The following is a 70,192-nucleotide window of genomic DNA, read 5'->3' on the forward strand; positions in this document are numbered from 1 at the left end:
GCTGGTGGAGATAGTAACATGCGCTTGTACTGCTACTCCCTCATAATACGGGGGAACAGTGTCATAGCAGAGCCAGCAGGACCGGGTCATATTAGGGTGGGTGGCATTGAGCACCATAAAGGACCAAGACAAAAGACTCAGAAGGGGATGAACTTCTGTTTGAATTGGATTTACAATCAACTGTTTGTGGGGTTGTGTGATCCTTAAGTAGGGGGCACTTAAGGAGCGGGTGGTTGGTCGTGAGGTAACTGATTTAATAATTTTTGGACCTCGGGTAGGGGGGATGACCGGAATTCTTTGGGCTGGGGGGCGTAAAATTTGGTTATGCCCTAATGACTGGGTGAATGGCTTTATAATCATCCGAACAGTGAACACAACCCCTAAATCAGGTCCCTCAGCATAGAGGCGTAACCCCCATGACCAGGTTCTTGTCCATTGTTTGTCCCGCCTCCCCTTATCAGTGAAGGTGATTAACAGGGGGTTACAATTACTGCTACATGAGGCTTTTTCACCTCGCTTGACTTCAATTAGATCACGAGAGGCTTTTATCCAATAAGCCTGCCCTGTGGTTTCACATCCCCATTTAGCACAGAAATACGATTCTTCCCCTCCACATTCTTTCTGGTGAGAATAACCAGGACACACATAGAAGGGGGGATGCTGGAGTTCCTCCCTCCCCCGAGTATAAACACAGTTAAATCTCCTTGTTCTCCCACTTACTGTATCTGAAAGGGCCCGTTTACTTAGGTGTAATTCTTCATTAACACTAATAGTGCCTGTTCCCACAGAAAAAGCCCCATTTGCTAAAGTGCAAAGGTCTACTTGCAGGTCAGGCCACCATGTCCATAAAGGGTGGTATTCAGTCACAGTCAGGCAGGGAACTCTTGCCGCCGGGTTGGTTACTTCCCAGGTGATTTCATAAGGCTGATGTGGGCTGAGGTTGGTGGCTCCAAAAACTGGAGCCACAGCCACGGTTGTGGCCAGGGCAAAATAACAAAGCAAAAGTAAGAACATAATCACAGTCGGTGGCGGCAAAGTTTGATCTTTAGTGGGTTATTTTTGGACCTGTCCACTCTCCACGTTGAGTCGTCTAGGGCAGGAAGCACAATGTCAGCAAGGGGTTCAGTCGGCTTAACGTGGGTGTGATGAATCCAGGAGGCGATGCCGTCGACTTTGAGAGCGGTGGGTGTAGTCAGAATGACCATGTAGGGGCCCTTCCACCGAGGCTCCAGGTTACTCTGTCGGTGTCGCTTCACTAGGACCCAGTCCCCCGGGTGGAAGTTGTGAGGAACAGGAGGCGGGCCTGACTCCTACAGGCCTCTGAGCTTTGGCCAAACTTCTCTGTGGGCCCTCTGCAGGGCCTGGAGGGAAAATAAAAGTTCAAAATCATCTACATTTTCTTCTTTTAGGAGCCGCTCAGTCAGATCAGGGAGTATTGGAGGTGGGGTCCCATCTTGTAGGGAGAATTACGCACCCGATACAGGGCATAGGGAAGGAGAGCTACCCAGTTACCGCCAGTCTCCATGGTTAATTTAGTTAAGGTCTCTTTTAAAGTTCTGTTCATTCTCTCTACCTGTCCTGAGCTTTGGGGTCGATAAGCACAATGTAGTTTCCAATTTGCCCCAAGTACTGTAGCCAGCCCCTGACTTACCTGGGAAGTAAATGCTGGCCCATTGTCCGACCCTATCATTACAGGAAATCATACCTTGGCAGGAGGTCTTCTAAAATCTTTTTAGCCACTATTTGCGCTGTTTCTCGCTTGGTGGGAAAGGCTTCAACCCATCCTGAAAAAGTATCTACAAAGACTAATAGATATTTATACCCATATTTTCCAGGTTTTACTTCAGTGAAATCAACTTCCCAATATGCCCCCGGCCTATCTCCCCTTAATCTATTTCCTGATTCCCACTTACTATATCCTGCATTTGTTAACTTACAAACCCTGCAACTTTTGACAATCTGTTCTATCTTATTCTGCACACCTTTAATTCTAATTCCTGCTTGCTGCATCAAGTCCTGTAATTTTCTTGTCCCCAGGTGGGTGGTCTGGTGGAGCCTGCACAACGCTTTCTGTCCCAACAGTTCTGGAAGTATTATCCGGCTTTCAGAGTCTTTCCACCATCCGTCTAAGCATTGGGCTTTTGGCTGCTGGCGAATCCATGATAAGTCCTCTTCTGTGTAGGTTGGGTCTTTTGGAAGGGTTCGTGGGCCAGAGTCTGGGAGTTGAGCAACCATAATCAAGTCTCTCTGAAGGGCTATCTCTCGTGCCATCTTATCTGCTAAACAATTGCCCCTAGATACTGGATCAGTTGGTTTTTGATGCCCAGGGCAGTGTACCATAGCCAATTTCTTGGGTAACCAAAGGGCGTCTATCAGGGACACAATTTCTTCCTTGTTTTTAATAGATTTCCCTTCTGCTGTTAGCATTCCCCTTTCTCTGTAAATAGCCCCATGAATATGGGCAGTTGCAAAGGCATAACGGCTGGCTGTCCGTGTATACGGTCAATTTTTTGCCTTCTCCCATCGTCAGAGCCTTAGTCATAGCTATTAATTCTGCCTTCTGGGCAGAGGTGCCTATTGGTAGGGGCTCAGCCCAGATCACCTCTGTCTCAGTTACTACTGCTGCGCCCGCATACCTTTGACCCTGATGTAAAAAGCTGCTCCCATCCGTGAACCACACTGCATCTGCATCGAGCAGCGGATGATCTTGCAGGTCTTCTCTAAGCCCATGAACCTGGGCTAGGACTTCTGAGCAGTCATGTACGGGTGTGTCCAGGTCAGGGTCAGGCAGCAGCGTAGCAGGATTGAGAGCTGAGGGTGCCTGAAAAATAATCCTGGGAGGGTTAAGCAATAGGCTCTGATAACGTGTGAGCCGAGCATTACTGAGCCATCGATCTGGAGGTTGTCTCAGGATTCCCTCAATAGCATGTGGAGTGATCACATGTAATTCTTGTCCCATAGTCAATTTATCAGCATCTTTTACCATTAGGGCTGTGGCAGCAATCATACGTAGGCGTGGGGGCCAGCCTGCAGCCACCGGGTCCAGTTTTTTTGACAGGTATGCTACTGGTCTCCTCCAGGGGCCTAGGTATTGAGTCAAGACTCCTTTTGCTATCCCTTTACTTTCATCTATATAGAGAAAGAACGGTTTAATAACATCGGGGAGTCCCAGGGCTGGGGCTGACAAGAGGGCATCCTTGATTTGTTGAAATGCTTTATCTGCCTCTATTGTCCAATTAAAGGGCTGCTTGTCTTTTGTGGCCTCGTACAGTGGTTTGGCTAATTCTGCAAACCCTGGAATCCATAGTCGACAGAAGCCAGCTGACCCAAGGAATTCCCTTACTTGACGTGGGGACTGAGGCTTTGGGATTCTTAGAACAGTTTCTTTTCGGGCTTGAGTTAACCATCGTTTTCCTCCCTTTAAGAGATAGCCCAAGTACGTTACCTCAGGTCTGCAGATTTGGGCCTTCTTTGCTGATGCCCAATATCCCAGGTTGCCCAGTGTCTGGAGTAAATTTTCTGTTCCTCGGATGCATTCATCCCAGTTTTCAGCGGCTACAAGGAGATCATCTACATATTGTAACAAGGTTAGGTTGGGATGGTTTTTCCTAAACTCACCCAAGTCCTCATGTAGAGCTTCATCAAGCAAGGTGGGAGAATTTTTGAATCCCTGCGGCAATCTTGTCCAGGTGAGTTGCCCATTGATACCCATATCAATGTCCGTCCATTCAAAGGCAAATAGCTCTTGGCTTTTTGGAGCTAGAGACAAGCTGAAAAAGGCATCTTTTAAATCCAGCACCGTATACCATTGTCTGTAAGGAGGAAGCGCACTCAGAAGTGTATACGGATTAGGCACAGTAGGGTGTATGTCCGCCACCCTTTTGTTTACCTCTCTTAGGTCCTGTACTGGGCGGTACTCGTTTGAGTTGGGCTTCCGTATTGGAAGCAGGGGGGTGTTCCATGCCGACAGGCAAGGTCGTAGTATCCCTTGGTTCAGCAGTCGCCTGATGTGGGGGGTTATTCCTGTCCGTGCCTCCCTGGTCATGGGGTATTGTTTAACCCTAACGGGGTTAGCTCCTGGTTTTGTCTCTATATAGAGGGCAGGCCGATGTTTAGCTAGCCCAATTCCTCCAGTCTCTGCCCAAGCGTCTGGGAACCGCTGTACCCAGTCTTTAATGTTTTTATCAGGGGATTGCGGCTGCTGGTGTAGCCGATACTCACCCTCCAAAGTAAGAGTTAGCATAGGTAACAACTTTCCTCGTCCATCTGTTACCTGGGCGCCTTCGGGATGAAAATGAATTTGGGCCCCGATTTTGGTTAATAAATCTCTTCCCAGCAAGGGATAGGGGCTGTCAGGTATGACTAAGAATGAGTGGGACACTTTTCCCGTTCCCAAGTCTACTGTTCTTTTGGTCGTCCAGGGGCACTTTTTAATCCCCGTAGCCCCTTGTACCCACGAGGCGCTTGTTGAAATCTTTCCTTGAGGGTCAGTCAAAGCTGAATATTGAGCTCCTGTATCCACCAAAAACTGCACTGGAGTCCCCTCCACTTTCAGAGTTACCCTGGGTTCGGGGAGGGGTTCCGAACCCCGTCACCCCTAATCGTGCATTTCATCTCGGGTGACCAGGACCGATGATCTAGTCGTTCTTCTACCATCTCTAGATCTGTGGTTTCTTTTTTTAGGGCATTCTCTAGCCCAATGACCTTCCTCTTTACAGTAGGCGCACTGATTCTGACCCAGCTCATGTGCCCTGGAGTCCCCAGCTGGTGGCCGATTGCTCGGGAGTCTGTTTCTTTCTCTCTCTGTCCTCCCGCCCTGCACTGCTACTGCTAATGCTTTAGTCATTTCCCTAGTAGCCCTAAGCTGTTTTTCTTCTGGTGCATCTCTGTTGTTGAATACCCGCTGGGCTATTCTCATTAAGTCTTGAATACTTCTCCCTTCTAAATCCTCTATTCTCTGTAACTTACGCCTTATATCCGGTGCTGCCTGGTTAACAAAACTCATCACTACTGCTGCCTGATTCTCGGGTGACTCTGGATCCATAGGAGTGTACTGTCTAAATGCTTCCATTAATCTTTCTAAGTAAGCTGAGGGTGATTCCTGCCTTTCTTGCATTACTGAGTATACCTTGGCCAAATTGGTGGGCTTACGAGCTGCGGCCCGGAGACCCCCCATTAGAGTCTGGCGATAAACCCGGAGCCTCTCCCTACCTTCAGCCGTATTGTAGTCCCATTCATCTTGTGGCGGCCTGGACAAGGGGAAAGAAGCATTAATTATGTCAGGGTTTACAGTGGGCTGTCCGTCGTCCCCTGGGACCAACTTTCTGGCTTCCATCTGGATTCTTTCACGCTCCTCGGTCGTAAACAGGATCCGGAGTAGCTGCTGACAGTCATCCCAAGTAGGCTGATGAGTAAACATGACACTATCTAAAAGGGAAATTAAGTCTTTAGGATTGTCAGAAAACTTAGCATTTTGATTCTTCCAATTATATAAATCGCTCATAGAGAAGGGCCAACATTGAAGCCGGGTGTTGCCAGCGTTGTCTGGCGGCCCAGTTTCTCGGAGCGGCAGAGCGATCGTAGAATCTGGAGCTTCTGGTTGGGAGGGGTAGGCTGCCTGCTGAACTCGGCCTCGCGTTCTCCTTGCCGGCCCTCCCGAGCCAGTTCTTTCTTCTTCATTTCCGGCTGCAGCAGCTTCTCTTTCTTCTGCAGCCTCCTGTCCTGGGTCCTGAGGAGGAATAGGGGCTTGCATATACGGAGGGGGGTTAGAGAAAAGGTGGTCTGAATCTTCCTCTGGGAGAATGGGGTGAGGAGCTGTGGGCTTTTCTGACGAGCCTAACTTCTTTAGGGCAAGCATTTCAGTTGTGGGGGAGGGCGGTGGCGGTAGGAAGGGAGAAAGCCAGGTTGGAGGGTCACTGTCTACTAAGCTTTCCCAGGTCAGAATATATGCAATTTGATCTGGGTAGCCAATTTTCCCTGATTGGAAGACTTTCTCTTTGACTTTTCGGATGGTTGGAAGGTTGAAGGTTCCCTCTGGGTGCCATCCCACTTGGAAGGTGGGCCATTCCGACCTGCAAAGGGTTACAAATTTTTTTTTATTGATCTCAGCTGACAAATTGCGTGCTCTGGCTTGAGCCTCCCCAAAGTGGCTGACTACTATGGCCAAAGGGGTACTGTGAGTTTGGCCCATTTCTACAGCAACTAGATATCCCACTATGGAGAGGAGGAGAAATGTAAAGGTTAGATAAAAAGAAATTGGATCAGAGGACGCCGGCGTGGGTTGGAGATGTCGTTACAGCAGAGAGCCTCCGCTGGTTGTCTATCCGGTTGAAATCCTGTTTCCTGTATAATTCCAAAAGGATGAAGTGAATTTGACCATTGGTTAGTATTTCTCCTCTCCGTCAGGAGATTTATAGACCCGTCTTCCTCCAGATTGGAGATGAGAAGTTTAAGAATGAGAAACAGAACAGTAGTGGACTAACACACCGAAGAATTTTAATAGGAGGCAAGAGTAAAGACCATACAGGACAATACACAAATGCACAAACAGACAGACATATATATATTGTGCGCTAGATTACAATTGGCTAGTTGGTATTTTGTCGACAAAAACAAAAGTCCAGACGCAACACAAAGGTTGCCCAGATGCAGCGCAAAGGCCGCCCAGACGCGACAAAGTCGCCCAGATGCAGCACACAGGCTGCCCAGATGGGTCGAGGGGACGTCTCCCGAGACCCTGCTGGGGTCCTATAGCGCGTCCGCCAGGACTTGGCCAGCCCAGAACCAGAACCTGCAGGCAATCCAGACAGAAATACGGCAATGCCTTACTCACTGGCCAATGATGTCACTTATGACTCTATGATCAGGTGTCTAGGTGGGCTTGGGGTATCCCGGGCGAGCCACCATATGTTATGCCCAGCGGCTCGAGACCCCACAAAGACCACCAGAGACCACGATCAATGCAAGCAACAAAGAGTCATTTATTGGCAAGCTCGAGCCTGGTCCTCTGCGCACACGGTAACCCGGTGACGCTAAGAGGCCCCGAGCCTTTGTTCAACAGGCCTATTTATAATGAAAGGCGAAAAGTTTTACAGTGTTCTTTTTAATTGGCTGACATAAAATTATATATATGATGTTATTTTAAGTTCTGAGTCTCCCAGAGGAGTGTTATCATTATCTTTTAAGTTTGCCTTGGCACCGGCAAGGTCAGCTGCCTGGCCTTTACGGATAAGAGGTGAAGATTCTTTGCAGCTTTTATGAGGGGTTTGAGGGCAATTAGGGAAGAGGCTTTTGTTTACACAGGTGCGGGCTCTTTCTATCTTTACAGAACACTAGAGAAGCACGCCAAGGCAAGCATATTAAGCAGGTTTTATTTAAAAGTAATAATACAGACTTCTCCCAAGAGGGAAAAGGGGGTCAAGACTGATGTTCTAAAATTTCTGGAAGTGAGTGCACCCTACATCTTTTATAGGTTAAGGTCTTTTTTGTTTTCAGTTCTCTCCCCCCTTATCTCTCCTTCCTGCCTACGTGACTAGGCCCAGTTTTGCATAAAGTGAGAAGAGCTGGGCAGGGGGAGGGCCAAGGTGATTCAGGCAGGTAAGGGCCCAGGGGGCATTAATTAGCAGCTCCATGCTTGCAGTCCTTGATAAAGGCAGGTAAATTTGGTGATCAATGGGCTCTGGAGATCCTTGACATTCCATTCTTCCAGGGGCAGTTTCCAACTTCCAGAGGCAGATGACTTTCATGGCTTGTATTTCCTCAATTTGACCGGATCCCGTATTTCTACACTAATTGCCTGTCCTTAATTCTGGCTTCAACGCTCTACATGCCAAGTGAGGCTGGGACCCTGCCACGGGAGTGCTTTAACAGAGCGCACGGTCACGGTCAGGCCCAGGCCGAGTTCTGCTTCTTCCACGCTGGGCTCATCTGACCCTTGCAGCCTACAGAGGCAGGCCCCATACCATGCAGAGGCTCATGCAGCACAGGAAGCCCACAACTGCAAGTCCAGGGCAGGAGGGTGGCGAGCTGTATGCACAGGCAGGGCTGGGCTAGGATCCCCCCTGCAGGAGGGTGAGGGCCACGTGGTGGTGCACAAGAGGGGGCTGAGGATGTGCCTATTAGAATATTTACCCGGCTTGCATGAGGCCCTGAGTTTGACCCCCAGCGCGGCAAAATAAAAATAAATAAAAACTTAAGGATAAAATACACAACAGGATATACACAGATTACATGAACACCAAGTCATTTTATCTAAGTGACTGAGCCTGCTGTGTACAGTGTCCCTGAAGAGTCCAAGACCAAGTCCCCAAGGATTAAACCTGGGGGGTCTTAAACAGTGAACTACCTCCTCCCCAGCTGTTTTTATTGTTTATTTTGAGACATGGGCTTAGGCTAACCCTAAGTTGCTGAGGCTTCTCTTGAACTTGCATCCCTCCTGCCTCAACCTTCCAGATTTCTGGGAATGCAGGCATGCACGAGTGCACCTGGCTAAAGTACCTTTCTCCTTGTTGTTGCAGATGGACACAATACCTTCCTGGCATGCAGGACTTGCCCTATGTGCTCAGCACTGCCAAAAAATGAGGACGTCCCCAAAGAAGTGCCGGGGGCGGCCTTAACCGCTGCTTCTTCCCCAGGCTGGACAGCTGCGGCCTCACCGCACAAGCCTGTGAGGACCTCTCCTCCACGCTGGGGCGCAACCAGACCTTGACCGAGCTCTACCTGACCAACAACGCGCTGGGGGACGCGGGCGTGCGGCTGCTCTGCCAGGGGCTCAGACGCCCGCGCTGCAGACTCCGAGTGCTCTGGTGAGGGGTGTCTCTGGGCTCTCTGGAGGGCAGGACACGGGGCTTCCAGCTGGGAGCCCGGGGTTAGCACTCACACTTGCAAAATGAATCTAGAAACCGGGAAGTACTTGAGAGCATGCAATCCCAGCGACGGGGCACCTGCGCCACCTGCAGGCTGAGCCTCCCTCCACTTCCCGAGTAACCGGGGCCACCGAGGCTCAGGGGGACTCCCTGCTCTGCCTGGGTTCAAGGGCCTTCACTTCAACTGGGTGACTATTTCCAAGTTATTCGAACACTGGACACCTTCACTAAGTGCCTCTGTAATCCGAGGGAAGGAGTTGCTTCCTCCTCGGGCTGTTCTGAAAGAGACCATGTGGGTAGGCAAGATAGGCAGCCATGCCAGCTGTGGTGCCCTCCTGTGGTCCAGGTCTCAGGAGGCCCCGGGCAGGGTTGAAGGCCCAGGCCAGAGCAGGCCTGCTGGGGTGGGGGAGTGAGGCAGGGGATCCCCAGTCCAAAGCCAGCCTCAGCAACTTCATGAGGATTGAAAGCCCAGGCCACACCAGACCTGGTGCTGCATGGCCTTAATCAAGGAGGCCAAGTGGGGGTGGGGAGTGAGGCAGGGGATCCCCAGTTCAAGCTGCTTCAGGACTTAACGAGGCCCTAAGCAACTTTGGGGGACCGTGTCTCAAGATGAAGAGTGATACATGTGGGCATGCGCCTCAGTGTTAAGCAGCCCTGGGTTCAATCCCTTCCAATAAAGAAAGTTCAACACAGCCTCAGCACTGAGGCCTTGTCTCACTAAGAACATAAAGGACTAGGTGATGTGGCTCCGAGGTGGGAGAAGGGGGACTCCTAGGAGAAAAAATTCAAATGGAGTAGGGCCTGGGGCGTGGCTCAGTACCTAGAGCGCTTGCTCAGCCCCCAGAGACTGAGGGAGGACAGCAAGGTGAAGGCCAGCCTGAGCCACAGAGAACACATCTCCAAATAAAGGAACTGGACATGTAGCTGAGTGGGTTTGTTAGGGTCCGATATCGACTGGTCCCTGATATTTACCGATCCCCAGAGAGTCAAAGTGCACACAGAATAATGCAAGACACACAACAAGGTTGCACTGCAAGCTGGAGCTTGGACCGCAATCAGCCTCTCAGAGGATCGCAATGGCTGAGTGGGGAGCGGCCCCAGGGGTGAGAAAGCACTCTCCTTAAGAGATTTTCAAGCATTCACACACAAAGACCTGCACATTATTGGTTAACATTTGAACAGGTAAACATGTGTCTTGTTTTGGATGGGTCCTGCCGATCTATTTGATTCTCATTGGGTCCTGCCAGAAGTGAAGGGTCCTGGAGGAAGAAGGGAGGAGGGAAGGGGGAAGTATGCAGAGGAGTCGGGGCTAGGCGCCCCCTCCTCAATAGATAAGGTCTCCAGGAAGCTGCACATTCCTCAGACCGAGATCTCTTACCCTTGATAAGCCGGGGGCCCAGCAGTCCTGTTTTGGCTCTGAAGGGCACAGACACAACTGCCTGCATCCTGGTGATTAAGAGTTTTTCTAGTGTTTGTTCATGCGCCCCTTCCTGGGGGGACTTCAGAGGCCAGTTCACAGAATGGCTTGTTTATCCAAGACAGCAGCACAGGTATCAACCTGTTCTCAACAGGTTCAATGCCCCACCGGGACTAGCAGAGAGCACAGCATAAGCCTGTTCTCTAGGAGTGAGGGTCGGTGGAAGGTGCTGGAATTCCTCACCACATAAGGTGCACTCAGTGGGCTGGACGAGCAGCAGGTGGAGGGGGCTCGCTGCAGTTCTGGAAGCCTGGATTCCCCCAGGCACCCAGAAGAGCCCCTCCCCCAGGCACACAGCTGAGACCTGCCAGTGTGAACCTGTCATAGCAGGGATGGCAAGAGCATGCCCACTCTTCCTCAGGTTGTTCAGGGTGGGCCTGAGCAAGACCACCCACAGGCGGTTAGCAGCACTGCGCAGGTCAAAGCCCTCCTTGGACCTGGGCTGCTGAGGCTGCTGCCTACGCTCAGGAAGAGGCAGCCATGTCCACTCGCCACCCCCCCAGGACCACTGTCCCTCAAGGACTGCAGACCAAAAGCCCTCTCAGGTTTGGACCCTGTGAGCGGCCTGTGATGGAATGTTCACGTCCTTAAACACAGGGACGTGGGGCACGGATGAGGAGCCCCATTCGAGGCCAGCCCCAACTACCTGCCCAAACCTGAGCAAAAGCTCAGGCTGGGGCTGTGGCTCAGGGGTACAAGCCTTCTGGCTTCAGGCCCCAGCAGCAACCCCTAACAGGGGCGTAAAACCCCCCAATGATCAGGAGGCTCTTTCGGCCTCTGGGAGAATGCATGGCCAACTCAAGAGACCGGGCCACCGCTGTGGTGGATGGGAAATTCCCACGCACAACTCACTCCAAAAGATCCACTGCGCATGTGGGTAACCCAGTTCAAACTTGCAGGGATGTGCAAGAGTCACCAGACCAGCACCAGGAGTTGAAGGAAGCCGTTTATTAAAGACAATGTTCAGCTGGGTCGCAGAGCACGCCTGTAGTGCCAACTACCTTGCTGAGGTTAGGGGATTCCCAGTGCAGAGAGCCACCTCCATGCTCATCTCGGCAGTGGGGAGCCTCCTGCATGTTCCCACACTCCCAGTCCTTTCTGGGGGCCCAGTGGCAATCAGGATCCAAGGCACACGGGAACCCAGAGAACATCTGCAGCCTGTAAAAACCCTGAAATCCCTTTGCAGCTGAAGGGTTAGGATTGGAAATTTCCTAACTCTCAACATTAATGTCCAAACCATTGGACATTAGGCATTAGGCATATGGAAAAGAGTCTAGAATTACAGGTGACAGCAGGGTCCCCAGTAATGATGGCTCTAGGGGAAGCCATACTTCCTCATCACCCCAGCAGAATAGTCTCTCTGACCAGGATTTTCTCTACCCCCCACTCCTGACCCTCTGTTGTCAACATGCCAACTGGGCATGCTGGCTCCAGCCTGTAATGCCCAGAGACTCAGGAGAGACCCAGGGAGGCCTGTAGCAATTCCAGGCCAGTGGGACAACGGAGCCACATCTCCTCTAGAGGGCTGGACATGTCGCTAGGGGTTAGCACCCCTGGGTTCACTCCCAGGAACCAAAGAAAGAATCGTCTTACTATGGGGGCATGGAGTCTCAGTTTTGTAGGCTGGACAGCGGTGCAGAAGTCAAGGACATGCAGAAGCGTGGCTGTCGCAGGTCACCTCAAACAGTGACACTCCAAAGAGAAGCACTTTCCAGTCGTCACCAAGGCAAGTGCCTCCCTTTTGAGCCTCACTGTCTGAGCCTTCAGCTCGGGGACACTGGTTCCTTGAAGCTCCCAGGCTGTGTCCAAGCTGCAGGAAAGAACTGAAGGCTGAAGGACCGGGATTCTAATGGTCCAGGTCAAAACACAAAGCAACGAGTTTAATTCAGTCCAAGCTTTGACACAAAGTAACAGTCAGACCTAAGGCAACACAGGCCTGCAGCCGAGGCTGCCCTGGGGCACAGCCCCCATCACGAGTTCACCAGCATGAGACTCTCGGTACCCGTCTCCCGGGATCAGTCCCCAGGAAGGACAAAAGGGTGGGGTGGACAGTAAGGTCACATCTGGTCACGAATTGAATCAAAGAGCAAAAGACTCCTGTAGATGCTAAATCAATGTGATCAGGAGGCCCTTGAGATGGGGATGTCCCTGCATCGCCCAGGCTGGCCTTGGTGCGTGTCCCCCGCCAGGAGCCCGTAGGACCACTTCACAAGAGGCTTCCACTTCAAAGCAGGTCTGCAGCTGCCCTGGAAGCACTCTAGCTGTCCCCAGTTTTGATGTCCCACTACAGTGACATTTCCCTTCCCAGGGGAATGCCACCTCGCCCTGCAGCCCAGGAGCTTGGCCTGCACACGAGTCACCAGTCCCGAGGTCACGCAAGGCGCCCCCAGTGACACTCAAATGTCTTAGCACTTTCCATGCAGCTTTCAGAAGAGTGCTCCTACATTTGAGTGGCACCGCTGGGCAGCTCGGAGGCCACTGCCTGGAAGCACCGCTGCTCAGATCCAGAGCACGACGTGCGCAGGAAAAGGCGCGGTTGGCCAAGACGGAGGTCAGAGGGCACCTCTCCCGGCCTGCCCGATCGGTAACACTCAAACCCTGGCGGCAATTTTCTCCGTAGCACAGAAAGTGCCCCCACAGTTTGAGAGCTACAGGTTGAGCTGTCTCAGAGCCATCAGGGAGGTCCACTGCCAGGCTCAGAGGCCATACCCGAGACCCAGCGAGGCGGAGGCTGAGGCAGGAGGCCAGGCTGCAGGCCAGCCAGCAACTGAGAAGACACGTCTACTCACCCAGCGGACAACACACCTGAAGCACGAGTGGAGGGCTTCAGACACCTAAAGAGAAAAGAGAAGCAACATTAGACCAGCCTGGGATGGGCCGTGGGTCCTGGGGTCCACAGAACACCTGCCCAGCACCTGAGGCAAGGCTTTGCCCCACAGTGTGGAGGAGGGAAGCCAAGGAGCCTGCTCACAGGCTCATTCCCAGGGCTTCAGGGATGGCTGGGAAGAATTCCAGTCCCAGGGTTCTCCACAAAAGCCAGCCCAGAAATAATGTCATAAAGGAGGCCTGGCCTGGAAATGCCCCTAATGTCCCTGCAGAGGCTCACCAGCCTTCCCGACCACGTGCACCCGCCCTGCTGGGCTCTTATGTACTGCAGGCCCCTTTGCCTCAGGACAGGGAGAGCCCTGGGGACCAGGGCCCCACCCTCTGGGCCGGGCCAGCACCTCCCCTACCCACCCTGCGGCTGTGGGTCCACCTTCACTAATCACACTCCCCTCACAGATTGAAAAGTCCGTGTGTTTAATGCCCAGCACCACGCAGGCTGTAGTGGCACAGGCCAAGGGGAGAGGATCCCAATCCAAGGCCAGCCAGGGTAACGTGGAACCCGTCTCAAAATAAAAAATAAGAGTGGCTGGGGAACAGTTCAGTGGTAGAATATTGCTAGTACTGGGCAACGCCTCGGGTTCCAACAACCAGTGCTACCTGAAAATAAGTAAGTAAGTTGAGGAATCACTCAGTAAGCCTGGGGATGAGCTCCTTGTGAGACTGCTCCTGGCCACCATCCCCAGAGCCTTAAAGCAAAGGATGCTTTTGCTGCTTACCGATTGTGAATGAAGTGAGCGAGCTGCACTGCCCCAGGAGAGTGAGCCCATGTGGGGCACTCCACTCCATCCACTTTTAGATTTCACGTTTGTGACTGGGTCTGAACCCACGGGCACCTAGACTCTAGCCGCATCTCTGCCTTATTTATTTTGAGACAGGGTCTCACTAAGCTGCTGAGGGCCTCCCGGAATGGCTGGCTGGCTTGGACTGTCCCTCTCCTGCCCGAACCTCTGCAGTCCCTGGGATCCCCGGCGTGCACACTGCCCCCGGCCTAGCGGTGTCTGTGTCCGTGTTCCTTACCCTCGTGGGGCGTATCACGTATCAGACGCTGGGCTTGTGGCTGGGCTGGGAGAGGTCAGGGAGACCTGGACTTCACACTCCAGGGCTGGGGCTTTCTCTCTGGAGTTGCCTGTCTCCCCAGGAGAGACTGCAGAGTCTGCAGACTTTGTGGTTGTGAGGTCTGCACGGCAGGTTACTTGGGTAAGCCCACAGCCCGCCTTCTGAGACAGGGTCTTGCTGAGCCACCAAGGCTGGTGGGAAACTGGTGAAAGTCCACCTCAGCCTTCTGATCCTTGGGATGAGGGGTGCATGCCTGTGTCACCAGGCCTGGCTCAAGTGACTCTTTTTGAAAGTGACTTGCATACAAGAGTGGAAACAGTTCTGTAATCCCAGAGGCTGGGGAGGCTGAGGCAGGAGAATCGGGAGTTCAAAGCCAGCCTCAGCACCTTGGTGAGGCCTAAGTAGCTCAGGGAGACCCTGTCTGAAAATAAAATATAAAAACAGGCTGGGGATGTGGCTCAGTGGTTAAGTGCCCCTCCATTCAATCCCCAGTGCCCCGCCCCAATAAAAGGGGAAAAAAAGTGGAAATATTTCTGACATCCTCGGCATAAAACCCCCCAATTGACCTTGTGGCATAGCAGGAAACCCAGAAGGGGAAGGAGGGGTGCAGGTAGAGTTTGAAAATGGGGGAGCTGAGCTGTGTGGAGGGGCCCTCATCCCAGACACTCAGGAAGCTGGGCAGGAGCTCCAGGATCCCTCTTCCAAAATACAAAATTAAACGGGTGGGGATGTAGCTCAGTGGAAAAATACCCCGGGGTTCAATCCCATGTACCAAACAAGAAAGCAATTTCAGGAAGTAGTAAAGAAATAAAGACGGGGAGGGAGGAGGGGAGGCAAAGGGGAAATAGTGGGGAATGATACCGACTAAACTATATCGCTGCACTGTGCGCTGTAGCAATATGGTGCCAGGGCACCGCCACCGCCCGTGATATAATGCAGCAATACGACAGAAGGGGAGAAAGCAAAGAAAACCAAGGCGCTCAAGTCAGGGAGTGAGTCCAAGAGGGCACAGCCCTGCAGATCTGGCCCTTCTGGCTGTGAGAGCTGCGCCCACCTTTTGCCTAAGCCCACAGCATTTGCCAGGAGGCTCAGCAGGATTCCATGAGGGGCAGATGACGTGTTTGGCAAAGAAGGCAAGAAGGCTGTGTCCCAGGAGGGTCACCTTCTAAAGGCTCAGGTCCCAGATGCGGGTCATGACAGGACGACTCTGCACCATCCTTGTGTCTGCGCCAGGCTTGGGGGTCCCTCCAGCAGCCCTGCCTGACCCCCAGGCTGCATCCTGCTTCTAGCAGGTGGAGGGATGGTCTCCTGCCACACGGACACAGTCCTTCCTTACAGTCCTTCTGAGGCCTGCAGAATTGTCACTCTGTGACCACAAACTCGGGGGCCCCCTTCATTTCCCAGGGATGCCTCAGCTTGTGGAAGGAATGACCTCCCTGAACGTCCCTCTTCCTGGCCTCAGAAGGACAGTTGCCCACAAATTCCTTTTTTTTTTTTTTTTTGGTACTGGACGTGAACTCATGTGCACTCTGCCACTGAGCTACATCCCCAACCCTTGCTAAGTTGCCTGCGCTGGCCTTGAACTCGCCATCCCCCTGCCTCAGCCTCCTGAGTCACTGGCTTTGGAGGTGTGGCCACCACACTGGGCCTCCTGTGTGCTGTAAACCATCTCTAGATTACTTCTGATACTGAATACAAAGTAAATGCTCTGAAACTTGTCCTGCTGCTGTCCAGGGACCGCCCCCGTGAGACACTGTATGTGTCAGGGACATACTCATCCTCCACCCCTGGCCCTGCAGCCTCTTAAAAGAGCAGGAGCACAACACTGCACAATCTCCCCAATGGAGACCCACCCTCTCTCTTCAGTGTTCCCAGACTGTCCAGGCCCCTGGCAAAGTGCTGAGCAGTATTGTCACCTGTGGGATGGATGCAGGCAATGGTCTACCATGGAGGCAGACCCGCAGCCCTGTATCTTTCATTTGAGATGGGTTGTTGGGGCCAGGCTGACCTCCACCCTCCTATCCTCCTGTCTCAGCCTCCCGCTGCAGCTCAGACTACAAGCATGTGCTGCCACACCCAAGAAAGTTTTTTTTTTTTTTTTTAATTGAAATTATGACAGAGAGAAAAAAATCCAAAGACCTGGGCAGTGATGGTGGACATCCTGAGGTTGTTGGGGACAATGGGGGACGAGAGAGACTGAGCTTCCCCTCCTCAGAAATTGTTCCTGCAGTTGAGCAGCATGGAGCTGCCTCTGGTCCCATCTACTCAAGGAGGCTGAGGCAGGAGGAGGCCAGGTCAGACCAGCCTGGGCAGTTTTGCAAGACCTTGTTTCAAAATAAGAAATCAAAAGGGTGGGGCTTAGCTCCCTTGTGGAGTGCTCCTGGGTTGAAACCCCAGGAGGGGAAAAAATGTCCCTGCAGAAGTGAAAGGACTTAGTTTGCAAGTCATCCCATGTCCTTGTCCTTGTCATTGCCCTGAACTCTGCACCCACCCACCCAGTCCCTGGCTGTGTCATTCTGTTCTGTCAATAATAATAACAATGCTGGCTTTTGTGAAGATCCACTTTTTTGAATCCTCCCATGCACAGTATTCCTGGCTGTGATCCCATCTGTCCCAGGGTTCTGCTCAGACTCTGGGTGGTGATGATCCTCTTCTTGGGTCACATGGAAGCCACCCTTAATCCACACTTCCTCCTAGGGAGGGAAGGTAGGAAAGGGAGGGAACAGGCTCCTTCCAGACTGGGTGGACTGCTTCCACTTACCTTATGCTGAGCACCTAAGGGGTGCTGGGCTGCATCCCAGGTGCTGGGGATACAGTAGTCCATAAGAAGAAGGAAAGATACCTTCCCTGTGCAGGCCCAGCTGTGAGACTGCTGGAGCACAAGGGCCACATGGTGTTTTTATTGTCTACTTACTTTTCAGTGTGGGAAGCCAATTCAAGGACTCAAGCGTAGGAGGCACGACTCCACCACTGAGCTCCCCCACTAAGTTTCATTGATTTCTTTGGGTGCTGGGGATGGAACCCAAGGGTATGGACCACTGAGACACTAGCCCAGTCCTCTTTCTATTTTATTTAGAGACAGGGTCTTGCTAAGTTGCTAAGGGCCTCACCCATCTTTCAGGCTGGCCTTGAACTCCTGATCCACCTGCCTCCCACTCCTGAGCCACTGGTGTTCTGGGCAGGCACCACGCACCCAGCTACACATGTTCCCACTAGTGCACTGCAGTTGTACATGGGGATGGAATTCACCTTTCCCGCCTCAGAATCTGAGCAACAGCCTCAGCTCCTCAGGGGGATCCTGTCTCAAAAAACACAAAGGGCTGCGGATGAGGCTCAGTGGAAAAGCACTCTGGGTTCAATCCCCACTGCAGAACAAAAGAAAGAATCAAGAAGGAAATGAGGCTCCCAGCTGACTGGGCACTGCACACTCTTAGGAGTGGTCTGATGGTCCCAGCAGGACGACTGCTTTCCCCTTGGACTTAATCCAGCAACACCAACCTCAGAGGAGGTCAGTTTGAAGCATGGCAGGATGCAAACAAACTGGACCTTTTCAGAATGCTGTTGAAACACACAGAGAAACAGCTTGACCTTGGCGCCCCCAGAAGACCCAAGCTTGGAACTGTGCCTCCTTTGGGACAGTGCAGCCCTGGAGGGTTCAGCCAGCCACCCAGCTCCTGAGACCCGCCTGGGGGTACCCCAGAGCAGGCCCCTCCTTCCTAACTCCCTTCCACCTACACACCCCGAGTCCCCTGGTGCATGATCCCCTTGCTGCAAGAGACAGCCCAGAGGGTCACAACACAGGTGGCCTCCTCCCGCCCTTTGACTGAAGGGCATCCCTCTGGCATTGAGAACCTCCTGCAGATGAGGCCAGAGTTCTGTGCATCCATGTGAGGTTACCAGGCTCTCCTGTCCGCTTGTGGAATGCCCAGCTGTCAAGGACTGGGGTATCAAACTGTCTGTGAGCTGAGAATTTTGTCTATTTCTTTGGTACTTGGAATTGAACCCAGGGAGTCCTCTACCACGGAGTTACATACCAAGATCATTATTTTATTTTTTTCATTTTGAATGGGATCTCACTAAATTGAGGTGGCCAGCTTCCAATCTGTGATCCTCCTGCCTCTGCCTCCTGAGTATCTGAGATTCCAGGCATGCACCCGGAAATCTGTCTTTTGAAAGTTTTGAAAGAAAAACCACAAATAATAGAGTTTGTCACACATGAAATTCAAGGCCTGTGAATATATGACAGGTACATCCTTGTTTTCCTGTTGTCCCTGGTCACTTTCCACAAATGCAGAGTGGGGTGATTGTAACCAGGGTTATGTGACCTGCAAAGCTACAGCATCCCAGGGGTGTTGTGGCCCCGCCTGTAATCCCCGTGGCTGGGGCGGCTGAGGCAGGAGGATCATGACTTCAAACCAACCTCAGCAATTTAGTGAGACCCCAAGCAACTCAGCAAGACCCTACAAGAACAAATGGGGGAGGGGGCTTGGGGTGTGGCTCAATGGTTGAGCACCTCTGGATTCATTCCCTACTACCAAAAAATAAAAAATATAAAAACCCTACAGCACTCATTCTCTTCCCTGCCCCAGGGTGAGGCTGACTAGGTCAAGATGTGTTCCACTCCTTGTTTCTTTGCAAAGCTGGGATGTGACCCTGGGCCTCCACTTGCTACAGGAGCAGTTTGTGCCTTTGCTACATCCTGTCCCCTCTGGTTTCTCTCCTGAGCTGCCTGTTGAGACTTGATTCAGCACCACCACAGCAGGTGCCAAGACCAACTCCACAGGGGAGACAGACAGAGTCCACTCCAGAGTCAGGAAGGCAAATGGGGCAGCTCCATAGGCAAGGAGCAACGAGGCTTCAGGGTAGAAACTGGGGAGAGGAGACTCAAGGGTGCAGGATCTTGCCAAAGCTGACCTGGCAGGATTCTTGGTCTTTCTACATCGAGGTGGGGGATGGGAAGGTGGTCAGCCCTCAGGAGTGATCAGATAACAAGAGCAGGGACACACCTGTCCAGATCTTTGGTAAGACTGGGCTGGGTGGGTCAAAGACAGGAAGGCCGCCAGGTCGAGGCTTAGCAGAGAAGGTCAGGGGGCATGATTAAGGTGAGGTCAGCACTGGGGATGGAGCTAGTGGTGTGGAAATAAATAAGGGAAAAGAACCCCAGGGTTTAGACCCTAGACAGTTCAATCCCTAGTACCCCCTCAAAAAAAAGGGTCAAACACCAGGTTTTGCTTTGTTTTGAATTTTTGGTGCTGGATATGAACCCACAGGCACCCAACCACTAAGCCACATTCCAGCCCTTTTTATTTTTTTTATTTTGAACCAGGGCTGATCTCAAACTTGCCATCCTCCTACTTAGGCTCCCCAGTCACTGGGACGGTGGGCATGCAGCACTGCATCCAGCAACCAGCAAGTCTTTATCAGACTCTGTCCCCAGATACGGTGTTATGACCAGTATTTTTGAGACGAGGTCTGGCTCAATTCCCACAATCGTGCCCTGTCCTGTAACAGTGTCCGCTTCATGCTTTGAACGCAGCCCTTGCTGCTCTGCCACTGCAACTTAGTTTAAATGGACACGTTTCCTTCTCTTCCTCTCTCCCTGCTCCTCCCTAAGCTCCCCCTCCCTAATCCCAGGGGAAACGGGATCACCTTTCTTCCCCCTCCCAGGCAGAACTCTCTGTCCTTGAGTACACACCCACCATGGCCAAAAGGTAGTCCAGCCTGTGGGGAGGGCCCCAGAAGATCTCAGAAATGACTGTCTCCCACATTAACACGTGACTTACACTGCAACAGAGAGCGCGTGGAATGCAGCCTTTGAACCACCTCTGCAGAAGCTCCCTGTTCCCCTCCATGGGCCCAGTCACAGCCTCTGACAGAAGTCCCCTGGGCTTCTCTTTTGAAAGCAAAGCAATAAGACTTTTTCCTTTTTCTCAAAACTGTCCTCATCATCATCGAATTGGCATCGGGAAACAACAGAGCTTTCAGTAACAGCAAAGTGTCCCTGGGTTTGATCCCCAGTACCAAAAATGATACTAAATTAAAAAGGTCCAGAGGCCGGGGGCAGTGGCGCACAGTGGTAATCCCAGGACCTTGGGAGGCTGAGGCAGGAAGATCAAGAGTTCTAAGGCAGCCTCAGCAAAAGCAAGATGCAACTCATTGAGAACCTGTCTCTAAATAAAATACAAAAGAGGACTGGGGATGTGACTCAGTGGTCCAGTGTCCCTGAGTTCAATCCCCAGAAACCTCTCCCTGGCAAAAAAAGTCGTAGGAAAATGGTTTTTCGGAAATTCACTTTGACACCTCTTAATGTCCCGAAGGGGCTGAACTGAAAATCAGTGAGTTCAACCCCATGGGACGGTCCTTTCCAAATTTCTACAGTTACAAATTGAGTAACAGCACTTAGCACAGGTCATCTGTGCTAAGCCTGGGGTGGGACTTGGAGCCATTTTAAAGTCACCGATGTTCTTAGGACCACGTGCTAATAGGTTGTAGGTCAGTGTTTTATTGGCCCCACTTGAGAAGAGTGAAATAAGACATAGAGACAGACATGAAGGGGCTTGTGGCCAGCGATCGGTGGAGCCGGGCTTGAAACCAAGACCCGCAGGATGCCCTGCTCTGGCGGCCCCTGAGTGAGCGGTCGCCCCGCCCTCTGCTAGCCAGAAGGACTAGCATTGGCCCAACGTGTCCTCGCTGCGCGCGCCCCCTGCTGGCCGGGACGGAAGGCGCGCCTTGGTCTCTGCCGCTTAGGGAGCAGGGCGGGCCGCCCAGCCTCTGGGAGACTGTGGCCTTTGGCTCAGCTCAAGTTCGGTTCAGTGATCTGTGTGGATGAAGGCTTTGCACCTGCAGCGATTTTCACCGCCCCGGTTCAGTTGTCCTATCATCCTAAGTCTTTCAGCGTCAGAGACCCAAGCTGGGGGCAGTGGTGCAGGCCTGCCACCCAAAGACTCAGAGGCTGAGGCCGCAGGGCTGCAAGCTGGAGGCCCCCTGGGCGCCTTAGGGAGACCCTGTGCCAGCAAAAGGACTGGGGATGAAGCTCAGTGGCAGAGCCCCCTGGTTCTGTGCCAGTGCTGAAGGAAGCGCTCTCTGCGCTGGTGGGGGTCCAGGGGCAGAGCCAGGGACCTTGTGCTGCTGTCTTCCTAAATGCCCCAGGGAAGCCTTTGTCACACCCCCAATGCTCTGCCTTGGTGGCGCCCAGACTCCTGGGATGACTAACCAGCACCCAAGCTCTCCCTTGTTCTGCTGGGTCCTTTCCAGAACAGAGGAGCATCCTGACTTCCACTCAGGTAAGGAGCCTTTAATCACCTGAACGACTGCTCTCTTACCAGGGCTGCAGCCTGGCCCGTGACCTCTCCCTGGTCTTGTCTTTTCCGTACTAGGGATTGGACCCAGGTGAGCTTTAGCCTTGAGCGACACCCCCAGTTTTGTGTATGCATCTGTTTGGAGGCAGTCTTCCCTAAGTTCTTGAGGCTGGCCTCCCCCTTGCAACCCTAATGTCTCAGCTCCCAGAGTGGCTGGGATCATAGGCAAGGCCACCAGGACCAGCTTCAAAACCATACTCAAGTCACTGCAGATTGCACACTGAGCCGGCCTGTGTCAGACTGACTATTATGGCACACAGCGTTGGCAGGGAGGCAGTTCTGCCACACAGCAGTGATCAGAAACCACTGGGCCCCTGGAAGCCGGAATAGCGTTGTCAAGTAAAACACAACAGAGCAAAATTCAAAATTCAGAAACACTGTGAACTCTGAGCATAAATAAGAATGTCCCTAGCCTGTGGCGGTGGCACATGGCCACAAACCCAGAGACTCGGGGAAGCTGAGGCTTGAGCATTGCAAGGCCAGCCGGGCACCTCAGGGAGCCCCTGTTCAAAGTCAAAAATGTCAGAGGGCCAGGATGTGGCTCGGTGGAAAAGTGCCTTTGGGTCCGATTCCCAGTTTGAAAAAAACAGAAATCACAGTAGCTTAAGGATGCAGCTCTGTGGTTGTAGGGCTCCTCCAGCACCAGAAAGTTCCTGGTGCAGAAAATAAAATCCCATATGTGTGCCACAGGATGGAGTCCCTCAAACTACAAACCGTCCTTTGCGTAAGCATGTCCCGGGAGTGCAATTATGTGGGACAGACTTCCTGAAAAAAAGAAAACCATCCACTGTGTACCTGAAAGTTGAATGTCAGCGGGCAGCACTGAATGGTGGCTCTCCCTGGCCACCCTGTGTCAGGCAGCCCCCTGGCCCTGAGGCCACGCCTCTCTTCACGGGGTCTGTGAGCTTCCTTCCCGTTTGGCAGCATGGGGTGGAGTCCAGGGCCCCCCATGCCAGGCAACGCTGGACACTGCCACAGGCAGCTCTGTTCTCTCTAGAGACAGGGTCTTGCTAATTGCTGAACCTGGCCTTGAGCCTGCCATCCTCTTTGCTCAGTCTCTGAAGCCCTGGGATCACAGGCCCGCACCTCACCAGGCTCCCAGCCCAGGACCTAGGGCTGTGGCCACGTCCTCAAAGCCTGGGGTGTCAGGGATTCTGATTCTCAGGCGTGCTGCCAGGTGCAGGCCTCCCCACAACCCTGAGTCTTGTGGAAGGGCCAGTAGAGCTGGGGAACCGGCCAGCTGGTGCTGCACTCAGGTCTTGGACATCGAATCGGGTATCCGAGAAGCACAGCAGGGAGGCTGGGGGCTGTGGGTGGCTCAAGCCCCTTGGTTCAGATCAATCCCAGAAAGGTCTCTGCTGCCCAAACCCAGGGTCCCCCTCAGCCATGTGCCCCGCTGCCCCTGCCAGGGTTTCAGCCTTCACTGCCCAGGGAGGTCACCTGCTTCCTGTCAGGAAAATGGGGTGTTCTACATCATGACCACCCAGGTCTGGGCTCACAGCTGTCCAGGCCACCCATGTCCCTAGTTCCCAGGGGATATTGTGCCCTCCCCGGGTGGCCTGCTCTACCATGGGAATGAATCACTTCATGGGGTGACAGCAAATGTGCAGTGCTGCACTAGAGAAGGCAGGAAGGGCCCCTGCTGCCGGATTCCACTAGTGACCAGGTGGAGGGTGGGTGGGATGGGTGTAGGGACAGTCTGGACTAGAGGTGCCCCTGGCCCAAACACAAAGCCGGCAGGGCCCACCTGAGACAGCAAGAGCCAGGAGTTGGGAGGCGGCCCCGGGAGCGCACTTGCCCAGCATGTGCAAGGCCCGTGGTTGACCCCAGTCCCGTCAGGTGGACACTGTCCCCAGAACCATCCCACTGTGTCCATTTACCATCTGGAATGGCCTTGTGCCCCGCCTTGAGCAATCACCCAGTTAAAGCAGAACTGTCCCTGTGTGTGGCTAAGCCACTGTGCACCACCCGTGGCTCCTCATCCACCATGAAAGGGACACTGGCTGCCTCCAATTGTCCCCGGAATGTTCCATTAGCCAGTTCTACAGGCCCCCCCACCCCAGTCCATGTGGAAGTTTGTGGGGGGAGAAACCAATGTGCGCACAGGGCCATCGCGCTTCGATAAGGTGGTGATGCTGCATCACCAAACAAGACCCAGACACACGGAGAACGGGGAAATGCACTTTATTAGGATTTCCAAAACACATCCGAATCCGGGCCTGAGTAGACCAGAAGGAAGATCCTGGACAAACCTGGACAAAGGAATCTTGACCTTTCTAGAAAATCAAATTAAGTCCTGGAGCTCTAGACAGAGACTGAGGACCTTGGTTCTTCTCTATGGAGACCTTGTCTAGTCACGGGAAGCTGAGGCTTTAACGTGCCCTTGTAGGTAAGAACACACCCTGTGCCTCCTACTCAGTCAGCAGCATCTGCAGGGAGCTGGCTGGATGCTGAACAGAGGCTGCATCCCAACAGAACCCCTGACTAGCTAGACAAGCAGAGCTCCCTTCTCTGCACCCCCTTTGGCAACCAGCAGGTGCATGCCTGCATGGAGGAGAGCAATCCCTTCCAGGAGTCCTCTGCTGAGGGTCTCAGGGGGTCAAAGGCTAAGGAAAGCATGAAAGATCTTCCCTCTGCATGTGCCTGCCAAGACCTTCCCACACCCTTGATGGAACATCTACAGAATGCTGCCTTCTACTTGGGTGTGACTCTCCCAGGGGAACTCAGTCAATCAGGTATCTGGAGATCATCCCTTCCTCCCTTGCGGGAATCTGGCCAGTCTTTGTGGACATGAAGTGTCCTCGAGGGCATACCAGGTGATGCAGGTTGCTAGAACACAGGTTTCTGTTCTGACTTGTATTTCAGGAGCCCCCCTGGGAATACGAGTTTGGAGTCTCACCCGTAGAAAGACATTCTGCCTGGGGCTTCCAGCTGGGACCTGAAAAGCTTCCCTGGGACTTTCAGGTGTTGGTGTTTCCTGGATCTGGTGCCATATATTCTTCTCTCACACTTGCATTTGCAGTTTTGTTTTTGCTATTGCTTCTATATTATTATTTAAATAAACACTATCTTGTATAAAGTGAGTGTCTTTGTTGTTTATGGAATCCGACCTGGGAAATTCAGCAGCTGCGCACACACATCACACTTGTACGTCACTGGGGGAAAGCCTGCTTGCGTGGACGTCTATAAATAGGACAGTGAATGGGGTGACCTCAGCTCTATTCACAATGCCAAGATAAGCAATCAGCCTCAGTGCCCAGAGTCAGATGAGCGCATAATGAAATGTGGTAGGGTTCTATGCAATGCTGCTGAGCCATCGGCAGCCCCAATCCTGTCCTTTGTGACAACAGGGACCACCTGGAGGACATGCTAAGTGAAGAACGTGGGCACAGAGAGGCCCTGCAGATCTCCCTTGTGTGTGGAATCTGCCTGGCAGGAGCGAGGGCAGCGGGGCCAGAGCCTGGTGGGTGAGGAGGGAGATGTGGCCAAGTGCACCACGTGTCAGGCAGCCCGAGGAACAGGTCTTGAGACCTATGGTGCAGCACAGTGACTCTAGTTGGTAATGATGCAAATTTCACAGGGAATTTCCTGTGTCTCACCAAAAACTGCTGTGGGAACACTGTGTGCCCATGCTAATTAGTCTGCTCAGTCGTCCCACTATGTGTACCTGTATCCAAATCGCACATGCTGTCCCTTGAATGTACAGATGGTGACGAGTCAGTTAAACATGATATTAATGGGGCTGGGGTGGCTCAGTGGCGGAGCCCTGGCCTAGTGTTGCAGGCCCCTGGGTTCCATCCCCAGCCACCACACCACTGAACACAAGCCAGCACAGCGGAACCCTCATGCTCTGCACTGCCTGGAGGACACGGGTTTCTGGGCCAGACACTGCGGGCCGCCGTCCCCCTGAGGGCTGTGACCTGCCAGCCCCTGCACCTCAGCCCACAGCTGGATCCTGCTCAGGCTCTTGCTCCAGGGCCCCGCAGGGAGGGGCACACAGGCCCCAGGGGGAGCCAGGGCCTGAGCTCACTGGAGGGGAAACAGACTCTGGGGACACAGACGGGAACCGAGGCTCTCCAGCCGCGGGGGCAGAGAGGGGAGCTCCAGCTGAGGTGCTGGGCCACACAGCTCCTGGCCCAGTCTCTCCCTCCTCTGCCTGCTGGCACTTCAGCCTGGGCTGTCAGCGTGGGGCTGCCAGGGGCCCCGGGACACTGAGCACCTCCATGTGCCAAGTGCAAGAAGGACTGGATCCTACCTCAGTGTTTATTGACTTAGCTGCGGGGATGGAACGAGGGACGCTCCACCCGAGCCTCATCCCAGCTCTCCCTGCTTTTTATTTTGAGACTGGCTCTTGCTACTTGCCCAGGCTGGCCTGGACTTGGGATCCTCCTGCCTCAGCCTTCTCAGGATCTGGGATCACAGGCGTGCACCACACCCTGCAATTTTAATGAGACTCTATGCAGATAAAAACTTGAGAGCTGGTGCAAGCCACTGAACAACTTGTGTATGTGAGTCTCGTTTTTCAACTCTAATTCCTATGAAACCTAAATATGAACCAAGTATGATGAATTAAAATTTAGAAGTTGAAATGAGATGTGTGTTAAGTGTAAGCTACACCAGATGTTGAAGAGAGTATGAAAAAATGTGAATTAGTGCCTGGCACAGTGGAGCCTGTCTGTGATCCCAGAGACTCAGGAGGCTGAGGCAGGAGGAGCACAAGTTCAAGGCCAGCCTCAGCAGCTTGGTAGGGCCCTCAATCACTCAGGAAAACCCTGTCTCAAAATAAAATATAAAAACAGGCTGGGGATGTTGCTCAGTGTTTAAGAATTCCTGGTAACAATCCCCAGTGCCAAAACAAAAAGGGGGAGAATGGGGAACATTTCCTCATAAAATCCCCAGAGTTGACCCTTGACCTGGAGGCCTAGTAGGAAACCCAGAAGAGGAAGAGGTAGAAATTTAGCATGGGGTTGCTGAGCTGATGTGGTGGTGCCCTCATCCCAGCCTCCTGAAGCTCGGCAGAAGCTCCAGAATCCCTTTTCCCAAATAAAACATTAAAAGGGTGGGGACATAACTCAGGGAAAAATACCCGAGGTTCAATCCCCAGTACCAAACAAGAAATACATTTTAGGAAAAATAAAGACAAGGAGAGTGGAGGAGAGCAAAAGGGGAAATATGGGAATGATCCTGACTAAACTGTATGGCTGCATTGTGCGCTGTAGGAATATGGTGCCAGGGATCCACGATCACCCATGATATAATGCACCAGTAAAACAGAAGGGGAGAAAGCAAAGAAAACCACAGCGTTCAAGTCAGTGAATGAGTCCAAGATTCTGAGACAAATTGAAAGGGAACAAAGGTCCTTTAATGAGCAAGCCAGGCAAGAGGCTGGGAGCAGGTTGATGTGGCAAAGATCTCCCAACACCTGAATTTTGGAAGAACAGAGTTTATAAAGGCAAAATCCACAAAACCCACTAGAATAATTGAGGCACATCTAGGTCAGAAAGACCCTGTTGAGACAGATATTCTGATTAAGCAAGAGAATCGTTTCGATTATACGTCTCAGTCTTTTTGTTATAGATCAGGGCCAGAGTCAGGGACTTGGGAAGGTCCCGCTGTACTGTCAACATAGATGCAGCTTCAGGAGGCTGAAAAGAAAACATTGTAAGCAAGCACACAATGGAGTCAGGTCAGAACCAAGTGGGTTGCTTTCGTTCTTTTCCATTTCACCTTCCCTTACGTGGAGTCCCCTGGCACTGAAAAAAATTGTCACTCTGTAAGCCCAAACTCACAGACCACCTTCCTTTCCCAGGAATGACCTAAGCTCGTCCCTCTTCCTTGGCCTCAGAAGGAAAGTCGCCCTACATTTTTTTTTTTTTTTTTTTGGTTACTGGGTTTGAACCCAGGGGCACTCTGCCACTGAGCTACATCCCCATCTCATTTTTGATTTCCGGATATAGCCCATACTGCCTGGGCTAGCCTTGAACTTTTCATCCTCTTGCCTCAGCCTCCTCGAGGTTTAGAGTATGGCCACCACCCTGGGCCTCCAGTGTACTTTAAACCATCTCTACATTACTTATGATACCTAATACAAAGGAAATGCTATGTAACAGCTGGCACAGTGGATCTTTTGGAGTGAGTTGTGGGTGGGAATTTCCCATCCACCACAGCGGTGACCGGGTCTCCTGAGTTGGCCAAGCATTCCTCAGAGGCCAAAATATCTTTCTGATCATTGAGGGATTTTACGTCCCTGTTAGGGGTTGCTGCTGGGGCCTGAAGCCAGAAGGCTTGTACCCCTGAGCCACAGCCCAGTCCTGAGCTTTTGCTAAGACAGGGTTTGGGCAGGTAGTTGGAGCTGGTCTCGAATGGGGCTCCTCATCGGTGCCTCACATCCCTGTGTTTAAGGACGTGAACGTTCCATCACAGGCCAGTCACAGGGTCCAAACCTGAGAGGGCTTTTGGTCTGCAGTCCTTGAGGGACAGTGGTCCTGGGGGGGTGGAGAGTGAACATGGCTGCGTCTTCCTGAGCGCAGACAGCAGCCTCAGCAGCCCAGGTCCAAGGAGGGCTTTGACCTGCGCAGTGCTGCTAACCGCCTGTGGGTGGTCTCGCTCAGGTCCACCCCGAACAACCTGAGGAAGAGAGTGGGCACACTCTTGCCATCCCTGCTGTGACAGGGACACACTGGCAGGTCTCAGCTGGTGTGCCTGGGGGAGGGGCTCTTCTAGGTGCCTGGGGGGAATCCAGGCCTCCAGCAGTGCAGCGAGCCCCCTCCACCTGCTGCTCGTCCAGTCCACTGAGTGCACCTTATGTGGTGAGGAATTCCAGCACCTTCCACTGACCCTCACTCCTAGAGAACAGGCTTATTCTGTGCTCTCTGCTAGTCCCAGTGGGGGGTCAGGTGGGGCATTGAACCCACTCAGCTACATGGCCAGCCCTTTGTTTGGAGATGTGCTCTCTGCAGCTGAGGCTGGCCTCCACCTTGCAGTCCTCCCTCAGTCTCTGGGGGCTGTGTGAGCGCTCTAGGTACTGAGCCACACCCCAGGCCCTTCTCCACTCTGATTTTTTTCTCCTTTTTTGCAGTCTTGGGGATTGACTGCAAACCAGGAGTCCCCCTTCTCCCACCTTGGAGCCACATCACCTAGTCCTTTATGTTTTTATTGAGACAAGATCTCAGTGCTGAGGCTGTGTTGAACTTTCTTTATTGCTAAGGGATTGAACCCAGGGCTGCTTAACACTGAGGCGCATGCCCACATGTACACTCTTCATCTTGAGACAGGGTCCCCCAAAGTTGCTTAAGGCCTCATTAAGTTGCTCAGGCTGGCTTTGGACTGGGGATCCCCTGCCTCACTCCCCCACTCCAGCAGGCCTGCTCTGGCCTGGGCTTTCAACCCTGCCCGGGCCTCCTGAGACCTGGATCACGCATTGAAGGTGCCCACTGTTCGTGTAACTTGGAAATAGTCACCTAGTTGAAGTGAAGGCCCTTGAACCCAAGCAGAGCAGGGAGTTCCCCTGAGCCTCGGTGGCCCCGGTACTCGGGAAGTGGAGCGAGGCTCAGCCTGCAGGTGGCGCAGGTGCCCCGTCGCTGGGATTGCATGCTCTCAAGTACTTCCAGGTTTCTAGATTCATTTTGCAAGTGTGAGTGCTAACCCCGGGCTCCCAGCTGGAAGCCCCGTGTCCTGCCCTCCAGAGAGCCCAGAGACACCCCTCACCAGAGCACTCGGAGTCTGCAGCGCGGGCGTCTGAGCCCCTGGCAGAGCAGCCGCACGCCCGCGTCCCCCAGCGCGTTGTTGGTCAGGTAGAGCTCGGTCAAGGTCTGGTTGTGCCCCAGGGTGGAGGAGAGGTCCTCACAGGCTTGTGCGGTGAGGCCGCAGCTGTCCAGCCTGGGGAAGAAGCAGCGGTTAAGGCCGCCCCCGGCACTTCTTTGGGGACGTCCTCATTTTTTGGCAGTGCTGGGCACGGAGGGCAGGTCCTGCATGCCAGGAAGGTGCTCCCCCACTGAGCCACGTGAGGAGCCTGCGTTTTCTTTGCCTAGACGTTACTAAAAAGCCATGGAGCTGCCCAAGGGAACTAGAGATTTTTCCAAGGAAACATTGGGAAGCAAGGCTTGGAGGGCGATGAAGCCGCGCCTCGCCCTCCACCAGTGTGAACCTGGCGACGCCTGGCTGAGGATGCCGCCCCTGTACTCGAGGATCTTGCAGGTGAGGGAGGGGTGACCCTTCCATGGGAAAGGCAGGGCGATGCCCCGCCTCAGGGGCCACGCTGCCCGGCAGACACTCACCACAGCTTCTGCAGCCTGCAGGTGGGCTGCTGCAGACCCTGGGCCAGCAGCCGCAGGCCCGCGTCTCCCAGGTCGTTGAAGCTCAGATCCAGCTCGCGGAGGCGGCCGCCGAGCCGCAGCACCTCGGAGAGGCCCGCGCAGGCGGCGGAGCCCAGCCGGCAGATGCCCAACCTGGGGGGACGCGGGACACGGTTGCTGCCCGACAGCCGGTCTGCGCCCAGCCCTGGGCTGGCGCGGGTGGAGACATCCAGAAGAGGAAGGGACTGAAGGAAGAGTGAAGGACGAAGCAGCTCAGAGTGTGCAGGCTGGGGACCATTAACAGAAACGGAGCACTTGCGGCGACTCGCTGAGTTGCCCAGTACCTCGCTAAATTGCAGAGGCTGACTTTGACTCGCGACCTCCTACCTCAGCCTCCCCATCCGCTGGTATTACAGGCGTGCGCTCCCGTGAATGACTCTATTTTTCATTTTGAGACAGGGTCTTACTGAGTTGCTAAGGCTGGCCTTGAAATTGCAATCCTCTTCCCTCAGCCTCCCTAGTGGCTGGGATCACAGACCTGTGCCAACCAGGATGGCTCTGAATAAACTTTTTACAGGTATTTTTCCAGGACTAGGGGTCCAGCCCAGGGGAACTCTACCACTGACATACGTTTCTAGCCCTTTACATTTTTTTCTTTTTCTTTTTTTCTTTCCTTTTCCTTTTTGTTTTTTACTGACACAGGGGCTTGCTCAATTGCCCAGACTGGCTTTGAACTTGAGATCCTCCTGCCTCAGCCTCCCAGGTTGCTGGGATTACAGGTGTGCACCACTCCCAGCAGCCCCTGGTTTTGGGGACGTCTTGAAAGAGGTAATTGAGCTTTGAAAAAGGTCACTGGGATGGGCCTGATCCAACATGGCCAAGTTCCTTTTAGGACCTCAGGACACAGGCACAGGGATGACCAAATGGTGGCACAGGGAGGTGGCCACCTGGAAGCCACCAGGAAAGGCCTCAGGAGAAACCAAATCTTCCAAACCCTGAGCCCAGATCCCAGCCTCCTGAGCCTGAAAGGGTGAATTTCTCACCCAAACCGCCCAGTCTGACACTTTCGTTAGGGCAGCTCCAGGCTCTATTCAAAATATAGACCCTGTTTCCAAATAAGGCCACATTCTGGGGCTGGGGCTGTAGAGCTCATGACAGGACTTTATGGTGAGGCACTGCGTTCCATTCCCAGCTCCAGAAAACACAATCTCCATATTCTGAGGTTCCTGGGTTTGGACTTCAACACAGGAATGTGGGGGGAGGTCAATTCAACCCACAGCACCAGGTTACAAAAGTGTCACTTCGCTTGCTCCTCATGACAACTGTAGGAGGAAAACGCTATAAAAGCACATTTTAATCTCCTGAGCCACGTCTCTCCCTAGCCACTGGAGTCAGAGGGGACACTGCTCCTGCACTTTGGGATGCCACACAGAACACGCAGGAATTACAAATTTTGTGAAGTGATCCTGAGAGGAAGAGTAAGGTTCTAAAGTGTCATGGAACTTGGAATCCAGAACTTGTCTAGGGGTGGCAGAGAGCCTCCACAGGAAAGAGACAACTTGTCCTGAATCCTAAAAGATGAGCCAGCCTTCTCAGCAGGAAGCAGAGGACAGCACAGTTGACAGCACAGCTGACAGGCATTCCAGGAAGCAAGAACTGCTTGTGCAAAGGCCCTGTGGCAGAGAATCTTTGAAGGAGGCTGAAGTAGTCAGATTCAGTGGGGAGGGGAGGCAACTTGGCCTCCAGGGGCTCAGAGAAGTGTGCAAGTGTGTTGGATGTGCACCTAACGGTAAGCACAGTGGCCCTCACCTTAGGGTCTGGAGATTGCACTTGGGGTGCTTGAGGCCTTCACACAGCAGCAGCACCCCGGGGTCCCCCAGGTCGTTCAGCCCCAGGTCCAGCTCTGTCAGACCCTGGTTCACACTGAGGGTGGAGGCCAGGTCTTCACAGGCAGCAGCTGTGAGGTGGCAGATTTTCAACCTGCACAAGACCCAACAACAAATCTGAATTTCACCCTCACTCCATCTGAAAGGTACTTTTTATGTGTGTGTGTGTGTTGGGGATTGAACCCTGGAGGTTTACCACTGAGCTACACCCCCAGCCGTGTTCTGTTTTGAAGTTGCTGAGGCTGGCCTCAAACTTGCATGCTCCTGCCTCGGCCTCTGGAGTAGCTGGGGTGACAGGCCTGCCTCACTGGTCCAGGCATGGAGCTGACTGTTCTGAGCATCTCACACGTGGGCAACCCTGCAGCCTTTGTCCTTTCCTGTCTGGTGAATTTCACTTACATTGAGCCCTCAGGGTGCATGTTGTGGCGGAAGTCATTCATCTGTAAGCATGGATGAGATCGCAGTGTGGGGACAGGACACTTTCCTGTTACAGTACTGAACGTTGAACCCAGGGCCATGTACATACCAGGCAAGCACCGCACCCCTGAGCCACGTCCCCAGGCCTCGTCTTCCTTTTCTCTCTCTTTTCAGGAGACAGGTTATAAGTATGTTGCCCATGCTGTGTCCCTCCCCTGAATTTATGATTTCAAAAGTGGCACTTTGGGCTGGGCTATAGCTCAGTGGTAGAGAACTTGCCTAGTTTGTGTAGGGCGCTGGGTTTTATCCTCAGCACCACATAAAAATAAATGAATAAAATAAATGCATTGTATCCACCTACAACTTAAAAAAAAGGCACTTTAGCCAGGTGCACTGGTGCATGCCTGTATTCCCAGAAATTTGGGAGGCTGAGGCAGGAGGATTGCACTTTCAAGACAAGCCTCAGTCACTTAGGGAGGCCCTAAGTCTCTTAGTGAGACAATAAAAGGGGTTGGGGGTGTTGTCCAGTAGTTAGGGATCCCTGGGTTCAATACTCAGTAAACCGCCCTAAAAAGTGGCACTTTAATTTTTTCACGGGACCAAGTTGATTCATCTCCTTTTTTACCTAAAACTGACAGAGTGTGGACCACCTGTTGTTCACACAGTCCTGCCTCCAAGGACCCGAGCTGTCTCCCCCTCTGGCTGAGTGAGGAGTCCTGCTGGGAGTGGTGCCCGGGTGGGTAGACCCTCCACACCACTGGGGGCAGGGCTTGGCCTTGGACTGACCCCAGCACTCACCACAAGGTGCGCAGCCTGCAGCCTGGGTGCCTTAGGCCTTGACACAGCAGCCGCAGGCCCGAGTCCTCCAGGGGGTTTCCTGTCAGGTCCAGCTCCTCCAGGTGTGGGCTGGCACTCAGCACAGAGGCCATCTCCCCACAAGCCCCCGTGTCCAGCAGACACTTCCTCAACCTGGAGGGAAGAGGGGTGAGGAGGCCGCCTTCTGTGCCTCCTCCTTGTGCATCCCAGCCTGTCAATCACTGCACAGACCTATACCGTGGTCATGCAGCATCCTTGGGGACTTGTTCTGGCAACCCTCAGGGACACCATACCCACAGGCTCAGTCACTGAGATAAAATGACTTGGTGTTCATGTAATCTGTGCACATTCTCTTGTGTATTTTATCCTTAAATTTTTATTTATTTTTATTTTGTGGTGCTGGGGGCCTCTTGCAAGCCAGGTAAATGCTCTAATAGCCACATCCTCAGCCCCCTCTTGTGCACCACCACAGGGCCTTCACCGTCCTGCAGAGGGGATCCTAGCCCAGCCCTGCCTGTGCATACAGCTCACCACCCTCCTGCCCTGGCCCTGCAGTGTGTGTTTCCTGTGCTGCGTGATCCTCCGCATGGTATCGGGCCTGCCTCCGTAGGCTGCAAGGGTCAGAAGAGCCGAGTGTGGAGGAAGCAGAACTGGGCCTCGGCCCAACCGTGAGCTCTGTTAAAGCACCCCATGGCAGGGTCCCAGCCTCACTTGGCACGTAGGGCAAGCTGCCCAAGAGGAGCCCCAGAGAGTCAGGCTGGTTCTCAAGGGACAAGCAGCATTCTCGGGAGCAGTGGGGTGCAGGTGGCATTGAGCGAAGTAGGAACCCCACAACCAAGTCTCTTCGATCAGGTATTCCGGGGTTTCCACTCTCAGGACAGTAGGAGCATGTGGGTTCTGTGTGGGCAGGTCGCCCAGGGAGTCCTTCAGGCAGAAGTGGGTGGGGACAGAGGACAGACTGTGGCCCTCAGGAGTCCCTAGGTGTCAGGGCAGTGGTGTGAGCTCACCGACTTGAGGTCAAGCCCTGAGTATATAGAACAGACCTGGGGTCTCCAGCATTTGGTGTTGTTCCAGCCAAGGAGGTGGAGAGCTTGCCTGGAGGACTCATGGTTTGAGAGCATAGTCCCAGGGCAGGGTGGAGAGGGAGGCTACTTTGATCAGTGACCCCACAAGTACATACATAAATATCACACTGGACCCCAGTATATGTACACTGTCAATGCAGATGAGTATTTTCATTTTAAAAGATGAAACAAACACGTATTCCCAGGCAGGAGGACTCACCGAATCATCCGCAGCCTGCACTGGGGGTGCCGCAGCCCCTCGCAGAGCAAGGTCATGCCGGGGAGCCCCAGGCTATTGCTGCTCAGATCCATCCTGATTAAATTCTTGTTGGCAGTGAGGGCTGTGGCCAGGTGCTGGCAGGCAGAGCTGGAGAAGCAGCACCTCTTCAGCCTGGGGCGGAAGGAAGGAGGAGAGCCAGCTCAGCTCCTGGGCAGCAGTTCTGGGGATTCTCCGCAGGTAGAGCAGCTGCCAGCATGCATGAAACCCTGGGCCCCAGCAATGCACAATAAAACTAAAACAGGTGGGGTGTGGTGGTGCACACCGTACTCCAGTGAGGCCGGAGGCTGAGGCAGGGGGATTGCAAGTTCCAGGACAGTGTCAGCGATATAGTGAGACCCTGTCTCCAAAAAGTAAAAGGGCTGGGGATGTGGCTCAGTCGTTGAGCACCCCGGGTTCAATCCCCAGGGCCAATAAATAAAAGGACACTCTGGCTGTTAGGGACTGGTGGGGTGTGGTGGTGGAGAGACCCTTATGGGTATGGGGTTTCATTTTGGAGGCTGGAAAGTGTCATGGACGTCGTGATGATGTTTGCATAACTGTGAATATGCTAAAATGCTTCCAGATTGACACACGGACTGAATTTTCTGGTATGTGAATTTGATTTTTAATAATGTAACAAATGATATTCCTGAAAAATGCTAAGAGTAGATTTTAAATGATCTCACCATAAAGATGATAGCTTTCTAAGGTAATATGTAGAGTAGCTGGATTTTGTCATTCTGCAATCACATAGATTTTAGTTTAGTGTTTATTTTTTGTGCAGCCCTGGAGATCAAACCAGGGCCTCCTCTTGCTAGTCCAGTGCTTTGTGATCAATGAAATGTGTTCAGAGACTGTCCTCAAAAGAGAAATTTAAGACCGCTTTTTAAAAATTTCTAATTATAGATAGATACAATACCTCCATTTCACTTATGTATGTGGGGCTGAGGACCAAACCCAGGGCCCCACACATGAGAGACAAGTGCTGCCCCACTGAGCCGCAGCCCAGCCTTAAGACTCCTTTTTCTTACTGTCGTTGGTGGGGACTGAGCCCAGGGCTTCCAGTAATGCTGGGATAGCACTCTCTCATGAGCTACTGCCCCAGCCCTTTTTATTCTTTTTTTTTCTCTTTTTAAGTTTTTCAGTTGTTGATGACCTTTATTATTTGTTTATACGTGGGCTGAGACTCGAACCCAGGGTCCCGCACATGCTAGGCAAGTGCTCCACCACTGAGCCACGACCCCTGCCTTTTTATTCTTTATTAAATCAGGATCTCAGTAAGTTGCCAGGTTGGCCTTGCATTTGTGGCCCCTGCCGCAGCCTCCTGAGTCGCTGGGATTACAGGTCTGGGCCACGATGCCAGCTGTTCCCTTTGGAGGATGCGATGCCAGGCATGGCTACGCCTCCTGTAACTCCAGTGACTCTGGAGGCTGAAACACCAGGATTCCACGTTCAAGGCCAGGCTGGGCAATTCCGTGAGACCCTGTCTCAATATAAGAACTAGAAAGGGCCGGGACTGTAGCTCAGTGGTAGAGGGCTTGCCTAGCATGTGCAAAGCCCGGATTCAACTCTCAGCATTGCAGAAATGAAACTGGAGATTCAGACACAAACTTGAGCCACGTGGAGAGGGATGACATGGAGCAGACAGCCACCTGCACGCCAAGGAGACAGTGCTCGGGAGAAACCTTGATCTTGGACATCAGCCCCCAGAACTGTTGTTGAGGCCTCCCAGCCCCAGGCTCTTTGTTAGAGCAGCGCATGCGCACTGATACACCGGGCTACCGGGACTCTGGGGAGAGGGGTGGTCAGGAGGCCAGAAGGTCACAGGCCAGCTGGCACTCACCTGAGGTTCTGCAGCCGGCAGCGGGGGTGTCTGAGTCCTTGGCAGAGTAGCTGCACCCCGCGGCTGCCCAGGGCATTCCGGTACAAAGCCAGCTCCGTCAGGTCAGGGCAGGTGCTCAGCGCCACAGCCAGGTGTTCACTGTAGGCATCCGGCAGCAGGCTCCTCTCAGCTCTGCGTGAGGGAGACGGGTCAGTGTCTTGCCTTACTAGTCACCTGACGATTTGAACGTTTGGAATTTGTATGTCACTTCATAATTTCTTAAGTATTTTCTCTTATTTATTTTTTGGTACTGAGACTGAATCCAGAGACACTTTGCCACTGAGCCACATCCCCCCCTTCTTAGTTGTTGGCACCATGTCCTGCTAGGTTGCTGAGGCTGGCCTTGGACTTGAGATCCCCAATCATCCTCCCAAGTTGCTAGGATTATAGGAGTGTGTCAACTGCCTGCACCTGGCCATTTCTATTTTAATTGAGCTTCTGAATGAACTGGGTTATCTGCCCAGGTCCCCAAGCTAGTGAGAGGCAAGTCAGACTCGAATCCTTGGATCAGCGATAGAGAACAGATTCCATCTACAGACCCCCTCTGATTGATTTCATTGCAGAAGCAAAAAATGAATAACACAACAATCACCCTATCTAATGGATAGAAATTAAAATTCTCATTTTCCAAGCAGAAAAAGTGATTCTACAGGGAGACACGTCTTGCCCAAGGTCACACAGCTAGTGAGCAGCAGAGCTGCAATTCCACCCAATGGGAGTCTGCATTCACAGCGCAGGCTATTGGGAGGAGTGGGTGGGCAGAGACACTGCAGGTGAAACCCAGGAGCGTTCCATCACTGAGCGCCCAGCCCTTTGTACTTTTTCATTTTGAGACAGGATAGTGCTAAGTTGTGGAGGCTGGTCTTCAACTTGCGATTCTCCTGTTCAGCCTCCTGAGTCACTGGGATTGATTACAAGAGTGCTCCACTGCTCCCCCCAGAGACCAGGCTACTAGTCACCACTCCTACTGTCCCCCACACATGCGCTCCGCATCCCCAGTGGGAAAATCCAAAAGACTCCAGAATACAAAACTTCTGCAGGGCCAGGATGAAGCCACACTGGAAACTTCCACAGCTGACGTCTAGCGACCAGCCTCAGGCAGGTGCGCTATTAAAGAGTGTGGGCACCAGGCAGAGTGGCAGCCATCAAGATACAGACAGTAGGAAATGCTGGGGAGGGTGTGAGGAAGGGGACCACTCTCACAAGGTGGGGGGGCTGTGATCAGTACAACCACTAAGGAAATCAGCTTGAGGTTCCTCAGAGGACCAGGCAGGGAACCGCCCTGTGACCCAGCTGCACCGCTCCTCAGTATGGGCCCTGAACATCAGCCATCATGCTACAGTGAGGCGGCCCACCCGTGTCACAGCAGCACAGTCCACAACAGCGGCCTACGGAACCAGCCCGGGCGTCCTTCAAAGGGAGAATGGATAAGAACTGGCACGTGCGTGCACAAAAATGGAGTTTTATCCAGCCATCAAGAAGAAAGGAACTATGGCATTTGCAGAAAAATGGATGGAACTGGGGAACATTATGTTAGCAAAATAAGTCAAACTCAGAAGGTCAAGGGTCACGTTTTCCCTCATGTGGAAGCTGGAGAGGGAAAAGGAAGAGAAAGGTGGGGTGGGGATCTCAGGGAAATGGAAGGGAGATCAGGAGAGGAGAGCGGCCCAGGGGTGAGAGGGCCGGGAGGGGGAAGTGCAGGGGAGTGATATCGGCCAGATTGTGCTGTCCTGCGGTGCGACGTGCAGACACGTGGCAACAGATCCCGTCGCTATGTTCAACTGTGCCGCTGCAGTAGCGATGTGGAAGACAAGACTGCAGGTTTACTAAAGTAACACCGACTCGCCGAGAGACTTCCTGAGGGAGAGAGCAGTGCAGGCTGAGCCGGGGTGAGTAGGAGGCCAGCCAGAGCCGCCTGAGGCCCTGGGCCGCCCTCAGCACTGCACAGGGGGGGAAAGCGAGGTGCAGGTGAGACCTACGGGTTCTGTGCTTAGACTGGGATCCCGTCCTTGAGCTTCCTCCTGATGTACTCGCAAATATTCTAAAGTTAAAAAACCTGAAATCTGAGACATTTCTGGTCCCAAGCATTTGGGGGATGGACATTCCACCTGCCCAATAATTTAAAGTCCTTGACACTCGGCCCTAAAAAAACAAAGAGAGAGAGCGAGAGAGAGAAAGACGTGACACTCGTGTGCGGCCTTTCTCTCCGGTGAGGGATCTAGTTAGAATCAGGATTCCAGGAGGGGCCGAGCCTCCAGCAGCCAGGCAGTCTGACAGCTGGAAATGAGCCCAAGTCAGAGAGGCTGTGGGCAGTCCAACCCTCCCCTGCAGCCCGGGCCGCCCTTCCCGCCTCCTGCAATCCCTCCTTCCTGGATTCTCTACAGCTGCCTCCCGCTATCACCACTGATGTCCCTAGTAGATGTCTGCAGGGCTGCCTGGGAGGGCCGGAGCTCAGTGCCAGCCTGAAGTTCTCAGTCAGCTCCGACATGGAGCTGGCTCCCTTGCTGAGTGGGGCGGAGGAAGAGCTGGATCCTCCCAGAAGCTGCTTCCCCTCCTGTCTTCATTCCCTCCCTCTATGCTGGAGCCCAGGGACCGCGCCCCAACCCTGAACTGGGGATGGAACCCAGGGACACTTAACCACTGAGCTTTTATTTGTTTTACGTAGAGACAGGGTCTCACTAAGTTGCTGAGCCTCGCCTCCAACGTGTCATCTTCCTGTCCCAGGCTCTTGAGGAGCTGGGACTACACAGAACCAAGTCTCTCCTCCCTCAGCACTTGCACCTCCTCACACCTCCTGCCTGGTGAGCAGCTGCAGTGTCCACCTCCCCACCCCCACCGCCTGCTCCATCATCCTGGCGGAGTTTCCTCAAGCACTTACCCCTCTCTGGAACTCTCACTCTTTGGCTGGCTCATTGCCCTGTTTACCTCTTCTCTTTTCTTTTCTCTTCCTTCCTTCCTTCCTTCCTTCCTTCCTTCCTTCCTCCCTCCCTCCCTCCCTCCCTCTCTCCCTTCCTTCCTTCCTTCCTTCCTTCCTCCCTCCCTCCCTCCCTCCATCCCTCCCTCCCTCCCTCCCTCCCTTCCTTCCTTCCTTCCTTCCTTCCTCTCTCTCTCTTCCTCTCTCTCCTCTCTCTCTCTCTTTCTTCTCTTTTTGCCATACTGGTCTTGAACCCAAGGCCTTACACCTGCTTGCCAAGTGCTCTGCCTCTGCTTCACTCCCAGCCCTTTCTACATTATTTTGAGACAGCCTCTCACTAAATTGTCCAGGCTGGTCTTGAACATGTGCCCTCCTTCCTCACTCTCCCGAGTCTCTGGGATTACACGTGCGTGCCCCGTGCCTGGAGGCCTTTCTTGTTGAATCTTCTCCTTGCCATCGACCCCAGTCTACCCCAGTGCCTGTTGTTCAGGAGCAGGTTGTCAGCTCTGGCACTGCTATTCTGGGGCCACATCTTTCTGGGACTGGCCTGTGCTTTGTGGGATGCTCTGCAGCACCGCTGGCTTCTCACCACTAGATGTCAGTGAAGTCACCCTGCTGCCCAGGTATCTCCCAATGTGTCCAGGCCATTGCCAAGTGTCTTGGCGATGATGACAAGAAGGCCACAGATGCCCTAGGAGAACCACTAGGTGAGGGTGTGAACTTGGAGGCCAGCCCGAGGGTACTTACGACCGCGCTGAGGGTGCCTGTGTCCCGGAAGTCCGCCTGGAGCTGCCCTCCTGGTGGGCAATGTGGGCAGCTCCATTCAAGTGCAGGACCAGGACCCTCTTGCAGCTCCTGGCACAGAAGGAGCAGACCATGTGCTCCATCTTGGTGGCGATGTCGCTGACCACCACCACCTGGAAGTGGCTCAGGGCCTGTTGTATGAATTCCTTCTCCTGGATCTCATAGAGGCAGCTGAAGAGCTCCAGGGAGCCCTGCTGCAGGGTGGAGCCCTGGCTCCGAGCTTTGCTTTGGATCCATTCCAGCAGGTGCATCTTGACGTGCGGGGAGATCCTCCAGCAAAGATGCTTCTCCAGGTAGCTTCTCAGCTCCTCATTCAGTAGCCCAAACAGGAAGCGGACCGTGAGCGCAAGGAAACTCCTTTCTGAAAACCCGTATTCGGTCAACAGCCCAGTCAGGGTCTGGCCTGGACCTGGCCCACTCCCCCCACCCTCCAGGACGTAGTGCATGGCCGCAAAGAACTCCTGGAAGCTCAGGTGGATGAAGCTGTAGGACTTTTCACAGCCTATGTCCTTCTGGAAGAGGGTGGTGTTGAGGAAGGCAGAGACATCCGCCCCATCCAGGCCGTGTTTCCGGAGGTCCTGCTCCTCAAACAGGATTTTCTGATGCCACAGGCCCTCTGCTGCCAGAGAGCACAGCCCCCTGGGGTTAAGAGGGCGTTTGAGGGTGGGGGTCCCTGGTCTGGGTTGCATTAGACTCAGGAGGTAGAGCGTGTACATGGCGGTGGTGGTCCTGGAAGGCTGTCTCAAGAGCCCCCCGCCCTCCAGCTGCTGCTTGAGGCACGTGCAAATGACCCAGCACACCATGGGGACAAAGCACATGGTGAAGAGGGGCTCGTTGTCCCTCACGAAGCTCGAGACTTGGCTGGCCTGCTCGGCACTGCGGAAATACTTGGAGAAGTACTCCTCCCTTTCCTCCTCGGAGAAGCCCAGGATCTCCACGTGCCTGGGGTGCTCCAGCAAGCGGTGCAGCTTCTCCAAGGCCGAGGGCCGCGTGGTGATGAGCAGGGACAGCTCGGGCAGCAGCTTCTTCCGAATCAGGCTGCCAAGGAGCAGCTCGGTGGGACGTCTTTCCTCCCAGCGGACGCACCAAGGTCCCTGGGGATCATGGAAAGCAGGCTTGAGCTCGTCGAAGCCGTCGAGGATGAGCAGCAGGCGCTCGGGGGCGCAGGCGAGCTCCCGCAGGGGCACCCTGGACTCCGGCCAGCAGCTGGAGAGGAGGTCTTGCGGGCTCTGCTCGGCAGCGCTCCGGTTCAGATCCCGGCAGTTAATGTAGAAGAGATAATCAAACCTGTCTCGGAAGAGCCTCCCGTCCGCCCAGTCCAGCATGAGCTTGTGGGCCAGCATGGACTTCCCCATCCCCGCTGGCCCCTGCAAGACCACGGTGCGTGGTGGTTCTGGGCGCTCCTCATCTGGCTCAAAGAGGGTCTCTATCTGGATGGGGCTGGGCTCGTGTCCCATGGCTCTCGCGTGTCCCCGGCCTGTGTCCAGAAGCTTCTGCTGGGCCTGCATGGGATCTGCGTGCTCCTTCACCAGGAGCAGCCGGGTGTACCTGCGGCTGAGGTTGACGCATTCCCCGAGGCGCGCATTGCGGTCCTCCATCAGCCGGAATTTCCTGCGGATATAGTCCCTGTAGGTTTCCCGGGGATCTAGAGGGGAGCAACGGGGGATCCGTGGGAGACTCATCAGCAAGGAATCAACTCTGGGTTTAGTGCCTACCTGTCCTGCAGTGACCTTGGAACCGTTTTCTAGCTGGAGTCTGAGGTCCTTGGTTCTTCTCTATGGAGACCTTGTCTAGTCACGGGAAGCTTTAACGTGCCCTTGTAGGTAAGAACACACCCTGTGCCACCTACTCAGTCGCCAGTCCCCGGAGCAGCAGCATCTCCAGGGAGCTGGCTGGATGCTGAACAGAGGCTGCATCCCAGAGAACCCCTGACTAGCTGGACAAGCAGAGCTCCCTTCTCTGCACCCCCTTTGGCAACCAGCAGGTGCATGCCTGCATGGAGGAGAGTGATCCCTTCCAGAAATCCTCTGCTGAGGGTCTCAAGGGGTCGAGGGCTAAGGAAAACATGAAAGATCTTCCCTCTGTATGTGCCTGCCAAGACCTTCCCACACCCTTGATGGAACATCTACAGAATGCTGCCTTCTACTTGGTGTGACTCTCCCAGGGGAACTCAGTCAATCAGGTATCTGGAGACCATCCCTTCCTCCCTTGCGGGAATCTGGCCAGTCTTTGTGGACATGAAGTGTCCTCGAGGGCATACCAGGTGATGCAGGTTGCTAGAACACAGCTTTCTGTTCTGACTTGTATTTCAGGAGCCCCCCTGGGAATAGGAGTTTGGAGTCTCACCCGTAGAAAGACATTCTGCCTGGGGCTTCCAGCTGGGACCTGAAAAGCTTCCCTGGGACTCCCCAGGTACATGGCTTCAGGTGTTGGTGTTTCCTGGATCTGGTGATGTCTTTTCTGCTCTCTTGCTCTCTCTCTCTCCCCTTTGCATTTTTCCTTTTGCTCTTGCTTTCATATGTTATTATTAAAATAAATGCTATCTTGTATCAAGAGACTGTGCTTGTTGTCTGTGGGATCCGACCTGGGAAATTCAGCAGCTGCACACACACATCACACTTGTACGTCACTGGGGGAAAGCCTGCTTGCGTGGACGTCTATAAATAGTCTAGGACAGTGAATGGGGTGACCTCAGCTCTATTCACAATGCCAAGATAAGCAATCAGCCTCAGTGCCCAGAGTCAGATGAGCGCATAATGAAATGTGGTAGGGTTCTATGCAATGCTGCTGAGCCATCGGCAGCCCCAATCCTGTCATTTGTGACAACAGGGACCACCTGGAGGACGTGCTAAGTTAGAACATGGGGCACAGAGAGGCCCTGCAGATCTCCCTTGTGTGTAGAATCTGCCTGGCAGGAGCGAGGGCAGTGGGGCCAGAGCCTGGTGGGTGAGGAGGGAGATGTGGCCAAGTGCACCACGTGTCAGGCAGCCCAAGGAACAGGTCTTGAGACCTATGGTGCAGCACAGTGACTCTAGTTGGTAATGATGCAAATTTCACAGGGAATTTCCTGTGTCTCACCAAAAACTGCTGCATGAACACTGTGTGCCCATGCTAATTAGTCTGCTCAGTCATCCCACTATGTGTACCTGTATCCAAATTGCACATGCTGTCCCTTGAATGTACAGATGGTGACGAGTCAGTTAAACATGATATTAATGGGGCTGGGGTGGCTCAGTGGCGGAGCCCTGGCCTAGTGTTGCAGGCCCCTGGGTTCCATCCCCAGCCACCACACCACTGAACACAAGCCAGCACAGCGGAACCCTCATGCTCTGCACTGCCTGGAGGACACGGGTCTCTGGGCCAGACACTGCGGGCCACCGTCCCCCTGAGGGCTGTGACCTGCCAGCCCCTGCACCTCAGCCCACAGCTGGATCCTGCTCAGGCTCTTGCTCCAGGGCCCCGCAGGGAGGGGCACACAGGCCCCAGGGGGAGCCAGGGCCTGAGCTCACTGGAGGGGAAACAGACGCTGCGACACAGACGGGAACCGAGGCTCTCCAGCCGCGGGGGCAGAGAGGGGAGCTCCAGCTGAGGCGCTGGGCCACACAGCTCCTGGCCCAGTCTCTCCCTCCTCTGCCTGCTGGCACTTCAGCCTGGGCTGTCAGCGTGGGGCTGCCAGGGGCCCCGGGACACTGAGCACCTCCATGTGCCAAGTGCAAGAAGGACTGGATCCTACCTCAGTGTTTATTGACTTAGCTGCGGGGATGGAACGAGGGACGCTCCACCCGAGCCTCATCCCAGCTCTCCCTGCTTTTTATTTTGAGACTGGCTCTTGCTACTTGCCCAGGCTGGCCTGGACTTGGGATCCTCCTGCCTCAGCCTTCTCAGGAGCTGGGATCACAGGCGTGCACCACACCCTGCAATGTTAATAAGACTCTATTCAGATAAAAACTTGAGAGTTGGTGCAAGCCACTGAACAACTTGTGTATGTGAGTCTCGTTTTTCAACTCTAATTCCTATGAAACCTAAATATGAACCAAGTATGATGAATTAAAATTTAGAAGTTGAAATAGATGTGTGTTAAGCTACACCAGATGTTGAAGAGAGTATGAAAAAATGTGAATTAGTGCCTAGCACAGTGGAGCCCGTCTGTGATCCCAGAGACTCAGGAGGTTGAGGCAGGAGGAGCACAGTTCAAGGCCAGCCTCAGCAGCTTGGTAAGGCTATAAGGAATTTAGTGAGACCCTGTTTCAGTGATGGAGGACTCCTGGGTACAATCCCCAGTACAAAAAAAAAAAAAAAAAAAAAAAAAAAAAATTACCTAATCAATAGTATTTCATATCTTTCACATTTTGAAATAATATTTGAGGTGTATTGAATTAAATGAAATGGTCTGTTAAAATCAATTTCATTTGCTGCACAAAGTGGCACATGCCTGTAATTACAGCAGCTCGGGAGGCTGAGGCAGGAGGATCACAAGTGCAAAGCCAGCCTCAGCAAAATCAATGCACTAAGTAACTTCAGTGAGACCCTGTCTCTAAATAAAATCAAAGTAGGGCTGGGGATGTGGCTCAGTGGTTGAGTGCTCACGAGTTCAATCCTCAGTACCCTCCAAAAAATTAATTTCATTTTTTTTTTCTGATGCTGGGTATTGAATCCAGGGCCTTGTGCATGCAAGGCAAGCACTCTCCCAACTGAGCTATATCTCCAACCCCTCATTTGCTTTTGCTTTGTTTTCTGGGTGCTGGGATGGAACCCGGGCCCTCTGCATTTGGCCAAACACTTTCCCGGGAGCCACATCCCAGCACCAAGAGCCCCGTTTCCTCCCCACCTACAGGATTCTGCTCAGCAGTGGGTGCTGACCACGGTGCTCATGAATGGTGAATGCTGGCCTTCACAAGCCCCAGAGGGTGAACTGCAGCTCGCCAAATCCACCCTGAGCAAGCTTGCTCCCTACACCAGAGGCAGGTCTGGGATGTGCGTGGACCCCAGTCCTGGCCAGTAGCCCCACCAGCATGATGGCTAAGGGCCAGGGAGCTCATTGGAGGGAATTCATCTGGATAAAGTGACAGACTCTTTTATTCTTTTATTTTATTTTGAGACATGGTCTCAGAGTTGGCCAGGCTGGTCTTGGTCTTGGGATCCTCCTGCCTCAGCCTCCAGAGTCTCTGGATGTATAGGCGTGCACCACCACCCTGCCTAAGTGACAGGCTCTGGAGTCTCTTGAGGATGGAGGCGTGGCCCTGCCCTTGGTCCCTGCTCAGGATTCACTGGGGGAGGTCCTTGTAGCCATCATCCAGCCATGAGCTGACCAGTGTGGGGACACGTGCCCACAGACAGAGCTTGCCTGACCTGAAGCACAGGAGGAAGTCTGGCTGCGGTGGCGTTAACCACCACCACGTGGCTGATGGGCACCTGGCGCCAGCCTCACCTTTCCTTGGAGTGTCGGGACAGACTTCCACAAGGCCTGCTGATGGACTTCCAAGTGAGCACCAACCACCCGCTGGAGTAACTGGAAGAGAAACTTTGGGGGATCAGCAAGCGCAGAAGCCACAGTAGCTACTGTTACATCTCCAGGCTGCTCTGCTCCCCTGAGCACCCCCTGCCTGGAGCATCCAGGACCCGCCTCACCTCCCAGGCCTGTCCTCGGCCCTGAGCTTGTGTTCCAATGCCGAGTGGAGCAGGTGCAAGGAAATCGACAGCCACTGAGACCTCAGATAATGAGTGACAGAAGTTAAGTGTGAACCCTGGGCCCTGGGGCAGGGATGGCTCCCAGGGGGCCAGTTCTCCTGCTGTGGGGCCCAGCCGCACCCTGCCTGGTCGCCAGCCCAACAGTTTTCCCTCCCTGCCAGCCAGGAAATCATTCAAGCAAGCCAAGCGCATTCTCTCTTGAGAGCCAGGCAGCAGCTGCCCTTAGGCTAGAGAGCCTGCCCTTGCTGGTCCACTCAGTCCCCAGGTAACCTGACTCGTGTGACTCCTCCTGGTGGGCGGCGTCCCTGTCCCCCAGGCCCTGGGCCTATAGGGGTCGCCCTTCTGCGTGTCACTTTCTGTGGTTTCAGTGGCCCACAGTCAACCATGGTCTGAAAATATTAACTGGAACTTTCCAGAAATAAGTAATTGCTAAGTTTTAAGTTGCCGCATCATAGCGGCATGAAGAAGTCTGAGGCCACGCTCCTGTTCCACCCAGGACAGGAACCGTCCCTTGGTCCAGCGGTCACCCTGTGTGTGCCGCCTCCCCGTCAGGCCTCTGGCGCCCGCTCAGCCATCAGAGCCACCGCTGCAGCCCTGCGGTACTGGTGGTCAGGTCGTCCTGACTTACCGGGCAGTGGCCCCAAAGCACGAGAGCAGCCGTGCGGGCAGTTTGGATGTGCCTCCTGAGTTTTGTGACAGAATCTCGTTATGCTCATTCTATTTGCTGTTGGTTCTTGTTGACCTCTTACTGCATCAGATTCACACATTAAGCTTTATCATGGGTATGTGTGTACGGGGGAAAGTCCGGAATATATAGGATTTAGTCCTAACTGCAGCTTCAGGCACCTTCTTGGGGTCTGGAGCGAGTCCCCTGTGGTAAGCAGGACCACTGCATGTGGCCAATGCATGTGGTCAGTGTCATCTACCCAGTGCGGGGTGTCCCCTGCCCAGCCATCTCATACCAGGTGGGGTGACAGATCTCCCCTTCATGAATGGGGTGAGTAGCAGGTGCTCACAACCGGGGAGGAGACAGTGGACATGAGACCTGAGTGGCGAGGGCCAGATGCATGACCAAGGACATTCTGCATTCTTTTTTCCTTTTCCTTTCTTTCCTTTCTTTCTTTTTTTCCCCTGTGTGTCTGTGTGTGTGTGTGTGTGTGTGTGTGTGTGTGTGTGTGTGTGTGTGTGGTACTGGGTGCGGATTGAGCTCAGGGCACTGAGTACCATGGAGCTACATCCCCAGCCCTTTTTATTTTTATTTTTTATTTTGAGACAGGGATTCTTCAAATGGCCAAGGCTGGCCTCAAACTTTGATCCTCCTGCCTCAGACTCCTGAGTTACAGCCATGTTCCACTGTGCCTGGCCCTCCCTGTTCCTGAGGAGGGGAGAGGAGGCAGCTCAGTGTCCTCTCTGTCCCATGCAGCAATGGCTGGAAACGGCTGAGCCCTTGCTGCCTGCGTGCTGAGCCCTTTGCAGGTGCTGGGTGTCATGAGCCTGTCTGAGGCAGGTCACTGCTCTCCTCTGGGCCTCCGCCTGTTCACCCGTGTTACAGGGCCCAGCGTCCTCGGTACTGGGATGGAGCCAGGGTGCTGTTCCACTGAGCTCCATGTGCAGCCTTTTCTATTTTGTATTTGGTGACACGGTCTCTCTAAGTTGCTCAGGGTCTCTCTAAGCTGCCCGGGCTGTCCTTGACCCTGGGACTTTCTCTCTCATGCTCCCCAGTTACTGGGAGCAGGCTGCAGACCACCTTGCCCAGCCTCACCCTGCATCTGAAGCGTGCCCTGCATCACAGTGCACAAGGCGCAGGGAGCCATGGACACACGTCGGCTCCCTCGCGATTATTTCATAAGGTGGAAGACTGAACAAAAGATGCCTAAGAATGCTAAGGAGGCAGAAGAGTGGGCTGCTGAACCAGGCAGGGGGTCAGCGGCAGGAGTCTGAAGGAGCAGGGAGTGAAGGATTTGCAGAGAAGCTGGTGCCTAGTTTCAGGATCCCTATTCTGAAAATCTCAAACTGAAATAACCCAAAATACAAAGATTTTTAGGGCCAACATGATGCCATAAGTTGACAATTCCTCACCTGACAGTGCGTGAACAGTCACTGCCCAAACTAAGACACAACAAAGAAATTGCCTGACCCCTCCAGGCTGTGCACATAAGGTGTATATGCAACACAAGTGGATTCGTGCTTAGACTTCAGTTCCATCCCACATATACCACTGTGTACAGGCCAGTATTCCAAAATCCAAAGTGATCCCAAATCCAAACACTTCTGATCCCAAGCATTTCAGATAAGAGACACTCGACCTGTGTCTCCAAGGCTCTGGTGGATAAATAAGAACTTTCCAGGCATGGAAGGTAGAGTGTGCTCGGGGCAGAAGACGGAATGAACAAAGACCAAGGGGTGAAGGAAGAGCTCCAGGTCCCTGGCCCAGGGACCCCTGAGGGAAGAGGGACCCGGTGGGTCCTGGCCTGGCGGTCCTACCACCTCCTTACCTCTCCCCAGCTCCTCTCTCTGTCCTCTCTCCCACAGGTCCTTCCTGTGGATCTGACCGAAGATGCGGAGAGTCAGTAGCCACGCCTCCCTGGTCCCCAGGTGGGCCACGAGCAGCTGGGCCATTTCCAGGGGCCCCGCGGTCTCCAGTCGTCCCCAGGGGATCTTGTCCTCCCCCAGCTCTGTCGCGGTCCCCAGGTACAGCTTGAACTTCTTCAGTTCCACAGCCTCGAGTTCTTCCAGGTAGGTGGACAGGCGGCACAGGCCGCCCCTGGCTGTGGCTGGCCGCATGGGGGCCCTCTGGACGCTTCTGCTCACAGGACAGGGGCAGCCCCAGCATGCCCACGGTGGACTGTCGGCAGGCGAAGCTGAGGACAGGCTGCTGCAGCCCAGGGAGAAAGAGCCGCAGACACAGTGCTTCCCCACCGGGTCCCCTGCTGCCCTCTCACCCTGGGCGTTGGCTCTGAAGAAGGGGAAGCTGAGGGGTGAGGCAACCCCCAGAGTCTGTGGCCGTGACAAGACCTTCAGACAAGGCAGCCGCTCTGTTGGTCCTCCCTCCTGTCTTCCTCGCCCCGAGTCAGTTCTGTGGTAGACTGTGGTATCACAGCAGCGGCCAGCCGTGCCTGGGACACTCAAGAAGAGGCTTTGCAGGAGTTGGCACCGTGCATCCCTGAAATCCCCCCAACTCCGGAGACTGAGGCAGGAGGACCACACATTTGAGGCCAGTCAGGGCCACCTAGAGAGACCCTGACTCAGAATAAAAAATGAAAAGGGCTGGGGGCGGTGGCACAAACTGGTAATCCCAGCAGCTGAAGAGGGTGAGCAGGCGGGTGGTGAGTTCAAAGCCAGCCTCAGCAACTCAGTGAGACCCTGTCTGATAAATATAAAAGGGCTGGGGAGGCAGCTCAGGGTTAAGTGTCCCTGGGTTCAATCCCCTGGACCAAACAAACAAATCAAATAAACCAAAAACACCTCACGCTGGCGGCTGTTCCTCTTGAACCCACAGGGCTTTTTCCCACATAGGGACTCTTTTTCGTGGGGGAGTATTAGGATTAACTCCAGGGGTTTTACCACTGATCTGCACCCCAGCTTCATTCCCTCACCCCCCGACCCCGCACCTTTTCTTTAAGACAGAATCTCACTAAATTGCCCAGTTTGGCCTTGAACTTGTGATCCTCCTGCCTCAGCATCCCACGTTGCCAGATTAAAGGCTTGGCCTCCACACCCAGCCAATTCATGGACTTTAAATTCATTGAGAAGGTTGTGAAACCATCCTCACTCCCCATTTCTAGGACTGCATCTTCATCCCCAAAGGAAATCCATACCCCTGAGACAGACACTCTCCAGCTCTTGGTGCCCACCATCCCTGGCTCACACTAGGGATTTGCCTGTTCTGGGTCTGCCCCTCCCTCCTTTCCTTCCTCCCTTTCCTTCTTTCTTCCTCTTTCTTTCTTTCTTTCTTTCTTTCTTTCTTTCTTTCTTTCTTTCTTTCCTTCCTTCCTTCCTTTCTTCTTTCTGCCTGCTTTTCTTTTCCTTCCTTCCTTATTTCCTCCTTCCTTCCTTCTTCCTTCCTTCCTTCCTTTTCTTTCCTTCTTTCCTTCCTTCCTTCCTTATTTCCTCCTTCCTTCCTTCTTTCCTCCCTCCTTCCTTCCTTCCTTCCTTATTTCCTCCTTCCTTCCTTCCTTATTTCCTCCTTCCTTCCTTCCTCCTTCCTTCCTTCCTTCCTTATTTCCTCCTTCTTTCCTTCTTTCCTTCCTTCCTTCCTTCTTCCTTCCTTCCTTCTTTCCTCCCTCCTTCCTTCCTTCCTTCCTTATTTCCTCCTTCCTTCCTTATTTCCTCCTTCCTTCCTTCCTCCTTCCTTCCTTCCTTATTTCCTCCTTCTTTCCTTCTTCCTTCCTTCCTTTCTTCCTTCCTTCCTTATTTCCTCCTTCCTTCCTTCCTCCTTCCTTCCTTCCTTCCTTCCTTATTTCCTCCTTCCTTCCTCCCTCTTTCCTTCCTTCCTTCCTTATTTCCTCCTTCCTTCCTTCCTTCCTCCTTCCTTCCTTCCTTCCTTATTTCCTTCCTTCCTTCCTTCCTTTTCTTTCCTTCTCCCTTTCTCAGGAATTGAACCCAGCAGTGCTTAACCAGTGAGCCACACCCCCTGCCCTTTTTATCTCTTGCTCTGAGACAGGTCTCCTTAAATCACTAAGTGGCGAGGCTGGCCTCGGGCTTACAATCCTGCCTCAGCCTCCTGAGTTGCTGGGATCACAGGCCTATGCCACCACACCCAGCTACTCTGAAGCTTTCATATAAAAGAAATCTCTCCATATGTGGACCATTGCATCTGGATTCTTCCTCTTGGCGTGAGGTCTTCGGGTTTCTCCCATATCGCAGCATGTAGCAGCGTCTTGTTTCTTTTTTGGACTGGATAGCATTACACTGCAGGGTGTGGACTGGTTCTGAGCAGGGCGGGTAGAGTGGATCTGGGTTAAGAGGGTTCATCAGGGCTGCTGTAGGGAACCCAAGGAAGGCTTCTTGGGGGTTAGGAGAGTGGGACGCTGGAGCCAGGGCTGAGGGAGGAAGGGCAGGGTGTATCTGAGGGACAGGGCACCAGTGGCCAGAGTGGAAGTCAGCGGGGAGGAAGGCGCCGCAACCTGGGTTCTGTCTGGTTTGGCCTGAGCTTCCCCAAACAAGTCCCCCACGCTCCTTCCCCATCGCCATCACGGCAGGAGAAACAGATGTCTAGGAATTCAGAAAGGAGAGTGGAGGGAGCTGAATTGGCCTGTGGGCCTCAGGCGTCCCCTTCACCAGAGCCTCCCTCCTCGTGGGGACCGTCTCTGGGCCCAGTGCCATACCTGGAAACCCCAGGATGCGTCCATTGCTGTCCCTGCCTTCCAGGCCATCGCAGCCTCACAAGAGGGGACAGGAGGGAAGGAGCCACGATCGGCCCACAAGAACCAATGCAGGAAAACCGGAAGTGTGTCCTGGGAAGCGTGTCCTGGGAAGTGTGTCCTCACCAAGACAAAAGGGCCAGACGCGGACTGTGAAGTCTTCCACTCTGTCAGTACGTGGGGAGAAGCATCCGGTCAGAGCTCTTCACGCTGTGGTGACCGGGCTGGGACTGGTGATGGGGGAGCTGCGTGTGGCTGGAAGAGAATCTTGTCAGGTAGGTTGGGGAGAAGGATGAGCATTGGGTTTGAGAAAGGGGAAAAGCTAAAAAAAAAAAAAAAAAAGAAATAAAAAAGATAAAAGGCACAGAGAATTGAAACGACTTGCCTTAAAGCTGTTGGCTAATAATAAGGACGAAAGCTGTTGACCCAGAAAAGAATTTTTTCTAATATATCTGTGTTTCCCAAACTTCTCCTAAAACTGTATTCAAAATATTGAAATATCAGTGTGGCACTTACCACTATTTATTAGTAGTAATTACTATTATTTATTATTACTACTATTTATCATTAAGCTAGTTGTTTAAATGTACTCATATTTGTATTAAACAATTTTGTGGGGAATGCTATGTTGTATATGAATCAGTGTTTCACTAATATCATTAATGTAATCATATAAAAACTACCACTAAAAATTCAAAAAAGAAAGTGGAAAAACTGTTTCTCACATAAGGGCAAAAAATCCTGCGTCGTTTTGCTCCTGCCAGGCACAGCACGTTAGCCGAAAGCGGTCCAGCTGGCCGGCAGCCTGAGGCCGTGGGCAGCTGAGCTCCCAGGACACCAGCCTGGAAGACACAGCAAAGAGCCCGGCTCAAAACAAAAGCAAACAAGCAAAAATGTTTGAAAATACAAAACACAGCTCAATCTAAAGGTTGATCTAGGGTTTAAAATAAAATAGTGTAACTCTAGAACAAACTCTGTGACAACCAGAAGAAAAAGTAGGCCCAAATCTTCACCATGTCGGCCTCCGACCTGACTTCCTTAACAAGACCCCTAAGGCACAAGAAGTTAAATCAAGAATCAATGAATGGGGGCTGGGTTGTGGCTCAGTGGTAGAGCGCTGGCCTGGTATGCGTGGGGCCCTGGGTTCCACCCTCAGCATCACATAAAACAAAATAAATGGGATGGACTCAAACTAAAAAGCTCCATTTCAGCAAAAGAGACAATCAGTAACATGAAAAGAGAGCCTACAGATTGGGAGAAAATCTTTACCACATGCACCTCAGAGAGAGCATTAACCTCCAGGATACATAAAGAACTCAAAACACCTAACACCAAAAAAACAAATGACCCAATCAATAAAAGGGCTAAGGAACTGAACAGACACATCACAGAAGAAAATATACAATTGATCAACAAATATATGAAATATATTTGAAAAGATGTTCAACATCTCTAGCAATTAGAGAAACAAATGTCAAAACTAAGATTTCATCTCCCTCCAATCAGAATGGCAATGACCAAGAATACAAGCAATAACAAATGTTGGCGAGGATGTGGAGAAAAAGCACCCTCATACATTGCTGGTGGGAATGCAAAATGGTACAACCACTCTGGAAAGCAGTATGGAGAGTGCTCAGAAAACAGAATGGACTGTCATTTGACCCAGTTATCCCACTCCTTGGTTTATATCCAAAGGCCTTAGAATCAACATACTGCAGTGACACAGCCACATCAATGTTTATAGCAGCTCAACTCACCATAGTTAAAATATGGAACCAAACTAGATGCCCTTCAACAGATGAATGGATAAAGAAAATGTGGTATATTTTATATATATTATAAATATGATGGAATATTACTCATTATATATACATATATGATGGAATATTACTCAACTTTATAAAAGAATACAATTATGACATTTGTTGGTAAATGGATGGAGTTAGAGAATATCATGCTAAGTGAAATAAGCCAAACCCAAAAGACCAAAAGCCAAATGTTTTCTCTGATATGTGGATGCTAATTCACAATAAGCAGGGGGGCGGGTAGGGAAGAATAGAGGGGAAGTGAAGGGAGGGGAGGGGGTATGCGGGTGGGAATGAGAGTAGAGAGAAACAGATGTTATTCCCTCATGTACCTGTGTGACTGCATGACCAATGTGGTCCTGCAATATATACAATCAGAAAAATGAGAAATTAGACACCATTTATGTATGATTTATCAAAATGCATAAATGCATTCTACTGTCATGCACAACTAATTAGAACAAATAAAAAATAATTAAAAATTTAAAAATAAAAAATAAAATGGTGCAGCTGCTGTGGAAACAGTGTGGAAGATTCTCAGAAAGTTAAACAGAGTTATCGTAGGACCTGGCAATTCCACTCCTAGGAGTATACCTGGAAGAATTAAAGACCATCCACACAAAACCTGCAAGAGGATATTCGCAGCAGCATTAATCATGGTAGCTCATTAGGGAAAACCACTCAACTGTCCATCAACCGTTGGGTGGTCCAAGAAAACAGTCTAGTTATACAAAGGAATTTTATTCAATCACAGAAAGGAATGAAGTCCTGGCTCATGCTAAGACATGAAGAAACCTCAAAAACGTTAAGAAGAAAGAAACCAGACAGGAAAGGCCAGGTAAAGATGAGTCCACGGGGAGGAAATGGCCAGAAGAGACACACCCACAGAGATGTAATGCAGATGGGCATTTGTCATGAGCTGGGGAGGAAGCACAGGAGGGTCAGGGTTCTTTTTAAAGGAGATTAAAATGTTCTGGACCTCTTCACAAATGTGCAAAAGAGGTCACTGAATTGTACACTTTAGAAGGTGAATTTGTGGCATATAAGTCATGTCTCCGTAAAAAAGAAAAAATGAGGAACGGGAACATTCCGAGGCTATCACGCTGCAGGCACAGCTGGCCTAGACAAACGACCTGGGCCCTCAGGCCCTCGCTGGGCACAGCTGGCCTCGGCTGGGCCAGCTGGCTTAGACAAACGGCCTGGGCCCTCGGGCCTCGGCTGAGCCGTCTTAGACATTCCTTTCGGTTTAAACAAACCCCCGGGGGCCCAAGCCCGTGGCCCGCAGCATCCCTAAGCGAACCCCGACCCCGCAGCTAGGTGGCACAGAAAGAGCTCCACCCAGAGCGTTCATTGGACAGCCTCAGTTACGGGCCTATTTCTGAGACTCTGATTGGTCAGCCAAAAAAGATTGACTACAGAAGGCGAGATGCTGACAGAACAGGGAGAAAAGTGGAGAAGAGAGAAGGACAGGCTGCAAGAGCGGAAGGGCCCCCCAGCAAGAGTGCAGCGATGGGCATTCCCGGACGGTCCACGTTCTGCAGGCGCTGCGTTTCTGTGTTGTGAAATCCCCTCGGTCTCTGGGACCACCTGAGTCTTCAGTAGAGTCGGCTGTTCTCAGGAGTGATGGACGTGAGTGGACTTCCCTGGAGGACTCCAACGAGGTGCCGAGTTTCGTCTCTGACGACACCCAGAAGGGAAGGTGTGGCACCCGACTCAGAACCAGGAATTCTGGTTCCCCCATGTGCCCCATGGGTGACCGTGGGCAAACCCCCTCCCACCTCTGAGTTTCAGTTTCTTGGAGCTGTGGCAACGCCTCCTTTACAGGGCTGTCATGGACTGCAGGTTCGGGTCCCCTCACTTGTGGAGCCCGAGTCCCCCGTGTGATAGCATCTGGAGCTGGGGCTGTGGCAGGTAAGGAGGTGCTGACGGCGGAGTCCTCGGGAGCTGGATGAGTGCCGGTCAGGGCGGTGCTGCCCGCTCTCCGCTCGCGAGGAGACAATTCGCCATGGGCTATCTGCAGAGCCCAGGGGGTGTTCCCCAAGAACTAGGTCTGCTGGCTCCTTGATCTTCGCCCCCCAGTCTCCACTGTGGGCAGTGAGTGTTTCCTGCTTGGTCTCTGTGTGGTCATTTGTAAGGGCAGACTAAGATTATGCTGGGGACAGAACACTCTCACGTAACTGATCTACAGTCAATGCAGGGGTCAGTTTTGCTGAGACTGATTCCCAGTGGGAGCCAATGGACAGGGGTTATGGGCTGTCTCTGGGTTCAGAGGTAATGAAGACTGGCTGTCACCTCTGAAATGAGAATGAAGGGCACCTGCTGGACCTCTGGGTCCCAAGGACTTGGTTCATGGAAGATGATCATTCCATGTCAGAGTAAGTGGATGAGTGGGTAAGGGCGTGAAGGAGTGAGGGAATTTGTGCCCAGGTAGTTCATTCTATCATTTCACTAACACCTAGCCGCAACCCTTGATGTAGGGACTTTTCATTTTAACTATTATATACTTGAGAAAAGGATCTATTTTGAGATCACTTTCTCAGGGTCCCATGACCAAAATAGTAAGAGGCAGCTCCAAGGCTAAGCTGGTGTTAGTGGTCACCCTAGGTGCTTAGCTAGGAGTGCAGATTATGATCACCAGGGACATTTTTTTTTTTTTTGGGGGGGGGGTGCTGGGGATCGAATCCAGGGCCTTATGCTTACAAGGCAAGCACTCTACCGACTGAGCTATCTCCCCAGCCCCGGGACATTTTAAAAAACATGGAATGAAGCATTTTATTCTTGTATGTGTAAATATACCATGTGGGCTCTTCCTTGGCCTCCTGAAGCAATGTTGGTGGGGCAGGGACTGGAGATGACAGGCATCGAATGCTTGTTTTCTCTCTCTTTCTCTCTCTCTCTCTCTCTCTCTCTCTCTCTCTCTCTCTCTCTCTCTCTCTCTCTGGTACCAGGGATTGAACCCAGGGGCACTTAACCACTGAGCCACATCCCCAGTTATTTTTTATCTTTTACTTAGAGACAGGGTCTTGCTGAGTGGCTTAGGGCTAAGTTGCTGAGGCTGGCTTTGAACTTGAGATTCTTCTGCCTCAGCCTCCTGAGCCGCTGAGATTACCGGCATGCACCACTGCAACCTGGCAAATGCTTGTTTTCATAAAGCTCCCTGCTTTCTGAGGTTCTGCTCAGAAACACTTTTCTACATTAAACTGTAAAGGAAAAGGGGGGAAAATGTTTCTAGCATCAGAATTCCCATTTTTGTCATTCCAGAAGAGATTGGCTTCTGTTGAGGGAATATATCAGAAAGCCACCTGTGTATGAGACCTGTCTGTGGGAGGGGCCGGCGAGGCGTGGGTGCTTGTTGGCAGGTAGAGCTAAATCATTGGGGATAAAAAGGGACCTTCCAGACCACTTGGGGAAAGGTAGAAGGAAGAATAAGGAAAAAAACCACTATATCAGATGCCTGGAGAGACTTTGGTTTATGGAGGTGACCAGTAGAAATTCAAATTATTTGACTCCCTGGCAGAGATGAAGAGGCACTGTCTTGTACCCAACTAAACCCAGCGTCAGTGCAATCTGTGCTCACTAATGTGTGGTGGAAATGGACTTGCTTTTACCTGGGATGTGATATGATCTGAGTGCGTGGGTGATGCTGGCTGAGGCCAGGGCCAGCCCCGTGGCCGTCACTTCTCGGGTCTCCATACCTCCTTGTGACGTGTGGAGAACTGAGTGTTGCCCCTCACCGCTGCATCCCGCCAGCAGCACCTCCAGTTCACAACCAAGCGGCCAGAAAAGGGAAATCATCCTTCCTAGCCCACAGAGGGGGACTGAGGCTCAGAGACTGGCCCATGCAGCAGAGGTAGCAGACGATGGCGCTGACCTTCTCCTGCGTCTGTCTGGCTCCAGAGATCATGCTGGTGTGTGCACACCGCCACCCCCCCTCCCCTGCCAGGCCATGCTCCCACCCAAGAGAGAAGCGAGCTGAGCCCAGGGCCCCATCCCAAGGTCACAGTCACACATCATCGGGGCCTGAGCTTGTGAAATTTCCTCTCCCGTAAGCTGTGTCTTCACTCCCTGACCGCTGACCCTGGCAGGAAGCGCCCCGTCCTGGCTGTCCCCGCCCCGCTGGGTTTTAGGGATGGGCAAACAGTCCAGTCCTCCCATCTCCACCCTTGTGTTCCAGTCAACCAGGAAGACTCAGACACTTTGCCGATGTTAAACAGCATGAGGAGAAAAAGGAGGCACCCAGAAAATGTTCCTGACTTCTCAGCCCCTGCCCCCGTCTCCCACTGACTCCTCAGGGTTCCCCAGAGGCTGAGTCAACAGGTAGGCAGATGATATGATATTGATAAAGACCTGCAAGCCCACCCACCACGCACAGAGGGAAAGAGAGAGAGCTGGATTGAGGGAACTGGCTGGCACCGTCATGGAGGCCTAGCCACCTCCCCATCTGCCAGCTGCAGGCCGGGGAACCAGGAGGCAGAGCCACAGTCCAAGTCCAAGGGCCCGGGTTCAGGAACTCTAGTGCCCCAGGGCCAGGGCACCTCATGAATCTCCAGCTCAGGAAGGGAGTGCGCCCGCCCTTCCCCACCCAGTCGTCCTCTGGGGTCAATAGGTTGCCTGGCGCTCGCCCGCCCTGCCTGGGCAGCCTTCTTCTTTATTTAAAGATTTTTCTGGTACTGGGAATTGGACCCAGGGGTGTTTCACCATTGAGCTATGTCCCAGTCCTTTTTATTTTTACTTTTTATTTTGAGACAGGGTTTTGCTGAGTTGCTTAGAGTCTCACTAAGTTGCCCAGGCTGGACTCCAACTTGGGATCCTCCTGCCTCGGCCTCCCGAGTCACTGAGACTACAGGCATCGCCACCACACCCGGCAGAGGCAACCTTCTTTACTTGGTCTGTGGATTCAAATGCTTTTCTCTTCCAGAAAAACCCTCGCAGACACAGCCAGCAACAGTGTTTTGCCAGCCACCTGGGCCTCTTGTGACAATCAGGTGGACACATGATTCACCACAGCACTGCCTGCTACAGGCCTTCCCTGAGTCCTGGGTTTGCTGTGGCCTAGATTTGCATGCCGTCCTTGTCCAATCAGCAGATGACCACCGGAACCAACCTGCGGGCTGGCAGTGCCTCGTGTGTTCCAGGAGGAGCGAGCCGAGGCCCGAGCTGGGGCAGGGGCCCTGGGAGGGGGAGGGAGGAACAGCGTAGAATTAGAAGGGGCTCCGTGACCAGCTGGGGGAGCAGGCTCAGGACAGCTCCAGGGAGGCCGCGTGCCGCAGGTGGAGCAAACTCAGGTTAAAATCAGTCCATCCATCGACCACTGGGGATCGAGCCCAGGTCCCCTGCATGCGAGGCAAGCCCTCTACCACTGAGTCACTTCCCAGCCCTGTTCTTTTTTTTTCCTTCCCTTGGTACTGGGGATGAAACCCAGGGGTGTGTGACCACTGAACCACATCCCAGCCCTTTTGAATTTTTATTTCGATACAGGGCCTCACTAAGTTGCTTAGGACTTCACTAAGTTGCTGAGGCTGGCCTCAAACTTGGGATCCTCCTATCTGGGCCTCTTAAAGCGCTGGGAGTACAGGCAAGCCCCACCACGCCTACCAACCCTAGTTTTATCACTATTTATAGAAACCTTCCTCACACATTCTCTCAGGCTGGTTCTACACTATCCCTTATGAATACAGGTGTAAATACCCTCTGTAAAAAGCAACCAACACCATCATTACATCACCTTAGCAAAGGGGACAAGACACAAATGATCATCTCAACAGAGAGGGAAAGATTTTACCAAAAAAGTCACTTCCAGGGCTGACTCCTTGGCCTCCCTCCCACAATCTTCTCCTCACCCCTGCCTCCCTCCTTCTTCCTTTCATTTTCTACCAGGAACATGTCCAAGGTGGAACCCATCTCAACAACTGTGGGCCCAAAGGTAACTCAATTTTTAAAAATTTTGGGAAACATCATCATATAAACCATGACCTGAAAACATTGATGCTTTTCTGCTCAAAAATCACATTTCAAACAGTGAATCATTCATCAGGGAAAATGCACCCAAAATGCAGAAAAGCTTCTATTCTCATTAAGGTCCATAATAGCATTTTTTTTTTTTTTTTTTTTTTTTTTTTTTTTTTTTTTTACATTTAATTAATTGATCTTAACTTATAAGTAAAAATTATACTTATTTATGTTTTGAAATACATATAAATTATGGGATATGAATAGTCAAGCTTATTCATATGTTGTTGTTGTTATTTCAAGGTCCCAGGGATGGAGGACAGGGCCTCTAATGTGCCAGGCAGGGGCTCCTCCACTGAGCTGAGCTCAGCCCCAGAATAGCTTTCTTTCTTTCTTTCTTTCTTTCTTTCTTTCTTTCTTTCTTTCTTTCTTTCTTTCTTTCTTTCTCTCTCTCTCTCTCTCTCTCTCTCTCTTTCCTTTTCATCTCTTTCTCTCTCTTTCTCTCTCTCTCTCTCTCTCTCTCTCTCTCTCTCTCTCTCTTTCTTTTGTACTGGGGATTGCACCCAGGGGTGCTCTATCACTGAGCTTCATCCCCAGCTTTTTATATTTTTATTTTGAGAAGAGTCTCACTGAGTTTCTGAGACTGGCTTTGAACGTCTGATCCTCCTGCCTCAGCCTCCCAAGCTGCTGGGATTACAGGTGTGTGGCCCCACACCCTGCAGAATAGATTTACTTCTAACAGTGAAAGTTTCCAAAAAGGAGGCAGATTAAATTAATCATGGCATAGTCACTTGGCAGAAGGAGATGGATTTATTCAATAATTAACTTATAAAGGAAACATTTGCAATCATATGAAAAAATGCTTATGGTGTAGTGTGCAGAGGAAGCTAGGTCAGGTGCCAGGGAAATGTCACTGGAATTTCAGGATATGCACAATGATCAGTGGCCTGCAATGCTGTCAGTAGGCTGTTTCCTAACCAAATGAGTCGTTGATCCATCTTCCGGTTTTTCTATACAGTTGAAATAACTACAATTAGCCTTTTTTACAATTTACATACTTTATTTTTCTTTCCTTCTTTTTCTTTTTTGGTACCAGGAATTGAACCCATGAGTGCTTAACCACTGAGTCACACCCCAGCCCTTTTTATTATTTTGAGACAGGATTTTATTTGGTTGCTTATGGCCTCCCTATGTTGTCCAGGCTGGCCTCAAACTTGTGATCCTCCAGCCTCAGTCTCTCAAGTCACTGGAATTACAGGCATGCACCACCATGTCTGACTACTACAAATTTTATTTCTTAAAATGTTTTTAGACTTCCAGAAAAATTGAGTCAATAGTCCAGAAAACCCCAACCGTTTTCCCTTATGTTAACATCTTATATTAGTATGGTATATTTGTTATAATTAATAAAGCAGTAGTTATATCATTCGTAGCTGAAGTCCATGGCTCACTCAGATTTCCTCAGTTTCACTAAAGTGATTCTGCTTCAGAATCCAGCCAGGATCCCACCCTCCACTCAGCAGCGTGTCCCCTTGGCTCCTCTTGGTCATGACAGTGCTTAGGCCTTCCTCAGCTTTGATGACCGTGAGACTTTTGAGGAGCACTGGTCAGTTATGTGGTAGGGCCTCCCTCTACTGGAATTTGTCTGATGTTTTTCTCATCAGATTGGGGTCGTTGGTTTTTGGCAGAAGATGACAGAGGTAAAGTGCCATTTGTATCACACTGTGGCAAGGGTACATGTCAACATGACCTGTCCCTGTTGACCTTGACCTTGATCAGCTGACCCAGGAAGGGTTTGTCAGTTTTCTCCCCTGTAAAGTTACCAGCATCAGTTTTGAATTACTATTTTTTCCCTCTCCCCACTCTACCCACTCTAGTAAAAGCGTCTTCATTGAAAAACAAAATGAAAGAAAACAAAAAAGAAATGCTTTTTTTTTTTTTTTTTTTTTTTTTTTTTAACAGTGTCTTACTACATTGCGTAGGTTCTCACTAAATTGCTGAGGCTGGCCTCAAATTTGCGATCCTCGTGGCTCGGCCTCCCAAGCCGCTGGGATCACGGATATGCACCACCCCGCCCAACTTAGACCTGGAGCTTTGGAAGGCTTACCCACTGCACATCTTAGAAGAAAGCCTGTTCCCATCAGTAGCAGGTCCCTGCTGGCTTTCTGAACCACCTCGTTCCTGAAGCAGTGGATGAGGGGTTCAGCAGGGGTGACACCGTGGTGTTGAAGAAAGCCCCTCAGTCGACCGGTCGGCTTGGGGTTGAGGAACATGGCTATGCAGCTCCCACAGATAAGCAAGCCCACCAGGATGTGGGGGGAGCAGGTGGAGAAGGCCTTGCTTCGGCTGAGACGCGTGCAGGCTCAGGACAGTGCAAATCATGCAGCCACAGGACAAAACGGTCACCAGCACGGCACTGGCCAGGGTGCACGCGGCCCCCAGGAAGCTGACCAGCTGCAGGAGCTGGGTGTCGGCGCACACCAACTCCAGCAAGGGGGCGCTGTTGCAGAAGGGCAGAGGGAACATTCAGCTGCCCAGCTCCTCGTCGCCCAGGACGCTGTCGCCCCAGCAGGCTAGCACCAGCGTGCCGCAGGCCGCGGGCGTCCTGAGAGCCGGGTAGCGCAGCCGGGGGCAGACGGCGCGGTAGTGGTCACTCGACATCACGGATAGCAGCAAGGACTCGGCCTGCCCAGGATGAAGTTCAACCCTGTTTGCGCAAAACTCCTGGCGCCGGAGATGGTCCCGCTGCCAATGAGGAGGTGACAGCGGACGCGAACCCCACCTCCAGTAGGGAGAAGTGGCGCAGGAAGTAGTAGTGGGCAGGCGGCAGTCAGCCAAGGTCAGGGCGATTATGAGCAGGTTGCCCAGGAAGGTCATCACGTAGGTGACCTGGAACATCGGAAAAGAAGGAACTGGAGGCCACACAGGTCCATGACCCCCTAAGAGCTCCAAGTCCGGCACCGCGGTTGGCCTCGGAGCAGCCCAGGAAGTCCGATGCGCAGGCCTGCGGTGGACACTCTCCTAGCCCCTCCCTGCCTTTGCTCCTGGCCTGTCCTTAGTCTCTCTGGTCTCTGTGGCTTCTCGGGTAACGCGGGGACACGCAGTGTCTATCTGCTGGTCTGTGGAGATCAAACAAGTGACATTTAGAACGTGCTGGGCACAGAACGAACACCACAGGAACACTGGCTCGTGGAGTCCGCGGTGACATAACCGCAGGAAGTAGAATTTCCTTTCATCACAAGAGTTTGCCTCCTGCTCCCCCAAGAAACCTTCTGTTTGCTGAGTGAAAACTTTGAAAAACCCCTTAGGAAAGATCTGTTACTTCGAGGGATTTTATTACATTCAGAGGCGTTAACGCTCTTTGGAATTAGCTCAGATCACAGAGATTTTTGGTTTTGCCTGGTGGGACTCCCCTGTTACTTGCTTGCTTGCTTGCATGTTTGGATGGTAATTTAACATACACTTTGGAAAGGGCCAGCGTCATTTCTGAACCCTCTGCTCAGTGTCCACAAATAGGCCACGCCCTTGCAGCCAGCCAGAAGATGGAGAAACTCACAGGCAGCATCCTCTGCCTCTGCAGTCACAGCCACCCTCCCCAAGGCGGCCAGGACGGGGTGGTGAGGGAAAACCTGACCATTCTGAGCTACTGCTACCTCTCCACACATCAGGGCTCTGAGCAGAATGTGGCTGGCAGGAACCTCCCCGGCTCCCTCTGAAATGCACACCCACAAGTCTAGAGCAGCAACGCCCAACGGGAATGTAATGTGGGCCACGAACAGGGGACACACACCTACCTTAACATTTTGTAGTTGGTGCATTAGAATAAACGGTAAAGCCAGGGGCTGTGGCACACACCTGTCATCCCAGCAACTTGGGAGACTGAGGCAGGAGGATGGCAAGTTTGAGGCCAGCCTGGGCAACTTAGCAAGGCCCCGTCTCAAGATACAGAGAGTCAGAGGTACCGTTCAATAGAGCAACTCTGGGTTCACTCACCCGTGCTGAGAGAGAGAGAGTGAAAACAGTGAATTAACGTTAGGCATGTCTTTAATTTAACTCACTCTGTCCACAACAATTTCAGCATGAAATCAGTGAGGAGTCGTGCTCAAGTCTCTTCCATTCTCACTGCTGGACCTTGTCTGGTGGGGATTACATTCACAGCACACCTCCCTTCGCATGAGCCATGGTTCTGATCTCAATAGTACCTGGGCCTCGTGGCTGCCATATTGGGCAGTCAAGGTCTGGACCATTTCTCCATTCCCCTGATCTCCACTGTCCACTGTCGTCCCTTCCATTGCGTCTTCCACGTCAGCCTCAGAGAGATCTCTCTAATTGTCAGAGCTGACCCTGGCTCTCCTCTGCTCAGATGTCTTCCACGGCTTCCCATCTCCCTGAGAATCGAGTCCCTGCTTCTCAGCTTGGCACTCGAGACCCTTCATGACGGGACCCCAGTTCACTCTCCAGTCGTCTCCTCTTCTTCACCACCTGAGTCACTGTGTCCTGTCACACTTCCAAGCACTTCTGCCTGTGGCTGCCTCTGGCTAAACCAAGTGTCCATCCTTCTCTACCTGAGTGTGTCAACTCAAGGACCACCTGCGTGAGCAACAGCTTAATTAGAGTAGGGGCAAGAAGAGAGGAGCAGGGAGGAGCTTGGCATCATCCTGGACCAGCGAGCTGAGGATCCTGGACGGAATCAGAAAGCGATAGAGGCCAGTGGAGGCTGGTTGAGGGGAGTGAAAGCCCATGCTTCTTGCCCCAACCAGTAGGGACGGTGGAGGAGAGGGGACTCTGCATCCCCTCGCAGTGCTGAGCGTTGGATGCCCTGGGCACCCGAAGGGAGGAGAAGGATGTCCCCAATATATTAACAGTAATAAGATCATTGATATTTATTCAGTCTGTACTGATTAATCGTCACTAAGCTAGTTTGCACGTGTGTGTGTGTGTGTGTGTGTGTTTTACAGTTCAGGGGATGGAACTCAGGGCCTCTCACATGCTAGGCAAGTGCTATACTACCAAGTTATATCCTTAGCCCTTTTTATCTTTTTGGGTTTTTTTTTTTTTTTTTTTTTTTTTTTTTTTTGGAGGGGTGCTGGGGATTGAACCCAGGGCCTTGTGCATGCGAGGCAGGCACTCTACCAACTGAGCTATATCCTCAGTCCCGACCCTTTTTATCTTAAGACAGGATCTCACTACATAGCTGAGGCTGGCCATGAACTTGCCTTAGCCTCCCAAGTAGCTGCGGTTGTAGGCATGAGCCGCCGTGCTGGCTTAAGCTAAAAAAATTAGCTTTTAGGAAGGAATTTGTAACTTAGTGATTCTATTCTCAGACCATTCTCAAATGTGTTCTAAAATAAAAAGCTTTTGTACTCAAAATTTGACTTTGCCCCCATTGAGTAATAAATAGGAGTTCAGAATAAGACAGTAAATAAGTTAGACCAAAATGGTTAGTTGCCTTGTGTACTGAGGCATAGACATAAATTCAGAGGGCTACCATGAAGATCAGACAGCACTTCCCTGAAATAATAGAATCACACTTTTTATATCTTCAATGTGAGCCTTTGGAAAATATACTTGCTGATAAGAGAAAACTTTTGAGGACTGCTCCAATGTCTTGATGGCTTTACAGACAGAATGAGGAGGGGCTGTGTCTACAGCTGGCATCGTTCACGTCTGCGGAAAACGTCAGCGAGGCAGTTGTACCTGGACCTAACGGTGATGTAAGAACGTCTCACTGTGAAGCCTGCATTTCAAACAGACTCTTTTCCTCTCATGAAGTTTGAAGAATTGGAAGGAGATGATTCACACATTTAGAATTTAGAACAGAACCCACTTGTGTCTGAGTGGGTTCATTTGCTGTGTGTGAAGAGGTCACCAGGAAACTGAGATCCTGCCTGCCTTCTGAGGGGCTGGTGTGTACCCGCATCCTGCTGAGCTAGGATGCACTCACGCCAATGCCAGTGGGTCTCACTCACTGAAGGCCCAGGGGTCCAGCTGGTCTTGCACCTCTGCCTTCCCGGAGTTGAGTGGAGACCCAGGCTCCTGCCACCCTGTGCGTCCAGCTGCGGGGCTGGGGAATTGGGGAGCACCTGCCTCTTCCCGTCCTGGCCTGACAGTAGTGTCCATCTTTCCCACCAACGCTCCATTGAACAGAACTTGTCCCAGGGCAGCAGCTGCCTGCAAGGGGGCTGGAAATGCAGCCTCTGGCTGGGGAGCTGCTTGCAAGGTGTCAATGTGCGTTGTAGAAACCAAAACTGAATTTGATGGACAGCTGTCCCCACTGTCCAGGTAAGCTAAATTTTGGATGTGCATTTCATCCTATGATCTTATAATCATCATATAAATCATATGTCACACTATCTTTGTTCTACACACAATATACTCTCCAATCCACGGAGACAATCTATATCACTTTGTGTTGAATGCATGTGTGTATGAAAGAATGTACACATGGGTATGACAGCCGACCCGCCTGACCATCACAAGCTCGAGTGCACACATGTAAATGACGTTGAGTAAGCATACACACGTATGCACATGCAGACACACTGCATGTACACATGATCTTATTGTCACAGGTCAGGACTTCTCCGACTCACTGTTATGCCCCGGGAACCGAGCACAGAGCCTGAGAATCACAGCTGCTCAGTCGATAAATGATAATCATTGAACAAATGAGTAATTAGTTCTATGAATAGCGGATCCAAATCAAATAAGTGATGAACGTGAGAAAATGAATCATTGAATGAAGTAGTTAATGAAATAAGGCTACCGAGGAAATGTGAAGTTTGGGACGACTGAGGAATGACTCTACCAGGCTCAGACGCCCTGAATCCCCCAGAATCCGGGAGAGGAGTCCCCCATTACGTGTGGTGAAAAACCAAGCAGAGCCAAGCGCCCGGGTGCAGTGTGTTCATTGAGGGATCCTCCTCAGTCCAGCGCTGGGGGCCGTGCCTCAGGATGGTGCTGTGGCGAGGTGGCTTCCCGTCTGTCTCAGTGTTCCCCTCTCAGGTGAGACCAACACCTGCTTCGGCGTCTCCTTCAGCATGACCCACACCACACCAAGGCGTGCAGTCATTTCAGCGCTAGAACAGGCGGGGCCAGCAGGAGGGCCGTAAAATAATCTCATCTCCGTCTCTTGGCTTCCCAGCATGGCTTCCGTCCAGATGAAGGTTTCCCTTCCAAGTCTGTGACCTTGGCCCTGCAGGACACCTGGCTGCCTCCACCCCCTCAGTCCAGGACAACTGGGAAGTCTCTCCAAACCTCCAGGAGAGGATCGCCATCCACCGCTCTCCACCTGGCTCCATCCTCACCCCGCTTGACTCAGGAGGGCTTCGCCACCTTGGTCCTCCTCCTTGGTCCATCTTCAGTGGTCCCTCCTGCGCTGCCCCCAGGCTCTTGGGGGTTGGCACCAAGGGGGCCCACGTAACAGTAGTGGTCTTACCTGGAATTCACACGGTCTCCTTTTTTTTTTTTTTGTGGTGCTGGGGATTGAACCCAGGGCCTTGTGCTTGCAAGGCAAGCACTCTACCAACTGAGCCAGATCGCCAGCCCCACACAGTCTCCTTTATCAGGAAGGGTCCAGTTCTGATTCTAGAATTTTTCCAGAGAGGAACATGGTGTGAAACTGACAAAAGGAGCAGGTCATAAAGTAAACCAGCCCAAGTGACAGAGACGGAGAGGCTTCCGGGAGGAAAGGGACACACCAGGTCAGACAGACAGACACGGAAAGAAAAGAGAAGGCAGGGAAATCCGAGGAGCGGATGGATGAGAGGCGGCTGAGGAGGCACAGACCAAGCAGCGAGGGGCCAGCGAGCCAGAGCAGGGGGAGACATGGGTAGGAAGGACTGAAAAATCAAGGAAAATCAGGTGGGAGTGAGAAGCCAGGGAGACCCTGAGCAGGCCCAGAGAGAAGAGCCCTCAGGGTCTGTGGACTCTTGCTGGGGACTGAACTGTCTCTGTCTCCAGAGGCCACTGTCATTCCAGAGACCAGGTCACACCACAAATGTTAACCTGGGGAATCGTTTCCCTCTCTCTGTCTCCCGACGCCCCCTACCCTCCAGGGACTCCAAGTGGGACAGGCTCAGGCCTCGGGACCCAGAAATCTTTGAAAACTTTTAATCATCCTTAAGAGACTGATTAATTCAACTTCTTTCAAACGTTGCTCATGGGAACTTGTTTGGGGGGCTCAAGTTTTGGGAACTGTTTTTCCCTTTTCTTCCTTTGTTTTTCTCCAAGAATAGAACATGATCAGGCTCCACTGAGAGAAGAGGCAGAGTAAGGGTGAGACCTGTCGGGGAAGCAACGGGGTATGGAGGTGGCAGGAGTAGGAAGACTGGGGCGGGGACGGGGTGCACCATCAAGTAGCTATAAGGTAGCACGGGCAGCGGGTTCTGGGCCTGGAGCAGCCTCTATCCCAGGCAGGTGGACTCCAGATCCGGGCAGCCCCAAGGAGAGTCATGGGCTCTAGGGAGCACTGATATGGCTCTGATCAGCAGCTGGGCGACCCCTCAGCTCAAAGTCTATTCAGCTCTATATATCAGGTCACAGCAAAGCAGCAGCACACCAGATGCGCCACGTGGGTTTATAAGAATGTGTGTGCTCTTTTTGTTTGTTTGTTTTTGTTTTTGTTAACAGGGATTACACCCAGGGCACTTAACCCCTGTGCCACATCCCTGGCACTTTTTATTTTGGGACAGGGTCTCACTAAGTTGCTTAGGGCCTTGCTAAGTTGCCAAGGCTGGTCTTGAACTTATGATCCTCCTGCCTCAGCCTCTCGAGTCAAGTCACTGGGATTATAGGTGTGCACCACTAGTAGGCAGGAGTTCAGGGACACTGTCATGATTTGGATATGAAGTGTCCCCCAAAAGCTCACGTGTGAGACAGTGCAGGAAGGTTCAGAGGAGAAGTGATTGGGTTGCAAGAGTCTTAACCCAATCAGTGAATTAATTCCTGACGGGATTCAGTGAAGGTAGAGTGCGGCTGTGGGGTATATATTTTGTGTCTGGAGAGTAGAGTCTCTCTCTCTGCTTTCTGATCACCATGAAGGAAGCTGCTTCCCTCTCCCATCCTCTCACACCTTGATGTTCAGCCTCACCTTGAGCCCTGAGGATGGAGCTGGCCTCCTATGGACTAAGACCTCTGAAACCGTGAGCCTTCAAATAAACCTTTCCTCCTTTACAGTTGTGCTGGTCAGGTCATTTAGTCACAGCAGTAAAATAGCTGACTAAAACAGATACCAAGATGGCAGATACATGGTATTAAAAAGAAGCTGCTAGAGGACAAGACAAGGAGATAGTCCTGTCCCTATTTGCAGTAAATCCCATCACCATGACAACTCCCGCCATGGAGGACATCACCATGACAACTCCCGCCACGGAGGACTTATCACCATGAGTACTCCCATCACAGGTTCAAATTTTAAAATGACCAATAGAGGTAAAGTGGGCAGTATCCTAATTAGGTTTTCTAAAGTAACCAATGGGGGGAAAATGGAAAATATTCTAATCAGGCACCATAAGGTAACCACTGGGAGCAAATCAGGACTGTATGGGGAAGAGAAGACCCCCCAGCTCAGGACAGAAGACCCTAATTTCCAGATATAGGGGCCTTGAGCCTCTCTCTCTTGCTGGCCCACTCAGTCCTCCCCAGTGGAGTGAATCCGTACTCTTTCTTCTGTGTGTCTTGCTCAGTGTTTTGTTTGGGACACCAAGTCCTGGACTTGGACTGGACATCCCAGTGATAACACCTCTACGCCCAGTTCTTGTTCTTTTCTCTGGCCATTGTTCTTGAATCACATAAACATCTTGGCTTTGCTTCCCCAGCATCCGGGTGAGGGAGGCTGATGGACTCCACTGTCCTTCCATCCACCCCTTCGGGGCTCCTCTCTGTACCATCCATGCTTCTGGTATCTCCCGGGGACGAGGAGGACAGAGCCCACAACAGCAATGTAAGGCGCAACCGAAAGTCGCCAAAACACGAGCCGCCCCAGGAAAGCAAGCCCACCTCCCCAGGCTGCCCAGGGAGCCAGCCCCCTGCGAGTTGCGAGGGCCAGGGTTTGCCACGCCCGGCCGCACCATGGTGCTCGCCTGGTCCACAGCACTCGGTGCCTAGGCGGGGGCACCTTCACACTGGGAGGTGGCCGGGGTGTCAAGGGCCATCGAGTTCCCTACACCGCTTTCCTCATTGGGTACCCTTCTTCATTTAAGGAGGCAAGGGACTCACGGTGGCATCGAGGGCTCTGGCTGTGTGTGGTGCCAGCACTGTGACCATTAACAATGGTGGCCCCTTGTGGGGAGCACAGGCTACTGAGTAATACCACCCTGCAGTGAGCTTCACATGAAGCCATCTCTTCAGAGTGTCCCAACTGGATGGACACTTGGATAAGGCTTCGGAACCTTTGCTGGGAGGTATGGCCTTCCCCCAGTGCATGGACCAGTCCAGCTGGTAGGTAAACATGGCCACCCACCTTGTCCACATACCCATAAATATCCTAGGAGCACAGGGTAGGCACGCTTCCATTTCATGGCTGCCAGTGTCAGAACCTTTAACGGTCATACTGCACGAGGCTGGCAGGGTCCACCCCACAGACACTTCTGCCCAGTTTTTACCCTGGGGTGCCTGCTGGTCAAGCCCTACAGCTTCAGCAGGGAGCCGTCCACCCCTCACTGAGTAACTCTAAAGGGTCATGAGAGAGTCACTCGCAAAAATACAGCTCCCCGTAGAGTCCACCGAGGGTCATGAGGTTCCAGGTCCAGGCAGAGCTTGGTGCTGGGTGATGACATGGGGACCCTGGGCACTCTGCACAGTCTGTTTGGCCCCCCTGGAACGCCTCGGCACTTTCTGTAGTCCAGTCCCACTTTGCTCCCTTCTTTACTAGGGCATAAGGGGCTGGATCGTTGGGGCCAGAGCCGGTAAAAACCCCTCCAAAACCCTGATGTCCCTACAGGGTCTGTCATTGCTTTACGGTTGTGGAAATGGGGTAGGCCTGGGTCCAATCAATAACTGCATCAGGAATGACTTATGTCTTAGCGGGCCAGACAACTCCCAAGAACGTGACAGACAATCCAGGTCCTTGTGACTTGTGCTACTTAGAGACCAACCACGTGTTGCCAGACGAACTAGCAATTTCAACACAGCACATCTGCAAATGAAGCCCTGGTAACAGACCACCACCAATCAGACAAGACCACAGTGGACGGCTTTGGCTACGGGCCAAGTCGGAGGCTACGGGAGGGACCACCGCACACACTTGGGTTATGCCAATAACCCTGAGGCAGCACGGCCACGGTCCATTGCCACCGACCCATGCAAAAGCAAATTGGTCTCGGCCATCAGCAGCAATGCCTGTGGGAAAGAAGGTGTTAGCTAGATCATAACGGAAGGTCCGAAAGTCGCCAGTCAACAGGTCCATCGG

The 70,192-nt window shown here is 52.5% G+C and overlaps 1 protein-coding gene across 6 annotated transcripts; it reads right to left on the reverse strand.

Annotated features, from left to right (window-relative positions):
* Window positions 1-26,891: 26,891 nt before the first annotated feature.
* NLRP12 (NLR family pyrin domain containing 12) lies at window positions 26,892-48,588 on the reverse strand. Of its 6 annotated transcripts, none has more exons than XM_079118119.1 (11): window positions 48,161-48,588; window positions 45,406-45,486; window positions 39,921-41,622; window positions 36,221-36,391; window positions 34,339-34,509; window positions 33,037-33,207; window positions 31,745-31,915; window positions 29,918-30,088; window positions 29,349-29,519; window positions 28,074-28,268; window positions 26,892-27,286 (listed from the first exon to the last, which is right to left on the reverse strand). In XM_079118119.1, the coding sequence occupies exons 1-10, from the start codon at window positions 48,447-48,449 to the stop codon at window positions 28,181-28,183; spliced, it is 3,186 nt and encodes a 1,061-aa protein (XP_078974245.1). In that variant the 5' UTR covers window positions 48,450-48,588; the 3' UTR covers window positions 26,892-27,286; window positions 28,074-28,180. The 6 variants fall into 6 exon arrangements, with proteins under 6 accessions (XP_078974245.1, XP_078974246.1, XP_078974244.1 ...); XM_079118118.1 differs by having other exon boundaries at window positions 26,893-27,286; window positions 28,085-28,268; XM_079118120.1 differs by lacking the exon at window positions 29,918-30,088 and having other exon boundaries at window positions 28,085-28,268.
* Window positions 48,589-70,192: the final 21,604 nt, after the last annotated feature.

Source organism: Sciurus vulgaris (genome assembly GCF_902686455.1).
Source record: "Sciurus vulgaris genome assembly, chromosome: 17".
Taxonomy (NCBI): domain Eukaryota; kingdom Metazoa; phylum Chordata; class Mammalia; order Rodentia; family Sciuridae; genus Sciurus; species Sciurus vulgaris.

What these genes read in the sequence shown, in the direction of transcription:
- NLRP12 (XM_079118119.1), bottom strand. Translation starts at nt 48,449, where the DNA reads ATGCGGCCAGCCACAGCCAGGGGCGGCCTGTGCCGCCTGTCCACCTAC. An exon ending in TGCCGGCTGCAGAACCTCAG is followed by an intron (nt 34,510 to 36,220) that starts GTGAGTGCCAGC and finishes CTTCCGCCCCAG; the next exon opens with GCTGAAGAGGTGCTGCTTCT. An exon ending in TGCAGGCTGCGGATGATTCG is followed by an intron (nt 33,208 to 34,338) that starts GTGAGTCCTCCT and finishes TCTTCCCTCCAG; the next exon opens with GTTGAGGAAGTGTCTGCTGG.